Here is a 72089-nt window from a genome sequence, read left to right on the forward strand (position 1 = left end):
TAGTCTTAAATTAATTATGAATTAATTTAGAGATTAAAAGGAAGACTAATTAGATTATGGGCTATTTGTTTTATATAGTGTGGGCTAATACTCATTTGTTAATGGGCTAGGCTTATGTGGAAGTCCATGGATGATCCATGGAGCTTTTAACCCATGGATCCTTGGAAAGGAAAAGACATGGGTTATTAGGGTTTCACCCTAACCATGCACACTATATAAGCATGCTTATGGAGCATGAAATGAAGCCTAAGAGGAAACTAGTGAACTAGTGTGTGTAAGCTTGTGTGTGGCCGAAATTATACAAGTGTGTATACTCTCTCAAAGTTTTCCAAGAGTTTGTGGTGTTTTGTGATTCCATTTGAGGCATTCACACTATTGGTGCTTGGCCCTTAAACTCCTTAGAACCAAACTCACCAAAAGGTATGTAATCTCTTCTAACTCTTTTATGTTGAAATGTTCCCTATGCCATGTTAGATAGGTTATAAACCTTGGAAAATTTATTATTTTGCATGTATTTAGACAAACATAGATCCAAGGTTTATTAGGGTTGCATGCACACTTAGGAAGTGTTAGATTGCTCAAAACCCAACAGTGGTATGAGAGACTAGGCTTGCTTGTTTGATACTTGATGCAAAATAGTGATAAAAGTCAAAATCATTGATGTCTGCATGATGGACTCGCCGAGTCCATGGGGAGGACTCGACGAGTCCAAGGCAAACTTCAACCTACTCGTCGAGTAAGTTCATGCACTCGATGAATAGGATCGAAAGAGTGCAGTTTCTCGACTTTTGCTGCTGGAAATGGACTAGAAACATTACCCTAAACTGTTTTGGTGTTATAAAACTTATTTAGTTGGTGTAATGGTTGTTCTAATCCATTTTCAGTAGCATATATCAAAATTCCATGATTTTATGTGTTCATATAATTCTTGAATTTTTGATGATCATGTTCATGTTCTTATGAATTTAGAAAATGATAGGAATTATTTGCTGAATTGTTTAGGATTAATTCTTGATCATTTATGTGTTTTGATGGAGTCCATAATTTGTCCTCAAGTTATGGATTTCCAAAGGTCACTTTATTTAACACACACTTAAAACACATAAGTTACATGAAAATGAAGAGTCTTCATTTTTATGAACCTTCAATTCATAAGTTATGAAATGAAGAGTTTTGCATAGTTACAAAACTTGCCCTCAAGTTTTGGAATTTGTAAAGTTTCACACACTTTAATAAACTTTAATTCCAAACCTTAGAGTTTTAATAGTTAAAATTCAACCCTTATACTATTTATAACATTAATGATTAATTATTATATATATATATATATATATATATATATATATATATATATATATATATGTATGTATAAGAATAAGTCGTTTTACTGTTAGTATGCCTCATTCACGAAGCCGGTCTATAAGGTGGGTATAAGGTTGTTGCCTATAAAATGGCGACTTAATGGGTGTCCATTCTCACCCACCGCTTGCTTGATCGGTGGAGGGTCGTTAGCCGAACGGGTAGAACAATGACTTTAAATCCTCATTAAAAGTATAATGATTATTATAAAGTAACTAAACTCTTTTAATTCCCAATCTTAGTTATTTTAGGAAAAATTTGAACATGGTGCTAGTCCATGGAATTCACACTTTGTACCTTACCAAGTCGTTGGTGGAGCGTGTGTGGTTAACCGGCACACTAACTAGGACTAGTAAGGATCACGAAGGGTGACTTAATGTTTGTCATAGATCAATGGAGCGTGTGTGGTTAACCGGAAAATTGATTAGGTGATAATATTAAGGGTACCAAGTGAATTAGCATGGTTATTCACACCTTGTTTTGTGATCCTCGGCATCCGAGTCACAAAACTTAAAGGGCACAATCGAGATTGAAACATGCCATTGAAAAGTTCAATGAATCTCAAAATAATCTAGGAATTTCAAATCCAATTTCGTTTTCATGGTGGTAATTGGTGAATCGTCATTCACCTACCTTTCAAATATATTATTACTTAGATTACGACATCCCTCTTCTTACTATAATATATTGTGATTGGGTCCTAGCCTTAATATTACATTTGGGTGTCTTATTAATGATCCTGTATATCTAATCTAAACTTACCCTCTTCTTTCAGATGTCTTCCAACACTAATGCTTCAGGCTCTAACCCAACTGGTTCTTTCTCTCTCATGAATCTTTGTGGGAGGGTCATCTTTGATGGTTCCAACTTCATGGATTGGATTAGGAACATCAGGATGGTTACTCGTTACGAGGACAAAGAATATGTCCTCGATAAGGAGTTAAAAGAACTTGATGAGTCTACTGCTACTCCTGAGGAGATCGCTGAATTCAGGACTCATGAGAGAGATGCTACTAAGGTGGCATGTATCATGATGGCCACGATGACAGCCGAGCTCCAAAAGTCGTATGAAGATTTCTACCCTTTTGAGATGCACCAAGACCTGATGGAAAGGTAGCATCAGAGTGCTCGTCAGGAGCGGTATGAAATAATCTCCTCCATAATAACTACCCGCATGAAGGACGGTGAATCCGTCACGGGCCACATGCAAAAGATGCAAATGTATGTGGACCGTTTGCTGAAGCTGAATGTTAACATCCCTAAGGAGTTGGCAATTGACATCATTTTCCACTCCTTGCCTTCTTGTTATGATCATTTTCGAATGACATCTCATATGAACAAGGAGGAAGTTACCCTCAGCAAGCTTCAAGGACTCTTGAAGACCGTGGAATCCGGTCTTAAGGGTATGGCGGTTGTTACCTCTACTACTCCTACTCCAACATCTACCCCTATTTTAGCTATCAGGCAAGGCAAAGGGAAAAAGAGGAAGCACCCTTCGAAGGGTACCAATGGAAAGTCTCTTGAAGGCTCCTCATCGAAGACCAAGAGCGGTTCTGTCACCCCTTCTGCCATTCCCAAGGATGCTGAATGCTTTTATTGCCATGAAAAGGCACACTGGAAGCAAAACTGCCCTAAGTACTTGCAGGATCTAAAGGATGGGAAAGTGAAACCCACCCATGCAGGTATTTACACTATATTGTCTAATTACTCAACATATTCTAACTCTTGGGTGCTTGATACAGGATGTGGTATTCACATATGTTCTGATTTGCAGGGCCTAAGAAGAAGTGAGGATGTGGAGCACGGGAAGATAAACTTAATCATGGGGAATAGGAAGGCTTCACCTGTTTCCAAGATTGGAGTTTATAATTTGTTGCTTAATAATGGGTTAAAATTAGATTTGAATAAATGTGTGTACTCGTCTAAAATGGCAAGGAATATTATTTCTTTTCATGCTTTGTAGAAACAAGGTTTTACCTTTTCGTTTGATAATGAATGTGGTGGTATTAATGCTTTCATTAAAAATGTGTTTTATTTTAAAGTGTTACCTTGTGATGGTGTCTATGAAACTGTGTCGATTGTAGACAACTTAGGAAATAATGTGTTGTATATTGATTCTTCTATCAGCCTAGATAAAGCATCATTGTGGCATTGTCGTCTTGGACATGTAAACAAGAAACGCATAGGCCAACTCCAAAAGAGTTGAGTCTTGGAATCATTTGACCTTAAATCGGATGATAATTGTGAATCTTGTCTACTTGGAAAGATGACAAAATCACCCTTCACTGGAACTTGTGAGAGGGGTGAGGGTTTGTTGGACCTAATACATACTGATGTATGTGGGCCATTCAAAACCGCCACAGGGGATGCTAATCGGTATTATGTGACTTTTATTGATGATTTTAGTAGATATGGGTATGTCTACTTAAGCAAACATAAGTCAGAAACCTTTGAAAGGTTTAAGGAATTCAAACAGGAAGTAGAAAATCCATTGGGCAGGAACATTAAGATGCTTCGATCCGATCGAGGTGGTGAGTATCTTAGTACCGAGTTCCTTGACCATCTTAAGGAGTGTGGGATTGTCTCACAATTGACTCCTCTTAGGACACCACAGCTGAATGGTGTAACTGAAAGGCGTAATCGAACTTTGTTGGACATGGTTCGCTCTATGATGAGTCGAGTTTCGTTACCAATCTCTTTTTGGGGGTATGCCTTAGAGACTGCTGCCCATATCCTTAATCTAGTCCCTACAAAGAAGGTTACCAAAACACCTCATGAGATGTAGACTGGGAAGGTTCCCAATTTGGACCCCATCAAAATTTGGAGTTGCGAAGCTTTCGTGAGGCGTGAAACTCATGATAAGCTTGAACCCCGAAGTGAAAGGTGTATTTTCATCGGCTACCCACAGAAATCCTTCGGTTACCTCTTCTACAGACCCAGTGAGAATGTGGTCTTTGTAGCTAGAGGAGGAGTCTTCCGTGAGAGAGAATTCATAAGCCAAGGAGACGGTGGGAGGCAAATTGATCTTGAAGAAATTCAAGAATCAATTGGTGAAGGAACCTCCGACACTAACAATCAACCTGAGGAGGAAACTCTTCTTGATCCAGCTGACGAGTCTGTACCTCCAAGGCGTTCTACACGGGTTAGGAACACACCTTCGTTTTATTATGTTTTTCATATTACTACGGAAGGTGATACATTTATCAGTGCTAGTACATTGGTAAATTTGGATGAACCTAGCAGTGTTAAGGAAGCTATGGCAGGCCCGGAGTCTGCTAAATGGAAGGAGGCTATGGACAGCGAGATATAGTCCATGTATGACAATCAAGTTTGGAACTTTGTTGACCATGTACTAGGCTGTAAAACAGTCGGGTGCAAATGGATCTTCAAGAAGAAGACAGTCATGGAAGGAAAAGTGCATACTTATAAGGCTCGACTGGTTGCGAAGGGTTTTACTCAAACTCAAGGTATTGATTATGATGAAACCTTCTCGCCGGTAGCAAAGATTAAGTCTATTAGGGTTATGCTAGCCATTGCAACATTCCATGATTATGAAATATGGAAAATGGATGTCAAAACCGCTTTCCATAACGGAAAGTTGGCTGAGGATGTGTACATCAATCAGCCAGAGGGTTTTGTAAGTGCAGAGTACCCAAATAGAGTATGCAAGCTTGAGAAATCCATTTATGGATTAAAACAAGCATCTCGTAGCTGGAATCTTTGTTTTGATGAGAAGGTAAAAGAGTTTGGCTTCTCGAGAAGCGAAGATGAGTCTTGCGTGTATGTCAGAGCTAGTGGGAGTATAGTTAGCTTCTTGGTACTGTATGTGGATGACATACTACTCATAGAAAATGACATCCGAACCTTGCAGGAGGTTAAGTCCTGGCTTGGGAAGTGCTTTGCTATGAAGGACCTAGGGGAGGCTACCTATATCCTAGGGATAAGGATATTAAGCGAAAGGAGTAGAAGACTAATTGGACTTAGTCAGAGTATCTACTTGGATAAGGTGTTGAAAAGGTTCAACATGGAGAATTCCAAGAAAGGAGATTTACCGATCCAAAGCAATACCAAACTGAGTAAGACACAGAGTCCGAGTACAGAGGCAGAGATAGCTGAGATGAGCCAATTACCGTATGCTTCCGCAGTTGGCTCGATCATGTATGCTATGACTTGTACCCGTCCTGATGTGGCATTTGCTTTGAGCATGGTCAGCAGGTATCAGGGGAACCTTGGCAAGGCTCATTGGACCGCGGTAAAGAACATTCTCAAGTACCTGCGGAGGACTAAGGATTGGATCCTTACCCTTGGTGGCAGTGATGACTTGAGAGTATTAGGGTATAGTGATGCTAGTTTTCAAACTGATAGGGATAATTTCCGCTCTCAGTCGGGCTGGATCTTTACCTTAAATGGAGGGGCAATTTCTTGGAAGAGTTCCAAATAGGAGACGGTGGCTGATTCGACTTGTGAATCAGAGTATATAGCAGCGAGTGAAGCAGCGAAGGAGGCGATATGGCTAAAGAACTTCATCGGAGACCTTGGAGTTGTACCAACTATTAAGGAACCTATGGAGATTTTCTGTGACAACAATAGTGCGGTTGCCTTAGCAAAGGAACCAAGAGATCATGGTAGATCCCGACACATTGACAGAAAATATCACTTCAAAACAAAAGACTGAAGAAGGACTCCTCGTGGCAAGGAGGATATCGTCGGATGAGAATCCTGCAGATCCCCTTACGAAGGGACTGACGAGGGTTAAGCATTTTCAACATGCGAGATGCATCGGGCTGAGGGACGATATTAGTTTTGCAGATTTGATAGTTTTCCTGAAACTTGTAAAATGTAATCGACGTTTGATGATGAATAAAATTTGTGATTTATTTATGAGTAAAGTGTTACTATCATTGTCAATTATTTACTATTGTTTCAGTTTTGCATGTTTTGACTTCCAGAATAATTAATTTATTCAAACCTCCACAATCGATCATACGTCGTAAGTAGGTATGAATCAAGATTGTCATGAATTGGGTTTGTAGATGCCTTAAAGGTGTTTAGACATGGTAATGGTTGCTACAACATTCATGAGTACTCATAAGTTATGAGTATTGGTATAAACCCACACTCACTTGTATCACTTCATGGAATTTATCTCGGGTGATTGTGAGATGATAACATCATATAAATCTTTAAACCTAGAGATATGAATTGTTACCTATGAGTTGGTTGTGCATTGATTGCACATAAACGCATCAGTAACTTGATGTTATAAAATGTGCCTTTGTGTATAATTCAATAAGTAGTAGAACAAGCATATCAGTCGAAGTTTATATGTTCCTTCTAGAAATAGAAGGGATATCTGGGCCCCTCGATGATTTTGTGTTGACCCATGTACCAGTCCTGGTCAGAACAAACCGATGTGTTCAGTGAAGCTCTTCGTCAAACAAATCGGAAAATCGAAAAACAACTGCTAGACAATAAGCAAGACATAGTTCCATGTGTTTGTCCGGCTGATATCATGAGAACAGATGATTATGTGATCACTTATCTAAAATGGCGCTTCATAGTTCAACGGAGTCTTCATAGTTTGTGGGAGTTTTCGAGAGCTACGATTGCTGGTTGGTTCCTGAAGTTATAGGCAAATACAGTTATTAGACTTATCCAAGTGGGAGTCTGTTGAATAAGGTGTCTAAGTCCATAACTTATTTGGTATATACTTGACCCGACCGGCATGGTCCATTTGGGTTGCATCTCATCCAAACTATTATGGATAATTTTATGAGAGTTATACACATATGTTTATTAATATATTATGAGTTATAATATATTAATATGAAGTTACGTTATTTAATTAGTTTTAGTCTTAAATTAATTATGAATTAATTTAGAGATTAAAAGGAAGACTAATTAGATTATGGGCTATTTGTTTTATATAGTGTGGGCTAATACTCATTTGTTAATGGGCTAGGCTTATATGGAAGTCCATGGATGATCCATGGAGCTTTTAACCCATGGATCCTTGGAAAGGAAAAGACATGGGTTATTAGGGTTTCACCCTAACCATGCACACTATATAAGCATGCTTATGGAGCATGAAATGAAGCCTAAGAGGAAACTAGTGAACTAGTGTGTGTAAGCTTGTGTGTGGCCGAAATTATACAAGTGTGTATACTCTCTCAAAGTTTTCCAAGAGTTTGTGGTGTTTTGTGATTCCATTTGAGGCATTCACACTATTGGTGCTTGGCCCTCAAACTCCTTAGAACCAAACTCACCAAAAGGTATGTAATCTCTTCTAACTCTTTTATGTTGAAATGTTTCCCATGCCATGTTAGATAGGTTATAAACCTTGGAAAATTTATTATTTTGCATGTATTTAGACAAACATAGATCCAAGGTTTATTAGGGTTGCATGCACACTTAGGAAGTGTTAGATTGCTCAAAACCCAACATTGTACACAAAGGCACGTTTTATAACATCAAGTTACTGATGCGTTTACGTGCAATCAATGCACAACCAACTCATAGGTAACAACTCATATCTCTAGGTTTGAAGATTTTTATGATATTACCGTCTCACGATCACTCGAGATAAATTCCATGAAGTGATACAAGTGAGCGTGGGTTTAATCCAATACTCATAACTTATGAGCACTCATGAATGTTGTAACAACCATTGCCATGACTAAACCCATTTAGCCATCTACAAACTCGATTCATGACACGCTTGATTCATACCTACTTCCAACATATGAACGATTGTGGAGTTTTTAAATAACTTAGTCATTCGGAAAGAATAACCTTGCTATTTTGGAAGTAAAAACATGCAAAGTGAAACACAATAATAATCGAATCCAATATGGTTTCAGAACCCTTTTGAATATAAATAGAACCACCTTTTATTTATCACCATATTGATTACACATTATTCATTGTATAATGTTTCAAACAATCAACTTAAGACTTGAATAAAGACAACAGTCGTCTCATGCTCCTAGCATGTACACTTTGTTTTTCTAAACAATAGTTATGCCATACTCCAAGTATGCACACTATGTTTGTCTATGATCCTTACATTGTGATGTAGATCAATTGAACATGATTCTAATGATACTCATTTCACAATCCCAAATCCTTATTGTAAATGTGAGAATCCCCGATTCCTATCATTTACCAAAAAATCTGTTAGATTTTAAACTTTTATGCAATGTTCCTCTTGTAATGATTATGCACAAAGTCACCAAAACCTTATCACCAATCATTACAGAGTATTCCATATGAGATCAACTCTATGGAAACGAAGTCTCATATTCAAAGTACATTGTTTTGATCATCCTTCTTGCATTAAGTTTTTCTAATGTTACACAGATTGAATAACTTCCTCCTATGGAGACATTTCCATACTCTCATTTTGACTATCACTTCTGAACAAGAGTTACTTCCTTTCAGAACATGTCAATACGGTCCTTTCCAACAACTTACATCATACTTCCAACTTTCCCTGAACAACCAATCTTTGGTGAACCTCAGATTTGTCCTCGACAATTGCTTAATCACTTTAGTCATATCCAGTTCTAGACTTTTCCCTTCTCAATGCCTTAAGAATTTGGAAAATTTATAAAAGATAAATATTATAGCACATGAAATCGATCGTATATCCGAAGCATATGGTCCACGATTCATGATGTTTGACATAAAGACATGATACTAGACCAGTCTTTTGCTAAAATATTTTTTATTTGCCATGTTTTCAAAATTTAACTATGAAGAGGGATGTCGTAGTCATAATTGAATTTTGAGAACCCAATGTATATAGAATTTCCTTAAGTCGAACCATTCATACATAAAATTCATATATATTTCGTTGACTAAAGATGATTAAAATCTCAATCTAAGCTTTAGAATCGAAATGAAGTATAATTTCCTCTCCCTTAATTATAGCAAAACGACTTTTTCAACCCCTGCAACTTCACGAATTGAAACTTTTGTTTTTCTATAATTAACATTGGCAGCTTGGAATACTGATCATAATTATCATGCTCCCACTAACATGATGATTATTAGCATAACACTTATGCTACCACTAGCTTTGACATGTATTCAGAAATCTGTTGGACTTCTGAAATTTAGATTCATACACCCTTTCTTAGATAGCTCATATGTGTGTCTAAACAATTTTCAGAACTATGAAAAGGGATGCCGTAATCATAGTCTCAATTGCTTAGGCACTTTCCATTTCTCACAAGTCCATGTTAGTGTGCCGGTTAACCACACGCGCTCCACTAACGACTTTTGAAAATACAAATAACACAATTGCTATCTACGTAAAATCTACTTAGTGAAAGCGTTTCCTCACTATCATTTTCATGAATCAGAGAGAAACCTTATGACACTTAGATTTTATAGTGTATGAGTTCCTATCCATGTGAATTTGTCAAAACCATAATCACAAGATAAGGTTAGTGACAAATTCAGCCTTACACGTATTAAACTTGTTCAATCTTAGTTTCTTGTCACCTTGGTAGCACAAGGCCCACCAATGCTTCCAAGTTGAACTCTGATAACTCACATGTAATTCAACTTATTTGAAGTAGGTACAAAATTAAGAATTACGTCAACACGATAGGTTGCAAACCTTAAGTCGTGTGCTAGTGATAAATTACAGGTTTTACTCATGATTAAATCTTGAAACTCTTTCTGGATCATTAAGGCTCCCACTGTCCCCTTGACATATAAGTTTCCCCAGTCAAGAACCATTCCTTGACAAAACAAATATTTAAGGGATAGTGCAGATTCTTATCAAGACTAACACTTCACACAATTGGTCTTAGTTGGTCTTTGTCTCCTCCAAGACATCACAACTTACCAATCTCAAAAGTGCAAGGGTAGAAACATTTTACACTACATTTGATAAGTTTTTTAAACCTTACTTTATGTCACTCAATGTTACAATCTTGGAGTATGACTCTAAGAATTGTTTTGGACGAAGTATGACTCATCTTCTTGATTTTAACCAATGCAACAATTCATGATCTCTCTTCTTAGCCATAACAATGCACTAAGACGTCCTTAGAGTATGAATTTGTGATATGGTTTTATAATCATTAAGATGATCATGAAATATGATACTAAAGTACTCTCCCATCCTTTCAGATTTGAGAAACCTTTACCTTTCTGCCTAATTTGATTCTTCTCATTTGTTTTGTCATACATTGTAACCTTTCCAATGTTACCGAATTATACTTAACCTTATAAGTATAATCATATTTACTAATCTTTAGTAAATCATGACAAATCAATCTTTGTGGTGGACCTTGACCAGCGCACACCCAGTGTACCTAATTCCTTAGTCCTTCAACTGACTCACATATACATGCGATTAAAGAATTAATCTTAATTTTCAAATATGAAAATTCTCATTCATCACACAATACAACTTGTATGATTCCAAGTTTCTGTCCAATTGAAACTTGGGTGATGAAAAACTTTCTTCATTTGGTAAATTCAGAGACTACCACAAATGAAAGAATCAAATCCATTTTCCAATATTGCTATTACTGGAAACATATAAGCAACAATTTTCCACAGATGACATTGTAAAGATATTTTTAAAATAAATAAAATTAAAACCCTTTTTTTTCTTTTATTTTAAAACTTTACGGAAAAATGTATCCTTACAATCCACATGAAAACCTTGTTGTGATCTATTCATAAGAAATATATTATAACTCTTAAGCAATGTTGGGCTGAAAATTATTTTAAAGATTGCGTCTTTTTGGGCTCGATAGTATAAGCTTCTTTGCATTCCGGTTTGGGCATGTCCAACCGTGAACCTTTTATGTTTTGTATATAAGTTTACGCTTGCATGCATATTAGGTTAAGGTTTTTAGAGATCTGCGAAATAGCGATTCATCCAGAAGATAACAGGTTTCTTTAATCATTCTTGTAACCTTCCAATCCTCTACAGTTGATGTTCTTAATAGAGCTCTTCTGAGGATTTTGTTTAATCATTCGACATGTTTGATTAAAAAAAAAAAGTGTTGAAGCACCTTCGGTTAGAGAGGAATCTTCGGTTGGAGAAGCACCTTCGGTTGAAGTTGTAGAATTGGGCTCCCCCTGGACTTATGAGCTTGGCTCCCCCTCGACATGAGAGTTTGGCTCCCCCTCGACATGAGAGCTTGACTCCCCCTCGACATGAGAGCTTGGCTCCCCCTGGACAAAAGCGTTGTTGGATGGAGAGTCATTAGTGGTCGATTCTCCTTCATGCATTCTTCTTGCAGCATCTTCGACAATCTGCTTCATATGATCAACTTTGTTGTCTGCTGCACCTGCTTCGGAGAGTGAAGCTTTCTCTTGTTCGTCAAAGAGCTCCAGAAATTTCTCGTATAAATTGGCGACCGAGACTGTGACTTGGCCAGTTAGAGGAAAGATGTCTCCAACGGTGTCTTCTTTAGCCTGTAGCTTCTTGACATAGCTATCATCAAAGGTCACATAGTATGTCTCTTCAATCCTTCTCGAACGCTTGTTTAGGACTCTGTACGCCTTGGATGTGAGCGAGTAACCCAGAAAAATTCCCTCGTCGGCTTTGACATCAAACTTGTTGCGGTGTTCCTTAGAGTTAAAGATGAAACACCTTGAGCCGAACACATGGAAAAATTTCACATTGGGCTTTCTGTTGTTTAGTATCTCATATGGAGTGAGCGTGAATCGCTTGTTGAGATAGGACCTGTTCTGTGTAAAACAAGCAGCCGAAATAGCGTCAGCCCAAAAATAAAGAGGTAAGGAAACGAAACTTAGCATAGTTCGGGCAGCTTCACACAAAGATCGGTTTCGTCTTTCGACTATTCCGTTCTGTTGCGGTGTGTAGGGAGCTGAGAAATTGTGTCTTATTCCCTTTTCTGCAAGAAACTCTTCAAACTCCCTGTTCTTGAATTCAAGACCATTGTCGCTCCTGATGTTGCGGACAACCTTCTTGAGCTGTATTTCAATTTGCTTGATAAACACTTTCAGCTTTTGAGTCGCTTCATATTTGAGCTTTAGAAAGAATACCCATGTAAATCGTGAAAAGTCATCAACAATAACAAGAATATACTTGCTACCACCAATGCTTTCGATAGATGAAGGACCACACAAATCGATATGAAGTAATTCGAGTGATTCAACAACTTTTGTGTTGATTATAGATGGGTGACTTTGACGACTCTGCTTTCCCATTTCGCATGCAGCACACAAATAATCTCTGTCGAACTTGACCAATGGAAGACCCCTAACATGACCTCCAGTGACAAGTCGGTTGATATCTTTAAAATTGAGATGAGATAATCTTCGGTGCCACAACCAACTTTCGTCGGATTGAGCTTTTGACAACAAGCATATAGCCGGGTTTCCTTTGATGGGTTTAAGGTTTAAGGGAAACATTTCACCCTTTCGCTCTGACTTGAGAATCACTTTCTTTGTCTTTTTCTCTATGATTTCAAAACCTTCATCATCGAACGAGACTTTGAGACCTGTACCTCCAACAAGCTGAGGTACACTAATGAGGTTGTGTTGGAGTCCTTCCACATAAGCCACCTTCCTTATAGTAAAGTCCCCATTTGTTATCATCCCGTATCCCTTTATGGTGTCGAAAGAATTATTTCCAAACTTGACGTTGCCACCATTTGCAAGAGATCTGTATTCCCTAAGCTCCTCTTTCCTCCCTGTCATGTGACGTGAGCAGCCACTATCGATGTACCATTCTTCGTCGAACTGCTCGTCACTTATAACCTGCAAAAATTAGGAAGATTTAGGAACCCAAAGTTTCTTCGGTCCACGTGAGCTTTGCATGGGAACGAGAACAGTAAGAGAGACGTCAACAAGATAAGTTCGTTTTATAAGAGTTGTTTCATCTTTCTTTTTAATGGTAAAAACTTTTATTTTGTTAGGATTGGGTGTGTTCGGTTTGGACTCTGGTTTGGATTCATTGACCTTCTGCTTTCCCTTTTGTTCAGCTGACGAATGAGGATTTTGAGAACAAGAGGAATCGGTGGAAGTAGAAGAATTAGAAGAACGAGAAGAATTAGAATGAAAGGGTTTGGATTGAGAGGACTTCCTGGCTTGAGACTCTAGGTGACCCTTTTGCTTTTGATCGTTGGAGAGACCGTCCTTAGAGTCTTGGTCTCTTTTGACTTCAGAGCCGAACCTTTGCGTTCGGTTGGAGCTGTCCTTGGAACCGAACCTTTGGTTTCGGTTGAAGTCTTTTTCAGAACCGAACCTTAGCCTTCGGTTGATATTTTCTCGTGACCCGAACCTTGGCTTTCGGTTGTTGTGACTTTCAGGCTTTCCTACAGGATTGTTTTCATACTTCAGATTATTGTCTTGGTGTGAGAAATATGCATTCTGGGAATGCCAGAATTGTTTCCTTTCAGAAAGGTTCTTCCTGTATCTATTGTTCCTTTCTCTCTTCCTATTCCTCATCTGATTAGGTTGATGATGAACATTCGCTTTCATTTTTGGTGTCCCCTTGGCTGGTTCCTTTTGAACTACAGGAGTATTACTTTGAGCCGAAGGAGCAGAGGGAATGTCTTCTTTTGCCGAACGATCAATCTTCTGAGGAATATCTTTTGTACCACTGGTGCTTGGCTCATCGAAGTTGTCCAGCTTATTCAAGGGTTCAAGTATGTATCTTCCTTTGCTCTTCCAGGAGGTTCTTTCAGATAAACCAATGGTTTCGTTTGCATTATCTATTGGAGCTTCCCATAAGTACTCATCGCAGCCATCAACATTGTCTTCGTTTACAATAGCTGTGAGTTCAGCTGTTTGATGTTCGGTTACTCCTGTCACCTTGTATACTTGATTCGGAGTGGTCCTGACCTTTTGATACACAACTGCTTTCTCAACTAATACTGGGGACTTTTGATGGGACAAACGAGCGAACTCTACTGAATTTTCAGAAATAAGATTCTTGTGGTTTTCAGGTTCGGTTTTAGTAAATTCTGAGCAGTCAACGGTGTCCTCTACAGAAATTTCACTCATGTTTTCGTCCTCGTTAAGCTCAGATGCATTTTCAACATCAATTTTGTTTTCCGAGCTTACGTTGGCGTTTAAAGAGTTAAATTTTTGCATGGTTTCGGTTCTCAGTTTAAGTCTGTCGTTTTCATCCAAAAGGTTTTTAAGCATGTGCTTGTGTTCCTTGGATTTAATGAAGGACTCAATTTTGTCCAGTCCATACATGTAGGTCGGATTGACATCATCAGACGATATCACACTCTCACAATTGTAGGCTTCGGCATCGATTTCATCCTCCTTAAACTCTAGGAAGGGCAAAATCATGCGATGGATCTTTTGGCCTATTTCACAATCCAAGTGAAGCTGAGTAATATTAGAGTACAAACGTTTAGCAATTAAATAAAAAACATTCCGCTGTTTTAACAATTTTAAATTGTCTCTTTGCAAATAAATGTTTTCGTCTTTAACTTTAACCAATTCCGACTCCTTTAACTCGATCCACATTCTCCGCTCCTCACTTTTCGATGCCACCCTGCTTAGTTGATCAGTTAGGTTAGAATTGGTGACTCGAGTTTGAGTTAAGCTACTATCTAGATAAGAAATTCTTGTATTAACATTTTTTAGTTCTTTCTCATATGAGGTTGATGGTACTTTGGATGAAACAAAAACAGATTGTACCTTCTTTATCAGTTGATCAAGCTCATTGAATTGCTGGCTGAGAGGTTTGGCCGTAAAGCACATGTCCTCCTGTACCTTCGGTCCATCGCTTCCTCCATCGGTGTTGTATCCCCACATTTGAGATACATCAGTTACCATGAAGCATCTTCCTCCACTGCTTTCCTCCTTTGCCACATAAGCCTTTCCATGGGTAGGCTTCCTCACTTCATCGTCTTCTGAGTCGGTAGACCAAACTTCCGTGCTACCGAACTCGCCATCTTTAACCGAACCCTGCACAATGAGAGCATTAATAGAAGGATTAGCGGTAGACTTCTTCTTTCTCAACTCGTCCAATCTTTTCTGCAAACACTTCTTCCTCATCATTTCCATCATCTTTTTCAGCCATCTTCTTAAGGACACAGTCCTTGGCATAGTGGTTTTTCCCACCATAGTAGAAACAGCTTACTCCGGAATCGCCATCCACCTTCGGTTCCTTCTTGTGCTCCTCAGCCTTCGGTTCATTGTTCACCTTTTCAGAGCTGTAACTCCCCTGCCAGTTTCGGTTTTTGTTGCTGGGGAATCTCTTCTTTATGAACCTCTTGGGATTGGACACCATCATGGCATAATCCTCAGACGTGAGATCATATTCCTCCAAGTTGAGATCTTCATCTTCCATCACAGCTTTACTTTTAGATAGGAGGGCCAGCGAACCAAGACTAGAAACGACGTTCTTTTCTTGCACCACAATCTTTTCATGGGACTTAAGAATACCCACCAGTTTCGCCAAAGAGTATGATTTAAACTGCTCATGGGCTTTGACTGTGGAAACTACTGCTCTCCATTCAGACCTCAATCTGTTCAAGAAAGTAACCTTCTGTTCGATAAGCTTCCTTTCAATATCGTGTTTGATCATCTTGCTCAGAAGATGATTAAAACGATCAAACGTCTGGGTCACCGTTTCTTCGGCTCCTTGCCTGAATTCTCCAAACTCAGATAAAAGCAAAGTTTGAATAGAATGTTCAAGATCCTCGTCTGTAGAGTACAGTTCACGAAGTCTATCCCAAACTTCCTTTGCTGTCGTGCATGAGCTGACCAACCTGAATGTGTCGGACTGAAGGGCGAATCTGATCAACCTTAACGCCTTAATATTGCACTGGAATTTATCCTTTTCATCTTGTGCAATATCCTTCACGTCCTTTAGCAGATCATTGTACTCCTTTTGTGTCTTGATGATTCTGGACGATGTAGAATGAGAAAACGGTCCATTGGTGATGGCTTCCCATATGAGGTACCCATTATCCTCCGATCCAATCACGTAGTCTTCAAAGTGATGCGCCCATACTTCATAGTCATGGGTGTATAAGATTGGAATCTTTGTCGTTGAACCGATGCTGTTGGAAATATTAATAAGGTTTGATTGCGTTGCATCCATTATAATCGTAAAAACCTGTTCACAGATCAGACTTGTAATAAAGCAGATTAGGGCAAAACAATAAATATCAAGATACGTCAATAAAGAGATGACGGCTCAATAAATATTGATAATTGCGGAAAAACCCTAATGGAAATCTTTTTCACAGAAAAGATGTGTATAGATTACACAGCCTCATGCTCTGATACCAATTGATGAGATTAAACCAACCTTTAATCTATAAAGATCGATTAGATCTTGAACAAGTATGTAAATATAAAACTGAATGAACGCAATAATAAGAACAAGTCAAGATTGAATCAAACGTGTCGAATGATTAAACAAAATCCTCAGAAGAGCTCTATTAAGAACATCAACTGTAGAGGATTGGAAGGTTACAAGAACGATTAAAGAAACCTGTTATCTTCTGGATGAATCGCTATTTCGCAGATCTCTAAAAACCTTAACCTAATATGCATGCAAGCGTAAACTTATATACAAAACATAAAAGGTTCATGGTTGGACAGGCCCAAACCGGAATGCAAAGAAGCTTATACTATCGAGCCCAAAAAGACGCAATCTTTAAAATAATTTTCAGTCCAACAATCTCCCCCTTTGCGTCAATTTGGAGCGAGACCTTCACTCTCTTTTCACAGCAGAGGGCTTCTTTACCGTTTCAAAAATTTTCGGTATTATAGCCAGAATGTGATGCTTCAAGGTGATATACCAACGAAGCATGTCAGTGAAGTTCTTCTTGTCTGCTGTTGAGTTCTGTTTGCATCGGTGAATGATATTAATAATATGCTCCAGACAATCTGTAGAGAACAGATGTTTGTCTACCAAAGCAAATAGAAACTTATGCTTGTCGCCTCTGGTGAACATAACCGTCAGATTGGAAGAATCAATTTTCCATATCTTCATTTTATGAACATCTCCTATCTTGGAAGTGGGCTTGACGGTCGGTTTCTTGTTCATAACTTTTGCTATTTCCTGATCCATAGTGGCGAGCTCATGGACGTAGGAAGCCAACATTATTTTAAGATGTTTAAGAATTGGTTCATACTCTCTTTGGTTGGAGAGAAGAATGTTGTATAGCAAAATCCAATCATGCGGATTCAGACTGGGAAGATCTGCCAGAGAAATAAGATGTTCTGTGTTGGTCGTTCCTCTGTTGATTTTGAAATTAACGTTCACAAATTTCCCAGCCTGTGTCGGTTTCAGTACCTTGACTTTAATGATTTTCTGAGTACTCCATGTCAAGTACTGTGGTTGACCATATTTCCGATAGAAATCTATTAGCTCTCTGTCAACCTTTAGGTTCGGATGAGGGACATCGGCAGTGACATCAAAGCAATGAAATGTGAAAGCTTTGCGTGTGATTGGCATGTCGAACTGCGAGTCTTTTGTATTTTCACACTCAAAGGATGCAATCGGTTCCAACCAATATATGGAAGGAAACTCAATCGCTTGAGTGATGAGTGTGTCTCTGTCCCAATCTCGGAACAGAGTCTTCTTGGCTTGAATGGCCTCCTCATCCTCCCTGATCTTTCTTTCCCTGGCCTCGGCCTCTCGAGCTATCCTTAGAGTTTCATCAAGCTCTTTGTCCCTTTTCTTGCGTTGAAGAGCTTCAGTGATAGTTTCATCTGAATCTGATTCACTCTCAACAAGGACTTGTTTCCCAGAACCCGAAGCTACATTAACCTTCGGTTCTGTCTTGGACACACCTTCCTCTCCCCCTTGTCGCGGAAGAACAAGCTTCTCCGAGACACCCTTCATTTCACTTAAGATATTAATAGCAGGAAGGAGTTTCGCCTGGAGATGCTGTCTAATAGAGGATTAGGAAGGGATCATGGGTGTCAAGAACATTTGTTAGCATATTCTTGACATCACCAGCGAAACTTTGAAGAACTGCCCGCTGAGTCTGTAGCAAAGTAGTTTCCTATTGTGCCTGGGCCAGTTGGATCTTTTGTAGGTCGATGGTTGCCTGGTGCTTGACAAGATCTTCCTCCAGGGTGCTCTCGGCTGCCAGAGAGGCAAAATGTGAATCCAAAGATTTGAGAAATGAAGTGGAAACACCCGGAAGCTCATTACCACAAGAAACACCTGAACCTCATGTTTCTCAAAGCTCATCAATTGAGGGGGAACATAATGATATGACGCTCGGTTACGATAGCCAATCTGAGCCAGAAGAAATGATTAATGCTGAACTAGACCCAACCTTTGATCCGAATTATCCTCCTCTTCTCAAATGGACCAGAGATCATCCTATTTCTCAAATAGTTGGTGATGTCTCTGAAAAGGTTCTGACCCGATCACAACTGAAGGCAAAACAAACATCCTTATTTTCAAAAGTTGAGTTTTGTATGTTTAACTCATTCGTATCAAAAGTTGAACCGAAGACAGTTAACTCTGCCCTAGATCACTCTGATTGGGTTCAAGCAATGCAAGACGAACTGAACGAATTTGAAAGGAACAAAGTCTGGCGCCTCATTCCAACTCCTCCAGATGCTTCGGTTGTTGGTCTCAAATGGGTTTTTAGGAACAAAATGGACAAGGAAGGTAATGTTATAAGGAACAAGGCTCGTCTGGTGGTAAAGGGATACTGTCAGGAGGAAGGGATAGACTATGAAGAGACTTTCGCTCCAGTAGCTAGGCTAGAATCTGTTAGAATATTTCTGGCTTATGCTACTCACAAGAACTTTGAGGTTTTCCAAATGGACGTCAAGTGTGCATTTCTCAATGGAGAACTCGAAGAAACTGTGTATGTGGAGCAACCTCCTGGGTTCGTGAACGAAAAGCATCCAAATCATTGCTATATTCTGGATAAAGCTGTGTACGGCCTCAAACAAGCTCCGAGAGCCTGGTATGAAACGCTTACAAAATTTTTAAAGATGTCTAAATTTAAACAAGGTTCGGTTGACCTAACCTTCTTTCGCAAAAAGGAAGGTAACCACCTTATGATAGTTCAAATTTATGTCGATGACATCATCTTTGGCTCCACGAATCCTAGCTTAACAGCTGAATTCAGAAAGCTGATGGAGACTAAGTTCGAAATGAGCTCAATGGGTCCAATTAACTTTTTCCTTGGTTTAAACATAAGACAGGGACCCGAAGGCATCTTTATTAATCAGGAAGCTTACACGAAGACTCTCCTAGCAAAGTTTGGCATGATGGGAGACTCAAAAGTCAAAGTCCCAATGGCATTCGACACTAAACTTACCCCATCTCTAGATAAACCGGCTGTCGATATCACGCTCTATCGTCAAATGATAGGCTCACTAATGTATCTAACTGCGAGCAGACCTGATATCATGTTTTCTGTGTGTTATTGTGCTCGATTTCAGGCAAACCCACGCGAACCTCACATGCTTGCAGTGAAGAACATCTTACGCTATCTCAAGCGAACCACCTCCTTAGGTCTATGGTATCCATCCAACTCAGGCTTCTTCGTTCAAGCCTATTCTGATGCTGACCTTGGAGGATGTGGACTCGACCATAAAAGCACAACTGGTGGCTGCCAATTCCTCGATGGAAAGTTAGTAAGCTGGCAGTCCAAGAAGCAAACCTACGTGTCACTATCTACTACTGAAGCTGAATACATTGCCGCTATATCCTGCACATCACAAGTGATTTGGATCCAAAGTCAACTTCGAGACTATGGACTCAATATGAAGAAGATCCCACTATATTGTGACTCTGAAAGTGCAATTAGGAACTGTCATAACCCAGTGCAACACTCTAAAACCAAACACATAGCACTGAGGTATCACTTCATCAAAGACCACGTGGAAGATGGAAACGTCGAAGTACACTTTGTTAGAACCACTGATCAATTGGCCGATGTCTTCACCAAAGCTCTTCCTGAAACGACCTTCAATAAAATTCTACAAGGCTTGGGTATGATGGTTGCAGAGTCGGTCCCAAATCCTCAAATCTCTATTTAAGAATCAAGAACCGAACGAAATAGACCGCTCTGTTGCTCTCTGCTCTGGCGCTTTAACGAAACCGAAGCAAACAGACCGCTCTGTTGCTCTCTGCTCTGGCGCTTTAACGGAACCGAAGCAAATAGACCGCTCTGTTGCTCTCTGCTCTGGTAAAATAAAGGAACCGAAACAACCAGACCGCTCGGTCTCTCTCTGCTCTGGTAAAATAAAGGAACCGAAGCAACCAGACCGCTCGGTCCCTCTCTTTTCTAGTAATTTAAAGGCACTCACGCAAACAGCACGCTCGGTCTCTCTCTGCTCTAAAGACTTACGGAACCGAACAAGATAGACCGCTCGGTTCATCTCGATTCTGAAACTATCACCGAAATACACAGATCGCTCGGTCTATTTCTGCTTCCTATTTTTTTTATGTTGTACAAACTTTTTATCTTTCTGTTTTTTATTTATTTTTCAGAAAAATCCCAAAATTCCAAAAACTTTTTATCTTTCTGTTTTTATTTATTTTTCAGAAAAATCCCAAAATTACAAAAACATTTTATCTTTCTGTTTTATTTATTTTTCAGAAAAATCCCAAAATTACAAAAACATTTTATCTTTCTAGTCGGTGTACGTTTTGCACAGGTGAATACAAGCATCTCCTTCTGTAGTGTTTACCCAGGTATGTTTTATCTTTATCAGACTAGTTAGACGTCCCTAGAAGCATGCTGCTGTATGTTGTCGCAAGCCTCTATGACCTCGAGCATGCCTTAATGATTCGATCAACACCTATCGTTTCTTCCCAATCAGGCTATTCTCTCACACTCGGTCTAGAGCTACCTTCCTCTACTCATCTGAAACATGAGTTGCTCTGCTTTGTCCCTTTTTTGTAGCAGAAGGTACGTTCGGTCTCTTAACTCTCTCCTCACCTTCTTCATTTACCTTCGATTCCCCAAAGTAACCCTTGATGCTTTCGGTCTTTACCATTGAGGCTTATGGTTGCATAACATCTGTGTTTATGATCTTAGATTCGTTTACCACGTTCTAAGTGAAACCCAAAATCCAACACCTGAAATGAATTGACGGTGAGTGATAAACTCAAGCTATTACTTGGAAATCTCCTTTTCTTTTTGTGTGATCTTTTATGAAATTGTCTCCACCTAAGACATTTCTTCCCAAAGAGGTCCAATTTAATTTTTCCTTAAGATTTCTGTCTATACCATTCACGTCACGAAATACTTCCCACCTACCTGTTCAACAGATCTCATCGCTCTCACAGGTAACTCTATCAACACTCAGTTTTATGTTAAGACTTGATGCTTGGTTTGAGTTCAGCCACCCTTCAGCCATTATCGAAAGATGCCTTTCATTGTTTGTTAAAAGACAACTGATCGTATTTCTCGGGAAACCACACAAGCACTTCAGGTCACTCTTGGCTTTGAAGGAAGCGATTCTTGCCCGGAATCTTCCGCTTTCTGTCTTCTTACTAGACAACACTCACATCCCAAACACCTTTGATTTATTTCTTTATCTTTCACACTCTTATGCACAAAAATTACCTTTTTTCCAACATTCTGATTGCTGTTTGGTATGTGGTTTTAAGTTTCAGTTGTAACCAAACAAGGGCACAAGGAATTTCAAACTGTACGAAAATGATTTGGGCGCGTGCGAATGATTCGTTTCACACCCACGTGTGCTGACGTATTCCTGGGATACACCATAACTTCGAATCGCGCTTTTTCAGGCGACATTTTGGTTTCTTCATCATCACGATTTTCTCTCTCCTGTGAACGGTATAAATAAGGCGTGATCGTGTTCTTTGGCATTTACCTCTCAAGAATTCTCTCTCTTAAAAAGTTACCACTGTTCATCTTCTTCCACAACTCAACAATGGCGACTTCTTCTTCCGCACAAGATCAAACTGCATCCTCTTCTCTGCTCTCAATCAAATCTAATCAGAATTTGATCATATAGATGACCCCATTCCTATATGACTCATACATGCTACACGTGGTGGAATGCCTCAAATATTCCCCATTGTTATTGGCACTTACGCAAGTGGAGGCCGTTCCCATGTCCCTGCTCTCCCAAGTCTACACAACGGCCAACTACGACAAACATAAAGACTGCATCTTCTTCACCATTCACGACAAGAAAACCTCAGTGTCCAAAACACGGTTTTGCTCTCTTCTAGGGCTTGCCGTCGACTCCTCCGTCATCTCACCGGACTTCATCACCACGACGCAACTTTTTTCAATGATGTATGAGATGGGGTATACGGATGTTCTTACCACCATTGCCAATGTCAAGAAATCCTGTCTTCCATCTCAATGGAATGGATTGCTTACCCTTCTTATTAAGGGTTTAGCGGAGAGATGTGGTGGTTCTGACACCACAAGCAAAGGGTTTCTGACCATCATGTATGGTCTTTACAACGGCATTAATCTCGATTATGGGTCCATAATCTGGGCTCAAGTTGTTCAGAGTCTCAACACAACTGCCAGGTACTCCGAGATATCATGCGGCAGGTTTTGGACGCTTATTACCAGAAGGGCCATGGATTCCCTTGACATCCCGGTAATGAAGGATGCTCTTACGGCTTCAATTGCCTCTTTCCACACCAAGAAGATCATAGTCTCCGATCCAAGTAAGTTTCTTCACTATGGACTGATCCCTGAGTCCATGTATAGGTGCGTCACGCCACACAACAAAATCATGGCTGACTACAGCACCAGAACACCCTTGCCTCCTAGGGTTCTGTCTGAGGAACAACGTGCTGCTCTTGATGCCCTTGATCAACGTGCCAATCGTGGCAAGAGGGCGAGCAAAAAGGAGAAAGTGGAGAAGAAAGAACCCGCACCAAAGAAGGAGAGAAAGAGAAGATCCTCTAAACGTAAATTTGAGGCAGAGACACCTTCTCAATCTAAATCGAAAAAGGTACAGAAGATGGCTAAAAGAGCCAAAGGGTCTCCTTCTTCTGAATCTGCTCTGAATGCCCCATCAGACACAGAGGCTGCTGCACCTCAAACTGAAACAACACCTGTTCAGTCTCCTCAACAACCATCTTCTCCAGCAGGCACTCATCTACCCTCTCCACCAGCATCTCCTCAAATTCCCAAATCACCCTCTCCACCTACATCTCCGCAACTTACCAAATCACCCACTCCTCCTACTTCTCCAAAAATTCCAACCCCACCCCAATCACCCACACAGAAGGTCACACTTTCTGTTCCTATATCTATCCCCCAAACCACAACAGAACCTAACATTCCCTTATCTGTTTCTCAACCTTCATCCTCTATCTCCACGCCTATTATCACTGAATCTATTACCATCACCACTTCCCAACCACCAGTAACGGTCAATGTATCTGATACAGGGGCTGCTACTGTGGTTGAAACCCCGGTCATCAACCTTCCCCCATCTCCTTCTCCATCCTCCAACTCCGGTGCTACCTTGGGGGGTGATGATGATGAGTTCGACTCTATCTATTATAGCCCCTACCGGATCCCTACAAACACAGATGCCGATACCCCTGTTTCAAGTCAGCAGATTCAGGAAATTCACGCCAAACTTGACAGTCTGCTGGCTGACAATAAAGCCTACGGGGGTGTTGTGCTCAAAGGCTTCATAAAGTTTGCGATCAAGACGTACACTGACGCCTTGGATCGTTCAACTGACGCCATAGATAACTCAGCTGCTTCATGCTCAAAAGCCACCAAGGAAGTTTTTGAGGTTGTTCACACAACTCAGATCTTTCTTGATTCTCTAAAAGCTCACGCTGACTCTAGTGCGGCCAAATTTCAAGCGTCCGTAGACTCTTTCTCGGCTACCCTTCAGGGTGAAACCACCAAATTTGAGGCTCTGTGCGCTGACCTCAAAACTGAATCCACTTCATTTCTCAAATCTTTGGATTCACGTTTTGCCTCTCTGGCAGCCGAGAGCACCCTGAAGGAAGATCTTGTCAAGCACCAGGCAACCATCGACCTACAAAAGATCCAACTGGCCCAGGCACAACAGGAAATTACTTTGCTACAGACTCAGCGGGCAGTTCTTCAAAGTTGCGCTGATGATGTCAAGAATATGCTAAAAAATGTTCTTAACACCCATGATCCCTTCCTAACCCTCACTATTAGACAGCATCTCCAGGCGAAACTCCTTCCTACTATTAATATCTTAAGTGAAATGAAGGGTGTCTCGGAGAAGCTTGTTCTTCCGCGAAAAGGGGGAGAGGAAGGTGTGTCCAAGACAGAACCGAAGGTTAATGTAGCTTCGGGTTCTGGGAAACAAGTCCTTGTTGAGAGTGAATCAGATTCAGATGAAACTATCACTGAAGCTCTTCAACGCAAGAAAAGGGACAAAGAGCTTGATGAAACTCTAAGGATAGCTCGAGAGGCCGAGGCTAGGGAAAGAAAGATCAGGGAGGATGAGGAGGCCATTCAAGCCAAGAAGACTCAGTTCCCAGATTGGGACAGAGACACACTCATCACTCAAGCGATTGAGTTTCCTTCCATATATTGGTTGGAACCGATTGCATCCTTTGAGTGTGAAAATACAAAAGACTTGCAGTTCGACATGCCAACCACGCGCAAAGCTTTCACATTTCATTGCTTTGATGTCACTGCCGATGTCCCTCATCCGAACCTGAAGGTTGACAGAGAGCTAATAGATTTCTATCTGAAATATGGTCAACCGCAGTACATGACATGGAGTGCTCAGAAAATCATTAAAGTCAAGGTACTGAAACCGACACAGGCTGGGAAATTTGTGAACGTTAATTTCAAAATCAACAGAGGAACGGCCAACACAGAACATCTTATTTCTCTGGCAGATCTTCCCAGTCTGAATCCGCATGATTGGATTTTGCTATACAACATTCTTCTCTCCAACCAAAGAGAGTATGAACCAATTCTTAAACATCTTAAAAGAATGTTGGCTTCCTACGTCCATGAGCTCACCACTATGGATCAGGAAATAGCAAAAGTTATGAACAAGAAACCGACCGTCAAGCCCACTTCCAAGACAGGTGATGTTCATAAAATGAAGACAGGGCAAATTGATTCTTCCAATCTGACGGTTATGTTCACCAGAGGCGACAAGCATAAGTTTCTGTTTGCTTTGGTAGACAAACATCTGTTCTCTACAGATTGTCTGGAGCATATTATTAATATCATTCACCGATGCAAACAGAACTCAACAGCAGACAAGAAGAACTTCACTGACATGCTTCGTTGGTATATCACCTTCAGGCATCACATTCTGGCTATAATACCGAAAATTTTTGAAACGGTAAAGAAGCCCTCTGCTGTGAAAAGAGAGTGAAGGTCTCGCTCCAAATTGACGCAAAGGGGGAGACTGTTGGGCTGAAAATTATTTTAAAGATTGCGTCTTTTTGGGCTCGATAGTATAAGCTTCTTTGCATTCCGGTTTGGGCCTATCCAACCGTGAACCTTTTATGTTTTGTATATAAGTTTATGCTTGCAAGCATATTAGGTTAAGGTTTTTAGAGATCTGCGAAATAGCGATTCATCCAGAAGATAACAGGTTTCTTTAATCGTTCTTGTAACCTTCCAATCCTCTACAGTTGATGTTCTTAATAGAGCTCTTCTGAGGATTTTGTTTAATCATTCGACACGTTTGATTCAATCTTGACTTGTTATTATTATTGCGTTCATTCAGATTTATATTTACATACTTGTTCAAGATCTAATCGATCTTTATAGATTAAAGGTTGGTTTAATCTCATCAAGCAACAACTCAAAATTCTGATTACCGAACCATGCGATCGAAACCCACCTTTGCAATCAGAATAAACATATACTTACTTTAAGCTTCCTATCTTTTCTTTAATTCTTAAAACATCAGCATGTGACCCATTCACATTATGTAATAAGAATCTCCAAAATAGGAACTTAATAGAGTTAGTTAGTGGACTTTAACTGAAGTAGAGTCAAACTTTTTGACTTGATCAATCTTATGATTTTTCAGGTAAATATGGCAGCTTCGCAATCAGTGTCCCTCCCTTTGGCAATAAAACATATAGACCCTTTGGTAATGGCACATGAGATTATCTCAGACTTAACCTTTCTCTTTACCATTTGGTCGACCGAGTTGATTATGGCCGATCCCTTTCCATTGGGAAGAGAAGTGCTTTTCTAGATATCCAATGCTACCATTGCCAATGTCCATTTAAGGTTTGGGAAGTTGATCTTCTAATAAAATTTGCTTTACTAGTGTTCCAAATCATTGCTGATTCCACAACACCAAGCAAATAGATAACATCATAAAGGGTCATGCCATAGTCTATCCCATAGTAGTCCCAAAGAGACTCACTATGTTACTAAGAAAGTGATTGAACATCCAACTTTCACAAGACTTTGACACCCAACTCTCCTGGTTTGTCAATATGTGACTTTATCTTCAAGATGTGAGCACACATAGACTATGCTTGCCAATAGGGATTAAGTGACTTTAAACTTTTCAAAACCTTGTGGATGAGGGAGAATAATTGGAGGAGGTGGAGGAAGTGAAGCATGATGTTGAGGGACACCATCTTCAAGAGATTTGGCTAGATCATAGTTGTTTGAACCAGACATCCATAATGGGAGAAAATCAAGTTAGTTGATTCAAAATCCTTAATATAACACCCAATATGAAATATTAAGGCTAGGACCCAACACAATATTTTATAACTTGGAAGAGGGATGCCGTAATCCAAGCTATAGAATATTTGAAGGTAGGCGAATGACGATTCACCAATTTCCACCATGAAAAACGAAATAATTTATTAGGTTTTAATTGGATTTTAAATCCCTAAATATTTTGAGATTCATTGAACGTTTCAATGGCATGTTTCAATCTCGAGTGTGCCCTTTCAAAATTTGTGACTGGGATGCCGAGGATCACAAAACAAGGTGTGAATAACCATACCAATTCACTTGGTACCCTTAATATTATCACCTAATCAATGTGCCAGTTAACCACACATGCTCCATTGATCTATGACAAACATTAAGTCACCTTTTGTTGTCCTACCCGTTCGGCTAACGACCCTCCATCGATCAAGCAAGCGGTGGGTGAGAATGGACACCCATTAAGTCGCCATTTTATAGGCAACAACCTTATACCCACCTTATAGACCGGCTTTGTGAATGAGGCCTACTAACGGTAAAACGACTTGTGCTTATACATATATATATGATTAACAATTAATGTTATAAATAGTATAAGTGTTGAATTTTAACTTTTAAAACTCTAAGTGTTGGAATTAAAGTTTATTAAAGTGTGTGAAACTTTTCCAAATTCCGAAACTTGAGGGCAAGTTTTGAACAATTCATAAACTTTTGGATATTCATAACTTATGAGTTTTAATTAAGTGTTTAATACTTTTAATGAATAGTCTCTTGGAAATCCATAACTTGAGGACAAGTTATGAAGTCCATAAAAGCATTTATTAGAAAAACTCTTCAAAAGTGTAACTTATGACTTCTTAAAAAAACATTTAAAAGAAAAAACTTTTGGAATTCCATAACTTGAGGACAAATTATGAATTCCATTAAAACACATTAAGATCAAGAATTAACTAACAAACAATTTGCAAATAATTCCTATGATCTAACAATACTCATATGAACATGAACATCCACATCAACAATTTCAAGAATCATATGAACACATATAAACTTGAAATTTTGATTATAACTTTGAAATTGGTCCACCATCATCATTACCACATCAAAAATAGGTTTTATGAGTCCAAAACAGTTTAAGGTAATGGTTCCAGACCAATTCCAACACCAAAACTCGAAAATCTGTACTCAGGCCTGCCAACTCGTCGAGTACATGAACTGACTCGGCGAGTATCATGAATGGACTCGGCGAGTCTGCTATGCAGAATGCAGTTTTTCAACATTTTCCAGCAATTTGCATCAAGTATTAAACAAGCAAGCCTAGGATCTGATACCACTGTTGGGTTATGAGCAATCTAACACTTCCTAAGTGTGCATGCAACCCTAATTAACCTTGGATCTATGTTTGTCTAAATACATGCAAAATAATAATTTTTCCAAGGTTCATAATCTATCTAACATGGCATGGGGTACTTTTAAACATAAAAGAATTAAATGAGATTACATACCTTTTGATGATGAGTTTAATTCCTAAGGAGTTTGAGGGCCAAGCACCAATAGTGTGAATGCCTCAAATGGAATCACAAATCACCACAAACTCTTGGAAAACTTTGAGAGAGTGTATACACACTATAAAATCGGCCACACACAAACACACACACACACTAGTGACACTAGTGGCTATTTCATGCAACATAAGCATGCTTATATAGTGTACATGATTAGGGTGAAAGCCTAATAACCCATGACCTTTCCTTTCCCAAGGATCCATGGGTTAAAAGCTCCATGGATCATCCATGGACTTCCATACAAGCCTAGCCCATTAACAAATGAGTGTTAGCCCACACCATATAAAACCAATAGCCCACAATCTAATTAGTCTTCCTTCTAATCTCTAAATTAATTCATAATTAATTTAAGACTAAGACTAATTAAATAACATGACTTCATATTAATATATTATAACTTACAATATATTAATAAACATATGTGTATAACTCTCATAAAATTATCCACAAATAGTTTGGATGAAATGCAACCCAAATGGACCATGCCGAGTCGGGTCAAGTATATACCAAATAAGTTATGGACTTAGACACCTTATCCAACAGTCACATCCAAATGAAGACAGACTCGGTGAGTTCAAGGGGAACTTGACGATTCATAGAGTGCACACCTTCTTATGGATGAAAATGAACTCGGCGAATTCAAGGAAGAACTCGACGAGTCGGTTGAAGATAGTCTGATGTGTTGTTAAAGGTGAACTCGTCGAGTTATTGCTACAATCGACGAGTCGGGACATGATTATGGAATTTTGTGGATGGGGACTCAACGAGTTTGCGGGCCAACTCGGCGAATCGAGTCTACCAGATGTTGACTTTAACCATAAGTGGACTTTGAGCATGGATTTGAGTTTGACTTTGAGTGACTCTTGTAAGGGTTATGAGTATGAGTTGATAATTTAGAAAAGTTGTCATGTAGGGATTAAGGAGTCGGGGAGAGTCGATTTTAACACCGAGGACAGTGCACACACTACACGACATTGAGGTGCGTTACCTTTCAGTAGAAGTGCGTCTAAGGCACCACTGTCGACCAACTACTAGTTGATTACAGTTGATATGATTGTCTTTGTGATAATAGTCTGGTTTTCTATTACTTGATATGTTCTATGTGCCAGTAGGATATGTTCTATGTGATAGAAGTAGTAGGAGGGGATTAGTCCCCCGATTCGATCATTAGGACCGAAGGGTAGGTCGGGCACCCCAAATATGTCTAGCAACATGTTTACAATATGTTATTATGTGATAGTAGTAGGGTGAAATAGTCCCCGTGCCCGGGTGAGATAGACCGGAGGGTAGGCAGGCATCACAGTTTGGCCTGAAACGGTTAAGTCGGCACCATAGAAATGCTTGACTTGGGAATGTCGGGAACCCCAGAATTGTCCGACAGTATGTATGAATGTATGGTATGTGGTTTGATGGGGGGACTCACTAAGATTTGTGCTTACAGTTTTTAGTTTCGGTTTCAGGTACCTCTTCAGCTAAGGGGAAGGAGCCGACAGTTTAGCAGCACATTGCACACACATGATTTCCGCTTTAAAAACCCTAGGATTGTACTCTGAGATTTTACTACTTGATGATATGGTTTTTTTTTAGACTTGTGATTTGTGACTTGATGTTTAAAATGATAACAATGATGTTTTCCATAAACTATTTTCATAATTAATATAATTAAGCAAAAATATTGGATCTCGATTGTGGGATGTAACAGCCACCAATAATTAGGACGAAGTTCCCTATACATCTTCGTCGCTCTGGGATGAAAGGAGAACCAAGATTAGTGCGCCTGTTCCATCAAAAACTTGTGCACACCTCCTTAATATAGAACCCAAACCCACCAATGTAGAGTCATCAACGCACGGCTATCGTAATCGAAGAAATCCACTTGACCTACAATATGCTCCCTCTTCGGGTCCTCTTCCTTCACACCCTTAACCCGAGCCTAATGAATGTTCCCCAACAACAGACTAATCACGGTTATCCTCAAATATATGTCTCTGATCGAAGCTGGGACCGCCTTGCGGTTGAGAGCATCGACCATCACATTGGGCTTCCCTCGGTGATAAAGGATCTTGCAATCATAATCCTTGACGACATTCAACCACTGGTGTTGCCTCATATTCAAATTCAACTGATCCATCAAATACCTCAGGCTTTTGTGATTTGTGTAAATAGTAAAACGGACCCCGTAGAGGTAATGCCGCCAAATATTGAGGGCAAAAACCACAGCCCCCAACTCCATATAATGCGCTGGATAATTCACGTCAGGAGGATTCAGTTGCCTTGAAACGTAAGAAATTACATGACCCATCTACATCAACACTGCCCTTAATCCTGTTATCAATGCATCACAATAAACCATAAAATCCTCGACATCCAAATAAAACCCTTTCTGTTAATGGACCAGATGTTAATATCAAAGGTTCCCTAGTGGTTTAGGTTCACTAGGGACCTAGAAATCATTCGATACGATGAGTAGATGAACAGACTCGACGAGTTCAAGGGAATGTCCAAGCCAAATGAAGACAGACTCGATGAGTTCAAGGGGAACTCGGTGATTCGTAGACTGAAGATCTTCTTATGGATGAAGGTGAACTCGGCGAGTTCAAGGACGAACTCGACGAGTTGGTTGAAGGTAGACTGATGTGTTATTGAAGGCGAACTCGTCGAGCTATTGCTAGACTCGACGAGTCGGGATGGCATTATGGCATTTTGTGGGTGGCGAATCAACGAGTTCGCTGGCTAACTTGGCGAGTCGAGTCTACCAGATGTTGACTTTAACAAAAATTGGACTTTGAGCATGGATTTGAATTTGACTTTGAGTTGGATTTGAGTGACTCTTCTAAGGGTTATGAGTATGAGTTGGTAACATAGAAAAATTTTCATGTAAGGATTGAGGAGTCGGGGAGAGTCGATTTTAACACCGAGGACAATCCAGACACTACATGACGTTGAGGTGAGTTACCTTTTAGTAGAAGTGGGTCTAAGGCACCAATGTCAACCCACTAGTAGTTAATTATAGTTGAGATGATTGTCTTTGTGATAATGGTCTGGTTTTGTATTACTTGATGTGCTGTATTTTCCAGTATGATATGTTCTATGTGATAGAGGTAGTAGGAGGGGAATAGTCCCCCGATTTGGTCGTTAGGACTGAATGGTAAGTCGGGCACCCCAAATATGTCTGACAACATGTTTATGATATGTTATTATGTGATAGTAGTAGGGGTGAAATATTCCCCGTGACAGGGTGAGATAGACCGGAGGGTAGGCAGGCACCCCATAATGGCCTGAAACGGGTAGGTCAGCACCGCAGAATGGCTTAACATGGGAAGGTCGCGAACCCCAAAGTTGCCCGATAGTATGTATGATTGTAGATTATGTGGTATGATGGGGGGACTCACTAAGCTTCATGCTTACAATTTTTAATTTTGGTTTTAGGTACCTCTTTAGGTAAGCAAAAGGAGCCGATAGGGTACCAGTGCATCGCACACACATGATTTCCACTTTCAGAACCCTGGGATTGTACTCTAACATTTTACTAAATGATGATATGGTTTTTTTGGGACATATAATTTGTGACTTAAGGTTTGAAATGATAACAATGATTTTTTTCATAATTAATATAATTACGCAAATTTTTCGGGTCATGATTGGGGAATGTTACAGCCACCAATAATCAGGACGAACTTCCCTAAAGTCCTTCGTCGCTTGGGGATGAATGGAGAACCCAGATTTGTGCGCTTCGTCCATCAAAAACTGGTGTACACCTCCCAAATATAGAACCCAAACCTGCCGATGCAGATTCAACAACACACTACTATGATAATCGAAGGAAGCCACCAGACCTAAAATACGCTCCCTCTTTCGGTGCTCTTCCTTCATAGCCTCAACCTGAGCCTCATGAATCTCCCCAACAGCAGAGTAATCACAGTTATCCTCAAACATATGTCTCTGATCGAAGCCGGGACCGCCTTGCGGCTGAGAGCATTGACAATCACATTGGTCTTCATAGAGTGATAAAGGATCTTGCAATCATAATACTTCACCACATCCAACCACTGGTGTTGCCTCATATTCAAATTTGTCTGATCCATAAAAAATACCTCAGGCTTCTGTGATCCATGTAAATAGTAAAACGGACCCCATAGAGGTAATGCCGCCAAATATTGAGGGCAAAAACCACAGCCCCCCAACTCCAAATCATGCGTTAGATAATTCACCTCATGAGGATTCAGCTACATAGAAGAGTAAGAAATTACACAACCCCTATCTACATCAACACTGTACCCAATCATTTGATCGATGCTTAACGTTAAACCATAAAATACTCGACCTGGTCTATCAAGGTCAGAATCGGTGCCTCATACAACAACTGTCTCAAGGTCCAAAAAGCTACCTTTTGCTCAGGACCCCAACGAAGTGTAACTGTCTTCTTTGTCAACCGAGTCAAAGGAAAAACTATCTCAGAAGAATCCTAGATGAATCTGCAATAATAACCTACCAAACCAAGGAAACTCTGAATATGAGATGGAGAACTTAGCACCTCCCACTGCATCATGGCCTCAACCTTAACCAGATAGAGCAGAATAACCTTTTGGTTGACAAGGTGCCACAAACACTACTCCTCGTGAAACAAGAACTCACACGTGGAGAACATTGTGAAAAGTCTCTCCTTTATCAAAGTCTCTAGCAATTCCCTTAAGTGCTCCTTGTTTTATTCCTGAGTCTTGGAATAAACAAAGATATCATCGATAAATATAATCACACACTGATGCAGCATTGGCATACACATGCGGTTCATGTGATCCATGAATGTGACTAGAGAATTGGTGAGCCCAAAAGGCATCAACACGAACTCGTAATGACCATAACTAGTATGGAAAGTTGTCTTCTGCACATCCTCATCCCTAACCCTTATCTGATGATAAGCCAATCAGAAATAAATCTTGGAGAAGTAAGATGCACCGTGAAGCTTGTTAAAAATATCAACAATCCTCGTGAGTGGATAAGGGTTCTTTACCGTTAAATTATTCAACTCTTGGTAGTCAATGTACATACAATGAGACCCATCGTTCTTCTTCACAAAAAAGATCGGTGCTCCCAAAGGCAATCTGCTCAGCATAATGAATCCCTTCTCAAATAGATCCTATAGGTATGTGGACAACTCCTACATCTCGGGAGGAGCCAATCGATACGATACTTCGGCTATTGGAGTCGCACCATGAACTAGATCAATTCAGAACTCAACCTGCCTTTCTGGTGGCACCCCCGTCAAATCCCCTAGAAACATATATGGATAATTCTGCAGAATTGGTGCTTCATCCATGATTGCCTTACCCTTCTCCCGAGTATCTATAGAATAGGCTACATAACCGGAATAATCCTTTTCAATATAGCGTTTGGCCCTCGGTGTTGAACGCAAAATTAGCCCACGCTGAGATCTCTCCCCATGAAACACTAATTCTGCCCTACTTGGGGTCCAAACCTGAACTAACTTCTGCTCACAATCGATCACTACCCCATTAGGTCTCAACCAATCCATGCCCACGATAACCTTGTTCCTACGCAAAGGAATGGGGACCCAATCTACCAAAGATCCGCTGAATAAATGACGAGTACAACCCCGGAGAACCCTCGCAACTCGAAGGCGAACTCGTTGAGCTCTTGCTAGACTCAACGAGTTGGGACGAGATTATGGCATTTTGTGGATATGGGAATGCGACGAGTTGGTGGGCCAACTCCACGAGTCGAGTCAACCAGATGTTGATTTTAACCAAAAGTGGACTTTGACCAAGGATTTGACTTTGACTTTGACATGGATTTGAGTGAATCTTGTAAAGGTTATGAGAATGAGTTGATAACTTAGAAAAGTTGTCATGTGGGGATTTAGGAGTCGGGAAAGTCGATTTTTACACCAAGGACAATGCAGACACTACACGACTTTGAGGTAAGTTACCTTTCAGTAGAAATAGGTTAAGGCACCAAGGATGAGCCACTAGTAGTTGATTATAGTTGAGATGATTGTCTGTGTGATAATTGTGTGGTTTGCTATTACATGACGTGTTCTATGTGCCAGTATGATATGTTCTACATGATAGAGTGAATAAGATGGGAATAGGCCCCTAATTTGGTCGTAAGGATCGAAGGGTAAATCGCACACCCCAAATATGTCAGATAGCATGTTTATGATATGTTATTATGTGATATTAGTAGAGGGTGAAATAGTCCTCGTGATCGTGTGAAATAGACTAGAGGGTAGGCAGGTACCTCAGAATGGCTTGACATGGGTAGGTAAGCACCCTAGAATGGCTTGACATGGGTAGGTCAGCACCCCATAATGGCTTGACATGGGTAGGTCAGCAAGCCAGAATGACTTGAAATGGGAAGGTTGGGCACCCCAGAATTGCCCGGTAGTATGTATGATTGTATGGTATGTTGAATGATGGGGGACTCACTAATCTTCTTTCTTACGACTTTTAGTTTTGGTTTCAGGTGCCTCTTCAGTTAATGGGAAGGAGCGTCATTGTAACAGTGCATCGCACACACATGATTTTCGCTTTGAGAACCCTGGGACTGTACTATGACATTTTACTATTTGATGATATGGTTTTATTTAGAATTGTGTTTTGTGACTTGATGTAACAACCATAAATTTTATGCCAAATTTAAACTTTTTCAATTATAAATAAGACCACATAGCATTGTTAACAAAAATGTTTCAAATCATTTTCGATCAGAGTGTCCCAAAAATCATAACATAAGGATGAGGAGTGATATGGTCATGCCTTTGCCTTTCCACGATCTCCTGAAGTACCTGAAACAATAAACTGAAAACTGTAAGCCCGAGGGATTAGTGAGCTAGCCCCAAAATACCAATACCATACTGGGCCATCGACCTAACTGGACCGACCTACCGGGCCTACAATTTGTCTGAATCTATCCCCAGCCTTCGGCATGACTGGTCCGCCACATGGGCGTACAGTCTCCCCGGACCGCTCATAGGGTATATTGTCCTTCAGCACAAAGCAGGACCGCCTCAACCCTACCACAAGCAAATAACTATGTGCCCATACAATCATATACAGGCATATACAAACATCAAACATATCTGTCTCACTGATCACCAATCATAGAAATCTCCTGTAACTAGAGGACCAACCTAGCAGGTCACTAACATACCAATCCCTATGGATCATAAAAGCATAACATACTGTCTACCCCGATTCCGATCTAACGAATCATAACCACATGTAGCATACCGTAACAATAACAACTAAAGGGCCAACCTTGGTGCCGTAGAACCTATCGATATAGTGAGGATAACTCACCTTGCAGATGTCGACTTGAAAGGCAAACTCCAAGTCTCGGTTCACTTGATGTAGGCCCCACCACCTATCATCATAGCACAACATACTCATAAGTCCTTAACCTTATAAGGTGCTCCATAACCCACTAATCAACCCCTGGTCAAAGTCAAAATCCTCAGTCAAGGTCAACAGTCCATATTGACCTTAACTCGCCGAGTACCCTTGGGTACTCGCCGAATTCTCTGAAGTACATTCCAACTCACCGATTCATCAGAGTGAATCTTCGAGTTCCTTTGATTCTCGATCAAACTATAAGGCCACCTGTCGAATTCCCTACTTGTAACTCGACGGATACACACTCATACATATCCAAGAGAAAACTCATCCGACTCGCCAAGTTGTTCTTCAACTCATCGAGTCTTATGACGATATTTATCGGACTCGCCGAGTTATTCATCCAACTCGTCAAGTTCACGACCATCTTCATGTGACTCGCCGAGTCAACCTTGCGACTCGCAAAGTCCATTCAGTCATCATTTCCATACAGACTTGTTTTGAGCCATGCAGCGACTCCAAATCACAAATCCATGCTTCTAGGGAATGCTTATCACGTAAAGTTGCAAATGTTATGTGCATGCATGGCCTTAAAGGCTCCAAATGTCTATTCTAAGGTCTTAATGGAAATTCATGCTCAAGAGGGACCTTAATCACAACCAAGACTGTGACTTTATGCTTCTAGAATCCATGGAGGGTCCATATCTGAAGTTACAATTTCAGATCTAGCCCATAGCTCATCATTCCAACTTGAAAATCTATAAAAGCCTTAGAAACTCAACAAAAGGGAAATATGGAAGTAGGAATGGCACTTTGATACCTCCAAAGGATGCTAGCTGAGGTAAATCTGGCCTCCCACTCCTTCCTTGCTTCAATTTCCTTTCCACTCTTAGCTTTCTTCCTCTAAGATCCTCTTTTCCAAGCTTCAACACCACACCAAGGCACATACACACGAATTAGGGTTTTAAGGGGGCTCTCAGAGACTGTAAAGAGGCCAAAGGAGGCTAAGGCTCCTTTAAATAGAGATGAAAACTCCGGGATTTCGGGTTTCCACTGCCAGCTCCTACTCACCGAGTCCCAACATGGACTCGTCGAGTAGGTAACTGAAAATGCGATCCCACCCTGCCGATACTCGACGAGTAGGTCAACCAACTCGTCGAGTAGAGCTAAACCCAATAATTCTTATTTAAGCAATACTTGAGAATCGAGGCGTTACAATTTATGTTTGAAATGATAACAATCATGTTTTCCATTAAATATTTTCATAATTAATATAATTAAGAAAAAATATTTGGGTCTCGATTTTGGGAGGTTACAAGTTGGTATCGGAGCATTGGTTTGAGGGATTCAGGCACACCTTTGGGGGTGTCTAAATTCAAATCGAGGGCTTGAAGGATTTTTACAAGAAAAATAGTTTTCTAAAATTTAAGATATGGAATTTTGAGAAAGAACAAGGTGTGTTATGCATTCGACCGGCCTAGCTGAAGTAAGTTTTCCCCAAGATACCCATACATGGTATGTTATGTTATGTGATATGATTATGAGAACTGCATGCTAGATTAGGGCTAAGGATCTAGGAAGGATGCCTTATATACATGTTGTATGAGTTTACTGAGCTATATGCTAGGGCTGGTTAGTCAACAATATGGTAGCCTAATTAGGTTATGCGAGGTATTGGTTAGTCAATGCATGAATGCTGCTTGCGTTGTGCTAATAGGGGTTCCGAGTATCTTTAACTAACTAGTGAGAGAATATGTAATAGTATCCGCAAGCTAGTTAGGGAAAGATGGTAGGGACTCCTTATGCAGTTGATGGCGGAGAGTACGTCAGAGAGTGCCTAGGACAAGCCTAGGATGAGATTAGTTGGAAGGTAAAAAAGGGACGTGGTGAAGTCAAGTAATTTCTTGAGGAAAGTACGGATAGATGTGGAAGGTAGTATGGGCCAGTACTAATAGAAGTAGAGGATCCGTACTCGAATCGAGGAGGGATGAGATAGAATCATGAAATTTGGAGAGTGTGTAAGACCTCTCGAGAGTATGTACGACCCTGAAATCATTGTGTTTATTTTTAGTATGGTGATTACGCGACATGGAGCAGGATCTAGGCCAGGATCAGGGTCAGGCTCGGGTGCAGGATCCGAGCAGGTTGATGACGAGCTACGAGTTCATCACATCTAAGATCATGAGATCCACCCTTGAGACGACCCCGATTATTTTCTAGTCGATCAATGAGGTGATTGTTGAGCTAATGGAGGATCGCCTCCAAGCATTTAGGAGTGACATGGTGTCCAGCCATTCAGATACGCGCACACTGTCCTTCAAGGACTTCCAGGGGAGTGGTATGCCAGACTTTCACCGGGTGAAGGACCCCATTGGTTCCAGGAGATGGACCACATAACTCGAGTCTGTGCAATTGACAAGCTTCTGCCCGAAAGGGGTCGAAAGTCCACTTTGTTGCAGGTTGTTTGAGGGACGGAGCTAGGGATTGGTGGGAGTCAGTCACTGAATCACTGGGAGCCCCAACCATTGACGCTATGACTTGGTTTGACTTTGTGACCAAGTTTAGAGCTGAGTTTGCACCAGCTGGGGAGCTTCAACAGGTTGCCAGCGAGTTCCTTGATATGAGACAGAGTACGAAGTCAGTGGCGGAGATTACCATTAAGTTTCGGGAGATGGCCTTGTTTGTACCCCAGTATGCAAGAGATAAGGACATGCAGAGTACCCTCTATCATGACATGTTGATGGCTAATATATGGGAGCATCTCGCCTTCTCAGCTTGTGCGATCCTGTAATCCATGATTGCCAGTGCAAGAGAGAGAGAGAGAGAGAGAGAGAGAGAGAGATTGAGTTAGAGCATTTTAGGAAGAGGAAGGCCAAGACAAAGCAGAGTATTGGGGTTTCAAGGAAGAAACCCAAGGGATCCGACGCTAGGCCAAAGGGCCAGCTAGGCTAGAGCCATTGCAGAAATGTGGCAGGTCACATGAGGAAGCTTGTAGAGCGGGATCATCAGGATGCTACAAGTGTTGCAAGACGAGGCATTTTGGCAGGGATTGTACTTCTCCTGCCCCCACTATTCAGACTTCGTATTTGATTTCCTTTCATTGCAATCAGAAGGGCCATAAAAAGGCCAACTACCTTAGATTAACAGCAGCAACAGCGTTAGTGGTGGCACTGACTCCAGCGATTGTGAGAGTTACAGATGGCCGAAAAGTCAAGTTAGAGGCTCTAGTGGTGAGGAGCCAAGCATTTCAGTTGACAACCTATGAGGCACGCGCCGCACCCGATGTGGTGACGGGTATAGTTTCTTCCCTCTAACTTTTATTATATGTTGCTTGTGATATTGATGTATTATGCTATATGTTTTGCGTAGGATCGTTCCATGTGAACGGTATCCCGATCCAGTCGTTGTTTGATTCAGGTGCTACTCGATCATTTGTCTCTCTTGTTCTTAGCAAGAGATTTCCTCAGTCTTCAGGCATGTTTTATTGCCCTCTAAAGGTCGAGATTGTGGACGAACCGGTTAGTGCGAGCCTTAGAGGTTTTCAGATATTGTGTTTTGAGGTTGTACGAGGAGTGCTACTTGGTAGATTTGGTTCCCATAACATTTAGGAGGAAAAAGGTTATCATAGGGATGGATGGGTTGAGCCCCAATGGGGCTGTATTCTAATGTGCTTAACAGTTGGTTTGGATCATGACCCCAGGTAGGGGAGAGCTGGTGATTCAGGGCGAGAGGCCATAACATGGACCAACTTTATGTTCAGCAGTGAGGGCTAGGCGCTACATTCAGTAGGGTTGCATGGGGTATGTCGCCTATCTTTTGGATACCCCAGAGTTGGGTCAGGCGAGGGTAAGAGATATGCCAGTGGTACGAGAGTACGCGGATGTATTTCCAGAGGAGTTGCCTGGGATACCTCTGGAGAGATAGGTGGAGTTTAGGATCAATCTGGTCCCTACTGTGGCTCTGATAGCCAAGGCACCATATCGTTTGGCTGCTCTTGAGATGTAGGAGTTGTCTACATAGTTGTAGGAGCTGTTAGACAAGGGATTCATCAGACCTAGTAGTTCGCCAAAGGGAGCCCCAATACTATTCGTGAAAAAGAAGGATGAGTTGCATTGAATGTGTATAGACTACCTTGAGCAAAATAAGGTAACACTGGAGAGCTGTTACCCACTCCCGAGGATTGATGACCTCTTCGACCAACTTCAGGGTGCATGTTGGTTATCCAAGATCGATCTATGTTCGGGTTACTATCAAATGAGGGTTTGAGAGGAGGATGTGCAGAATACTACTTTTCAGACACGATATGGTCATTATGTGTTTGTGGTGATGCCTTTTGGATTCACCAATGCTCCTACCGTGTTCATGGATCTCATGAACCGCGTGTGTAGACCGATGATGGATCGATCTGTGATAGTTTTCATTGATGACATCTTGGTCTATTCCATGAATCGGGAGCAACATGAGGAGCACTTGCGGGAGGTATTGGTTACTCTAAGGAGAAAGAGCTTGTATACCAAGTTCTCCAAGTGTGAGTTCTTGTTGCGCGAGGTGCAGTTTCTTGGGCATATTGTCATGAATTGATAATCAAGTAAAGAGAATAAAATCAAAGTAATATCAATATGAAATGAACACGATGAGTAAATAGAATCTGGTTTCAGCTCAATTATATTTACAATAGTTTTACAGAGAGTAAAGAAGAAAAGTTCTGTAAAGACTCTTATCTAACTCTAAGTAACGTCCCTATTTATAGGAGATGTAAAAGTATACAAAAAATACCAACGCATAGACATTAAGTTTCGAACATAAGATTCCTTAGTAAATACATTAAAAAAGATATGAAGGGTATAGACTTCTACTCATTACAAAATAATTTCGACCCCTACAATCTCCCCTTTGTAATAAAATCGAATTCTCTCAATTTGTGAGAATTTGTATGGCATACATCATCACCCTTCGAATTTTATAATACCAAGATATAATCTTCTTTAGCTCCTTCTTGTCCCCTTCATTATTTGTCTGGCAATTATTTATACGAACAATGAAGTTCGTATATTTGGATATCATATACCTTTCGACTTTGCAATCTTTTGGCTTTTCCACCATTATCCTTTCCAGAAAAAACACATCTCCCCATCTGCATACTTTTTCAATTCATATTGGGACTTTATAGGTTCCATGGGAGCTTTAACTTCAAAACCCTTCACAGTTGCTAAGTCCACATCAGTTAGAGCTAAACATTCTTAGTAGTTTTCCAAAAACATTTTGATGTGAGAAACTCCAATTCGAAAAACTTTAGGATCAGTTTCTCTAAGATATGAAGAATTTTTATCTTTTAAGAGTAATGCAAATTGTATAAGATCATATAAGTTCATTAGTGGAAAGTTTGCCACATTAAAATCACAAACTTGTGCATTAGCCCTTGTCACATGAAATCGAAGATTTTGCATCATGTCTTTGAATAACATATCCATCTTGATGGTGATCACTTTCTTGATTATGATTAAGGACATACTTCTTCTGGAGCCTTCCCAAGAATAGCATGAAAACGAAGCTTCATGTAGTTATATTCATCTTCACTCTTGAATTTATCAGAAATCTTGAACTGAGGCATTACGAATATCATTTCATTGATTGGGAAGTCAAGCTGGCTCATATCTGCATTCGAAACCACATAACTTTCTTTTAGTTTCTTCTCAAATGCATGCATGTGGTTATATGCCACCTTCTCTTCTATGGTCTCATAATTTTATTGTTTTGCCTCATGATGCTTTCAAAAACTCAAAAATTTTCTATCTCAGCTTCAGCCTCAGCCTTCTTTTCCTCTTTCGACTTTTCAACAACAATTAGCTGCCCTTTGTCTGTTGAACTTTCTATAACATCTTTTGTTTTTGAAGCACCACTTTGACCAGTAGATGAACCATTTATTATCCCATTCGAAATTGGCTTTGTTGATGGCATTAAAGTCACAACGGTTTAAGTAACTAGCCGAGAAGTAGAAATTATTGGCTTAGTTGATGGAAGTTTCGAAGGAATTTTTTTTCCCACAACTTTAACATCTCCATGCGAAGCTTCACCACCAACCTTCGCATGTGAAGCTTCACCAACTTTCTTCTCTCCCCCTTGCACCCCTGTACGAACAGGTGGAACATCAGTTGTTAGAAGATTTGATATTTTGGACAATGGAGCCAACTGCTTATGGAGAACTACTTCAAATTAAGAAAATTTCTAAGACAAGAACTCTGGGTAATAATGGAAGATGAAGCAAGCTTGAGCACTGAATCTTTTAATTCTTTTAATAACAAAAGAACCTCCCCAAACTATTAACTATCACTTGTAGAAAGTTGAGTAATTTGAGGACTCAAACTTCCATACAACTTGACATACTTCCTGACTACCTCACAAATAATATCAACCTTCTTATGTAGAGTTGCTTAGTCCTATTGAACACTAGCAACTTCTTTGATCATATCATCACGAAGCTCTTGAAGCTCAAAATTAACATCTTCGCGAACCTTCTTCACATTAAGAACAAATAATGTATGTCCTTCTTTATGAACATTTGTCAACTGCTTTACTGTCCCACAAATTTTGAATGAAGAGAATTCACTAGTAACTCAGTTGTTTGATCAACATGATCCACCTTCTCTAATATTCTCCACTCTGAGTCTTTAAGTATGCCCGAGACTTTGCTTACCATTTAGGCATCAAATGCCTTCATCAGACTATCAAGTTCAAAACTGGAAACTGAACTACCTCCCCCCATATCTGCTTGAGTCTGAATAATGGAATTCATCTTCTTATTCAGAAATTTAAACTTGTTCATGGACATAAGCATATGGTCAGGAAAGTCTTCCTCTTCATCATCAAATTCCAAGGCTTCGAAGGTTCCTCCAAAACCGCCTTCTTCATTTTTAGACTCGTCCATGGGTTTCAGTGGATCAGTGGATTCAGATGAAAAAATACATGTGAATGGTTGATTGATAATGTTTTCAAAAGTGGGAGACTCAGTGGTGGAAGTGGGAGGTATGATATATGGAGGAAATGAAACAAAAGCACTAGACACAGTTTCAATAGGAAGAACAACTAGAGTACCTTGGGAAGATTTTGGAGCTTCTTGATGTAAATCTCCTTCACCCATGTTGACATTTACATCCGTATCTGATACGTTTGTATTGATGTCTGAAGTTCGTACCTCCTCATGTAATGATTTGGCAGATGAATCTTTGGGTGGTATGACCGTAGTCTTCTTAGGAGATGAAGGTTCGATGATAGGAATAGCTTCGGGAGTCTCAAGTACTTCTTCGTCTTCAGAAGACTATGTTGGAATAACAAAGTGTCTTTTCTTTGACTTTTTCATCTTCCTAGAAATCCTCTTAACCATGTCTTCAGCTTTTCGTTTCTTAGATGAAGGAGAAACAGGAGCTGGAACTTCTCGTATAAGTATTCCTTGATGAGTAAGATGAGGTTTTCGAACAACACTTGAAGATGGAGATGTTTGTGAACCTTTATACTTCTTCTTCAGTCTTCGAAGAACATTGGATTTTGATGGAATAGTGACTGAAACTGGTTCTTCAACAACAGGTTCAATTGGCTTGACCAAAATAGTCGAAACTTTGTCATCTTGCTTCGTTGGTTTCTTAGGAGACTTTGTGTTCTTTTGTTCTTGAGCCATTTGCTCAGGAGTAATTGTAACAGTCATCGTTGATTTTTTAGATTTCTTTGAAGGATCTGCATCTTCTTTGGTCAATAACTTCCCGGTTTCAATTATGGGATCAATAGTCGTCATATACTCCAATAATATTGAATTTGTTGGATCAATACATTTTAACATTACATCAGGAATTCGTGTAACATGTGTAAATATCTAAGCATCATTGGAAACCTGAATCCCTTCTTTATCATAGAAATTCCTAACAATAAGACTCCAATATCTTGCACACGAAATACCTTGCACCACGTTCGTGTTTTCTACATACTTTTGAAATTCCTTTCACAACTACATTGAGTAGTCCACTAGAATACCATAGTACACACCTGCAACCATTTCATATACTTCCATCCTTCCTTTATCAAGACCAACACTGCGACCAGTCAAGCAGCGTAAGAAGATTCCAAATAGAAAATTCCAGACAGTCGGAAGACCAGACTTCTTAAAATCACTTATCTTAGTGAATGAGGGTTGATGACCCATCTCATTAAACATATGATTGACTTGAGAAAAGGAAAGAGCAGTAAATGGTAGTGTATTGGGAATTTCCAAAATCGGACAAAACAATTTCATCATTAAACAAACATTCTAGTCACTAACCAGATTAAATGTAATGACATCTAGGGCTTTGCTATATGTTGCAGTGGATCCTACTACCGAAATCCAGGATAGAGGAACAAAAAATGAGTTAAAGATGGCGGTTGAAAGAACAAAACTTTTGAAAGCAACCACCAACATCTTCAAATCTTCAGGATATAGTGACACATCTTCTTCGACCTGATAGGTGGTTCCTTGGATCTTCATGATCGGTTGAGAAGTAATGTCTTATGTGATTTGGGATGGTGCATCAACATTAGCATGAATAGTGATGAATTAGATTTTGAAAGCTTCTGAGGAACAAGTCGATTTTGCAGAGAGAATTTGGGAATTTTTCTTTTGAAAGCACAAACTGATCAAGAACCCTTGAATCCCCTTTTATATGTATCCCTGAAGTTTGAATTTGAAGCGGGACATACATTTAATGAAATCCAACATGGCACCTTGAAACTCGCACCACTATTCCGTAAAAGTAGTCACGCTTGAAAAAGTAACTCTCACTTCTCCTTGAAAATAGGATAGAATACAAGACATCACTTCAAACAACCTATTTATTTCTCTCAATAGAATCTGAACCATCATCAACCTTCGGATGGAGGTAAGGGTCTTTAACTTTTTGGATTTAAAGCGAAGTCATATGCCAGACGTTCGAAATCATCTTCCTAAGTTGGTATTACTCAGAACCTCAAGGGTTTCGTGAGTGCAGTGTTCCAAAGAAAAAGATAAGAATCAAATAAAAAAAACATTGGATTTGTGATGTCAATGTCATTTTGATACGAATGCAGTTAAACCCCGGGAAAATTTACTTCGTTAATTATCAAGAGAGATAATCAACTGGTTGTGTGTTTTCCCATGAATTACAAACAAAAACTTATTGAGAAGTTTCGGAGGGCTTCTTTTCCAAGGCTTCGTGGGTGGTATACATGATTTCGTTACATATCATCCAACACATAAGGTGAGTAATTGTAAAAGAAATCACTTGTTTGATCAGTGTAATCAGTGACAAGTATACATTGGATTAAGTTTGAAAGTGGCCTATGAACTGAATGAAACTCAAATGAAAATCATATTCATGAAAAAAAATTGTGCTGGATCCTGTTGGGTAACAAACATCATGGGTTTCGATAGTTTGATCAAGATCAATCATACGAAATGAATATGATTTGGAGTTTCGAATCCAGGTACAAAAACAAAAGTTTCGTTAAAAACTAGAACAAAGTTCCCCGTCAATTCCTTAAAAATTTAGAGAATTGGGTTTCACTTTCATCACGGTCTCATGATGTCAGATCATAAACACATATTTTTGATATGTCTAAGTTTCGATTGGTTTTATTAGAGACCTCTTGGACATATGTCTTTTGTGTGTGATCGTGTAACAATTTTTGGATGAATAATATGGGTTTTAAGAAACACCTTGTACCTCTATTATTTCGGACCAAACATTAAACTCTTAACTCATGTGAGAAGAGTCAGGTAGCTCATATGACTACTGTGAATACATGCTGGATTTGGGAAAATTTTCGTATGAAATATTTCATTAAGGCTTTCGTTAAACACACATAGAGTTAAACGAGGCATTGGTCAACATGCTGCAACATGCTCTTAGGGACACCTTAACTAGTACAAAAGTTTCGAAATATTTACCTGGCCTTAGAACTACAAACATCAACCATTAATATTTATCTTTGTTATCTGAAATGAAACACTAAGATAAAACAATAAAAATATTTTTGTGATTTTTGATTTTTCGAAAATAAAAGAGAAAACAAATAAAAATCTTTTTGTTGTTTTTGTATTTTTTTTTAAAGAAATGACAAAACAAATGAAAAATCTTTTTTTTATTTTTGTGTTTTTTGAAAATAAAATAAACTTAACGAAAATATTTAGAATGTACCAGACAGACGAAATTTTCTGCTCATATTTATGAAAACAAAGGGTGTTGAAGCGTTGACAATGAACAGTAACCTTTGAGTTTGATAGCTGTCTAGTTTTCGCTATTCTTTCCAAACAGGCTCCCCTTCGACCATTCCAAGTCCTCCTAAAATTCTCATAAAAATATTTTTCAACTCATGGTTTTGTGAAAATATCAGCGAATTGATCATTGGTTTTCATGAAATGCACTTCAATATTACCATCGTCTACATGATCTTTTATGAAATGGTAACGAAGAGCAATATGGTTAGTCTTCGAATGTTGCACAGGATTATGACAAATACGAATTGAACTTTGAGAATCACAATATAATGGAATTCTCTTCATATTTATTGCATAATCATGCAATTGACTTTGAATCCAAATTATTGTGATGTGCAAGCTGTAACAACAACATATTCTGCTTCTGTAGTCGAAATTGAAACATATGTTTGCTTCTTCGACTGCTAGCTCACCAATTTTCCATCAAGTAATTGACATCCTCCACTCGTGCTTTTTCAATCAAGATTGCAACCTCCCAAATCAGCATCTGAGAAGGCTTGAATAAAGAAACCTGTTTTAGACAGATACCACAATCCTAATGAAATCGAGCGTTTGAGATAACGAAAAATATTCTTGACAACAATGAGATGTGGTTCTCGTGGATTTGACTGGTACCTAGCACAATTACAAATAGAAAACATGATATCAGGTCTACTTGCTGTGAGATAAAGTAACAAACCTATCGCGCTTCGGTAAATAGTTAAGTCAACAGCAGGTTTATCTAACGAAGGTGTAAGCCATGTTCCAGTTGCCATTGGTACTCGTAATTTTGTGCTATTCATTAATCCAAACTTTTTAAGCAGATTCTTTGTATATTTTTCTTGATTAATAAAAAATCCTTGTCTGCTATGACGAATATTCAGACCAAGAAAATTATTAATTTTTCCCATCATACTCATCTCAAATTTGCTTTTCATCATATTTTCCAATTCATTAGATAAAGAACGGTCAGTAGAGCCAAAAATAATATCATCGACATAAATTTGAACAAGCATAAGATGATTCCCAACTTTTTTTCGAAATGATGTGGGGTCAACTGATCCTTGTTTAAATTTCGATTGTTTTAAGAAAGAGGCAAGACTTGCATACCAGGCTCTTGATGCTTGTTTTAACCCATTTACAGGCTTATCTAATATATAATAATAATCAAGATGATCTATATTAAGAAAACCTAGAGGTTGTTCCACATAGACAGTTTCTTCAAGTTCTCCATTCAAAAATGCACACTTCACGTCCATTTGATATACATCAAAATTTTTGTGAGGTGCATAAGCCAGAAATATACGAACAGCCTCAAGTATTGTGATAGGGACGAACGTTTCTTCATAGTCTATTCCTTCTTGTTGTGATTAACCTTTTACAACAAGCATGGCTTTGTTTCGAATAATGTTTCCATCTTTATCGGTTTTATTTTTAAAAATCCATTTTAACCCGAAAATCGAAATATTTTCAGGTTTAGGAATTAATCTCCAAGCCTTGTTTCTTTCAAACTCAGCCAATTCATATTGCACTGAAAAAACCCAATCAGAGTGTTCCATTTCATCCTTAACTGTCTTTGGTTTGATTTTCAAAATGAAAACATTGAACATGCAATATTCTTGATGAGTATTTAGTACCTCATCCTTTGCACAAACTTGAGGTCTTGCTAAACTCCATCTTGTGCATTCCCAATTACTTGATCTTTTGGATCATCTTTTGTCCATTTTTTGAGTGGTGGATATGATGGATCAAAATCCAAATGTGCATCTTCATATAAATCTTGATTTTCTGAACCTATAACAGAATGATTATCATTAATTTCGTTAAATTCATCATTTTGATCAAGACTTATGGTATCAATTTTATTTTGATTCTGCCCCCCCCCCCCCCTAACTAGATGCTCCCCCTCAACATCTTCATTCATTCTCCCATTCTCCCCCTCGAAATAATGCTCCCCCTCAACTTGAGTATTCGAATCCAGGTGCTCCCCCTCCACTAGATTATTTAGCATACTTTCGCCAATTCTTGCAGAATTCGATGTTGAATTATTGTCATCAAGAACTTCGGTAAGATCTGAGTCATCAATATGCTTTAAAGATTCAGATTGATGATTATCATTCGCATGATATTCAACATCCACAGCCTTGTCGGGAACACCAAAAATTAAATCATAATCAAAATCAGATGAACTCACAATTTCAGATTCATCATTTGATTTATTAATAATCGGCTTTTGTTCGAAAAGTTTGTCAACTTGTTTAACATAATAGTCATCAAAAGTACGATTGAATGTTTCGACGACTTTTCATGTACGCTTGTTTAACACTCTGTATGCAACCAAATTGTACGAGTATCCCAAAATATTCCTTCGTCACCCTTAGCTTGAAACTTCAAAAGATTATCCTTGAGATTCATGACAAAGCACCTACAACCAAACACATGAAAAAAAATTTAACATTTGGTTTTTGATTATTGATTATTTCATATGGAGTGATATTGAAATGTTGATGAATAAAAGAATGATTCTAAGTAAAACATGTTGTTGAAACCGCTTTGGCCCAAAAATATTGAGGAAGATTCACATATGTCAACATTGTTCTAGCTGCTTCGCAAAGTGACCTATGTCTTCATGCAACTACACCGTTTTGTTGTGGTGTATAAGGCGAAGAAAAATTATGCGACCTTTTCAATTAAGAATGAATCAATCATTTTTTTCTTAAATTCTGATCCATTATCATTTTTGATTTTTCGAACACTCTTCTTCAGACTTTTCTCAATTTGCTTGATAAATTCGATCATTGTTTCAGCAACTTCATACTTTAACTAGAGAAAACACACCAACGTATATCGTGAAAAATCATCAACGATAACCAAAATGTACCGTTTATTGTTGAGAGTTTCAATAGTTGATGGTCTACAAAGGTCAATATGAAGAAGTTCCATCGGTTCAACAATTTTCAAATATATCACGATTGCATGTCCTTTTTGATGCTGTTTCCCTTATTCGCAGGTTGCACATAAAGTATCATTATCAAATTTTAACACTGGTAAGCCTCAAAAAAAATCTTCAGTTACCACTTATTTAAATTTTGAAAATTTAAATGTGATAAACGATGATGCCATAACCAGCTAACATCAAATGTAGCTTTCGAAAGTAAACAAATTGAAGGTTTCCCAACAATCAGTTTGATATCAAGAGTAAACGTATTCCATATCGTTTTGATTTCAGCAACACTTCGTTTATTTGAATATTTTAGATAATACTTCCTGCTTTGTTAAACACAACTTGATTGCCAGTGCCCACAACTAGTTGCGAAAGACTTATCAAATTATGTTCAAGGCCTTTGACATAAGCAACACGATTTACATTAAATTGACCATTCATTACTTTGTCGTATCCTTTGACTTGACATTTGTGATTATTTCCAAACTTCACAACTCCAACATTTTCTAAACTTCTAAAATCTCTCAAATTTTCTTTTCGTCAGTCATGTGACGTGAGCAACTACTATCGATATACCATTTCTCATCATATTGCTCGTCACTGAGTACCTGCGATCACTGAAAGAATTTAGGTACCCAAGGCTGTTTGTGTCCTTGGAAATTAGTTTTAAGAACAAAATGAAATGCATAAAACAATCACAAACTTTAGTTTTGAAACTATCAATTATGTCCACATCACTAGGTAAAGGAATCGAAACATAAGTTTTCGATAGTTTGGGATTGTCACTGACATAGGCCTTCGTCCTCTTAGGTTGTGGTTCAACATTCTTTTCTTTCATAATTTCTATCCACTTCTTTATTGAAACATTCGAATCTTTTGAAGATGAGATTTTAGTTGACAAAGTATTCACATACTTCTCATAAGCTTCTTGGATTTGTTGTTGAGAGTAATTCCTTGATTGATAATTTCATCATTTTCCTTCAAGCCAGTGATCAATGTTTTTCTCTCGAGCCAACCCTTTTGTGTATGTAACTTTTAAGGGTTGTTTCACCGAACGATTTGGAAAATTCGGTTTTTGTGGAATAAAGTCAACATTGGATTGTGGATAAAATGCTCGAGCATATCTACCATTAGCTTTATTTTCATCAATTGTTTTTGGAATATATCGATTTTGAAAATATTTTGTCTGATTTGAAAATGATTTTGTTTTTAAGCTTTGATTATGAGAATATCTTTCTTGTGGATGATATGAAAAACAATTTCCAACTTTTTGATCTTTTGAATAATTGAGTTGTGAACTAAATTCAAACATTAATTTATTTTTTTGAGCGGGTTTTTCCTTTTTGTCTGAATATGAAGACTTGTTCTTAACAAATTTAATCTTTGTGTTTTCATATTTTTTCAATTTCAACCATTTTGTTTCTTTCGAGACTCATTGGTTTGCCAGAAAATCTTCTTTTGTGCTTTCCTTTTTGAGATTTCATTTTCTTTCGAAAATTTCTCAATTTTTTCTTTGAATTCTTTTGAATTTAATTTGGCAACATTTTCTTTTTGCACAACAACTTGTTTTAAAACCTCTTTCACAACTTTAGATTTCTTAACCCATTTTCGTTGAGGTTTTTGTCTTTGAAAAACAAACGAATTTTCTGTTAGATTATTTTCGGCAGTTATTTGTTTTGATAAGAATCCTTCTTCTGTTGTTTTCTTACTGTCTTCTTCAAATATTTCTTGAATTCCGGTTTAACTTTCTCAACATTCCCAGTGTTAACAAATACTTGATTTGGGAATATAACATCATCAGTGTACTTAAAACTCATATAAACCACGATGTTGGTTTCCAAATAATGAGCACCTTTCTCAGACAACACTTTGTCGAATATTTCAGTGTCTTCAAACACTTGAACAATGAAAATTTGGTGATTTTTAGTTTCTTTTGAATCATTGTTTGAAGTAAGTTCCTGTTGAACTTCTTCATCATTATTATCATCACTATCATCCGTTTGACTATCTCGGATATCCACACAGTCAGGATCACAAACTTTCGAAATTGAAGGTTTGTTAGTGTCAGTCTTAACATTCAAATCCTTACATATTTCTTTTCCTTTAGATTTTGATGCAACATTAATGACAGACAACTGAGAACAATCAACATCCTCAAGCTCACTAATTTCACTAATATTATCAGAATTATCTTCAATATTAGCAAAATTAGAATGAGAATCAGATGTCGACTTCACAATCTTTTTCAAAATTTGTATTTGTTCAGATTTAGTCAAAGTTTCATTCACAATGTTGACCAATTCATTCAAATCAAGACCTTCATTAATTTTCACTATACCGTAAGAATATCTATCATTTGTAATTTTATCAAACTCAACAATATTTTTCTCACAATCATACGAAATATTATCAACCTTCTCTCTTCCTTATACTAGAAAAGGCAAAAGTATTCTATGTTGTTCTTTGCTAATGTCACTCGAATGATGCAATGCAGTAAGTTTCCCATAAAGACGTTTAGCAGGTTACCATAAATGTTTCTTTGAGCTAATAAAAGTTTTACATCACTAGAAAGAGAATCTCTATCGCACATGATGTTTGTAACCTGCATTTCTAAACACTCTATTTTTGTTATTTTCGAATCTAGCTTCTTCTAAGTCTCTAGCAATTGTGTGAATAATTTCGTAGCTTCGTTACTAGCAGATACCACAATTGAATCGAAGTATGCAACAGGATCATCAAAAGCAACAATTTCAAAATCATATGCACTCAAAGGAATTTAGAAAGATTCAAGAATAGAACATACGTTAGTCGTCATTGGAGATTTATCAGCAGATTTGGATACGAAGCATCAACCCGTCACATCTTCATCCGAATCGTCCTCCAGCTTCGCATACATGGCACCATGCATATGATTACACATCTCTTCGTCATCTGAGCCCGAAGACCATATTTTATAAGTGGCATCTTCCTCATGTTCTCCTCTTGCCGCCAAATACATTCCCTTCGCCTTAGCTCTCACTTACTCCAGCCTCTCTGTGTAGTACACCTCATCTTTCACCTTATTCTTTCTCTCATCTTTCTTATGAAGCATGCAATCATTTGCCAGACGATTTGCTCCTTTGCAGTAATGGCAATCTACACCTGAATCTCCTTTTAACTTCCTATCACTCTTCTCGTCAGCAACTTTCCCATTTTTCTTTTCAGTTTTATTCTTCTCCTCTCTAATAGCCTTGTTCACAAAACTTCTTTTTCCTTCACTTTGCCTCACTTTCGGATTGAAAGGTTTCATGAAGGGTTTTATTGACCATATTATTCAAATAAAAAGTTATTACCTCATCATCTGAATTCATTAAAAACCCCTCTTCATCATCCGAATCACCATTTTCAACTGCTTCTTTTTCGGTTACTTTTTAGACAAGTGCTAACGGACCTCCTAGAATGAGCTTCGACTTTTCTGCCATTCCATTTACCTCACTTTCGTGAGTTTTTAATTGATTATACAAATCATTCAAATAAGATGTGTCGAAACTCTGTTGATTCTTCACCATCATGCAAACACTTCTCCATTCTTTATGGAGTCCCATAACAAAGGTATGATTGAATTCCATAGCAGACCTTGTGATTCCATATCGATTGCATTGATGAATCAACTCTTTGAGGCGATCATAGTAAAATTCAACTGATTCACTTTCCTTTTGTCTTAATTCTTTCAGCTCCACAAGACATTGTTTCACAAAATTGATTTTCGTCTTCTCACTTCCCTGATATTTCTCCTTAGGAGTATTCCATATTTCTTTTGCGCTTTTACTACCACACACATAATTGTAAACAACAGGTGGTAGTGCACCTCTAAATTCCTTTAGACAACGTTTTTCGTTCTTCTTCATCCTTGTGGATTGTTCATCAATAGCAGTAGTGGCATTCGAAGATCCGATGTTTTGAACATTCAATGGAGGTTGAGCAGTTCCTAAGATGCAATTCCAGAGTTATTCATCCAAACCATTCATATAATCCTCCATGTGATCTGCCATTGATCATAATACTCTGGAATTAACATAGGAAATTTCTTGGAAGATCCTAACAGATGCGAGAAAGAAGTCAATGTGTTCATTTTGAAATTCACCATTATAGTACGGAAAGAATTTTCAGAAAACTTGAAGAAATTTGAATTTGATTGAATGAATTGAGCAGAAACGCAAAAACAAACACTCGATTAAGTTATGATCAAAGATGATTTCTTGAATCTAACAACTCGGAAACTTTTGAACCAAATTTTATGATTCAAAGAAAAAAGATTCAACTAAAAAATCAGATCACAATAGTGATTCTTGCTCTGATACCAATTGATGAACTGATAATCGAGTAAAGAGAAGCAAATCAGAGTAATATCAATATGAAATGAACACAATGAGTAAATAGAATCTGGTTCCAGCTCAATTATACTTCCAACTGTTTTATTGAGAGTAAAGAAGACAAGTTCTGTAAAGACTCTTATCTAACTCTAAGTAATGTCCCGATTTATAGGAGATGTGAAAGTATACAAAAAGTACTAAGACATAGATATTAAGTTTCAAACATAAGATTCCTTAGTAAATACATTACAAAATATACGAAGGGTACAAACTTCGATTGATTACAATATAATTTTAACCCTTAAACCTTGTCAACCAGGACAGGATTTCAGTCAATCCGACGAAAGTGGAAGACATGATGAAGTGGGAGGTCCAGAAGTCTCCATTTAAGATTTAGAGCTTCCTGGGATTGGAAGGGTACTATCGGAGATTCATTCAAAACTTCTCCAAGATAGTTGTGCCTTTGAACCGGTTGACAAGGAAAGTTGTGGTTTTTCGTTGGGGGTCAGAGCAGCAGGCTGCATTCGAGACTCTAAGATAGAGATTGTGTGAGGTGCCAATCTTAGCCCTGCCAGAGTCCACTGATGATTTTGTTGTCGATTGCGATGCATCCATCTGGGGTTTGGGCGCGGTATTGATGCATATGGGGCATGTTATTGCCTACACTTCAAGGCAGTTGAAGCCTCATGAGGCGAACTATCCAATGCATGATTTGGAGTTGGGGGCAGTTGTTTTCGCTTCAAGATTTGGCATCATTATCTTTATGGCATCCATTTTACCATTTACACGGACCATAAAAGTTTGAGGCATCTTATGGATCAGCCAAATCTGAACATGAGACAATGTTGAGGGCTGGATGTGGTGAAGGATTATGATTGTGAGATCCTTTACCACCCGGGGAAGGGCAATGTTGTGGCCAACGTACTTAGCCGCAAGGCAGCCCCAATTAAAGAGGGCCTGAAAGAGGAGCGTCGAAGTGTTAGAAGTGCGAGGGCATGAAGGAGGAGTGTCGGAAGTGCGAGCGAATCATGGTCCAGGTGGCCTCGTTTGACTATGATAGGTACGGATTGTTGACCCTGCATGGGAGGGTTTGGGTACCGTACTGGGGTGGGGTACGACAGATTTTGATGGAGGAGGCCCACATGTCCAAGTTCTCTATCCATCCAGGGGCGACGAAGACGTATAGAGATCTTCGACCCGACTACTAGTGCCCTGCATGAAGTGGGACATCACCTAGTACATTAAGAGGTGCTTGACCTACAGAAAGGTTAAGGACGAGCACCAGAGGCCTCACAATAAGACATAGCCGTTGGACATCCCCATGTGGAAATGGGAAGTTATTACCATGAATTTCATCACAAAGCTCCCCAGGACTACACACAGAGTGGATTCGATTTGGGTCATCGTGGATCAGTTGATCAAGAGTGCCCATTTCATACCGATCCAGGAGAGCATCTTAGCCGAGAAGTTGGCTGATATCTATATTCGAGAGGTAGTAGCTCGGCATGGACTGCCAGTCTCAGCGATTTCAGACCGAGATGTACGGTTTACTTCCATATTATGGAAGAAGTTTCACGATGTGTTGGGTACTCGTCTGCACTTCAGCACTGCTTTTTACCCACGGACGGATGGTCAGAGTGAGGGGACCATCCAGACTCTGGAGGATATTTTGTGGGCATGTGTTTTAGAGTTTCGAGGTAGTTCGGATACTTACCTTCCTTTGGCTGAGTTTTCCTATAATAACAGCTATCATGCGAGTTTTAACCGTCCTCCCTTTGAGATGTTGTATGGGAGGAATTGCAGGACCTTGATATATTAGGGTCATGGGGAATACATAAGTGGTACTCAAGACTATGGAGAGGATCCAACAGGTGTGGGGCAGGCTTCAGAGTGCTCAGAGTCGGCAGAAAAGTTACACCGACAAGCATCATTTAGATCTGGAATTCCAGGTTAGGGATATGGTGCTCCTGAAGGTGGCACCTTGGAAAGGTGTCATCCGGTTTAGGAAGTGGGGAAAGTTAGGCCCCAAATACATTGGAACTTTCAGGGCTGTAGCTCGGGTGTGCAAGGTGGCATATAGGATGGACATGCCAGCCTAACTCAGCTAGGTTCACAGTACTTTTCATGTCTCCCAATTGAGAAAGTCCCTGGTGGACGTATCGGCAGTGGTGCCTTTGGAGGGTATTCAGTTGGATGACAGCCTAAACTACATTGAGCGGCCAGTAGTTATCATCGATAGGAAGCCAAAGGATTTGAGAAACAACAGGGTCGAACTAGTGAATGTGCAATTACATCCCCCCAAGGGCTCGGAATGTACCTGGGAGCCCGAGGACGAGATTAGGGAGCACAACCCCAAGCTTTTTCCAAATTCAACAGAAAACTTTGAGGATGAAGTCTAAAATAAGTAGGGGAGATTTGTAACACCTTGTTCCTGGTACGTATTTAAATTCAAGTAATTTTGTAATTTGCTCTGGGATTCGGCGAGTTGGAGGCCCAACTCGTCGAGTAGACTCGACTTTTGATTGGGGGTTTAAGTGACCTACTCGACGAGTCGTATGACTGACTCAGTGAGTAGGACTGTCTGTATGAAACCCTAATATTTGGGATTGCACCCTATTTAAAACCTTATAACGCCCCAACCCAGCCCCCATCGTCCCTCCCAACACAAAGAAAACCCTAACTCGAAATCCTAGCCATTTATTGAGTGTTCTTGAGCTTTGTGGTTCCATTTTTGTGTGATTGAAGTTTGAGAAAGAGAAGGAAGCTTGTGAGATCAAGAGGAAACAAGAAGTTCTGAGTTTGGGGCACATTTCCAGCTTATTTGAGGTATAAAGTTGAAACCATGGCTAATCATTGCTTTGATATTGATTTGAGGCTATTTTCTACATTTTTTTAAGCATTAGTTAAGCTATATTCGGGATTAGGTGTAGAAGTGAGTTTGTGCTTTAGATTTGGAACCATTGAGGGTTCAAATGGCATGAAGATGCCAACTTCATGGACATGGGAGACCCATGCATATTGTAGACCTCTTTTATGGCTTTTTAAGCCAAAGGCCCCGTGCGTGTACATCAAGTTTGAAGCTTTACGTATAAAGGAACAACTATCTCAGAGAAATCCTAGATGAATCTCTGATAATAACCTACCAAACCAAGGAAACTATGAATCTCAGATGGAGAACTCAGAACCTCCCATTGCATCATGGCCTCAACCTTAGCCAGATAGAGCAGAATACCCTTCTGGTTGACAAGGTGCCACAAAAACTACACCTCGTGAAACTACAACTCACACCTGGAGAACATTGTGAAAAGTCTTTACTTCGTCAAAGTCTCTAGTAATTCCCTCAAGTGCTCCTCGTTCTGTTCCTGAGTCTTGGAATAAACAAAAATATTATCAATAAATATAATCATAGACTGATCCGGCATCATCCTGCACATGCGGTTCATTAGATCCATGAATGTGGCTGGAGAATTCGTGATCCCAAAAGGCATCACCACGAACTCGTAATGAACATAACTAGTATGGAATGTTGTCTTCTGCATATCCTCATCACTAACCCTCATCTGATGATAAGTCAATCACAAATTAATCATGGAGAACTAAGATGCATCATGAGGCTTGCCAAAAATATCATCAATCCTTGGGAGTGGATAAGGGTTCTTCACCGTTACCTTATTCAACTCCCAGTAGTCAATGCACATACGATGAGACCCATCCTTCTTCTTCATAAAAAAAGATCGGTGCTCCCAAAGGAAAACTGCTCAGTGGAATGAATCCCTTATCAAACAGCTCCTGTAGCTATGTGGACAACTCCTACATCTTGGGAGGAGCCAATTAATACGCTACATTAGCTATCAGAGCCACACCAGGAACTAGATCAATTCAGAACTCAACTTGCCTATGTGGAGGCACCCCAGGAAAATCGTCTGGATCATCCCGTAGAATTGGCACATCATCCATGATTGCCTTAACCTTCTCCCGGGTATCCATAACATACGTTACATAACCAGAACAACCCTGCTAAATATAGCGTTTGGCCCTCGCTGTTGAACACAAAATTAGCCCACATTGAGATCTCTCCCCATGAACCACTAAATGTCCCCTACTTAGGGTCCAAACCCGAACTAACTGCTGCTCACAATCGATCACTGCCCCATTAGGTATCAACCAATCCATGCCCATAATAATGTTGTTCCCACGCAAAGGAATGGGAACCTAGTCTTCCAAATACAGGTCACTAAATAAATGACGAATATAGCCCTGGTGAACCCTCGTAACCCAAACAAACCTATCACCTACAATCTCGACATCTAACAAAAAATCCAGCTCCTCTGGAGCTCCAATAAACCTCTTGCTAAGCACAAGTGATACAATGTATCGGGTAGCCTCTAAATCAAACAATACCAAAGTAGATATACCATTCACGTGGAATGATCCTAAAATAATACACATAAATATAAGCAACAATTCAATATAAATATAGATATAAGGAAAAGATACATACCCATTACCACATCTTGCGTCGCTCGAGCCTCCTCAGTTGTTAAAATGAAGGGAACTACTCTTTACCACAGGTGCATCTACCCGGCCCTGACAGTCGTTAGTAATCTGAAGAGTTGCAGGAGCAGGTGCTGACATCGGTCCTACTGCAGCCAAAATCAGACAGTGGGCCTTCTTATGGCCCCTTTGATTGCAATGGATGTCAATCAGATCATATACCAGGGTAGTGGTGGTAGTATTAGTGTAATACATACTAATATGACTCGTCTGGCCTCACTTGAAGTAGCCATAACCACCCCCTGCAAGCCCCTATCATGCATTTTGCTACACTTTCCACAACTTCTCCAGCCCTACTGGTCGTTCCCTCTCGCATCAACAACCTTGATCCTCTTACCTAAACCCCCAGATACCTGAACCTCATGCGACTTTCTCTTCCTCTCCATATCAAGATCTTTCTCTCTCTCTACCTCTCTTTCTCTCTATCTCTCCCTCCCTCCCTCCCTCTCTCTCTCTTTATCTCTCTCTCTAGCCGTCGCTATCATATCCTCATGCGTCTTGCAGCTGGATCTGCACACAAACTGCCGAATGTCACTCCTCAACATCTCATGATACGTAGCCTTCTTCATCTCCACATCCTCTACAATCCACGAAACCAAAGTCCCCTCTCTTGAAACATCACGTTGATCTCAGCAACCATCTCAGTAGTTTGGCAGAGATCCTGATACTCTTGCGCTAACTGCTGCAACTCAATCACCGGTGCAAACTCAGCCCTGATCCTGGTCACAAAATCAACTAAGGTCATTGAATCAACAACCTCATCACCCAATGCAAGCTCGACCTCCTCCCACCAACCTTGTTCCCTGTCCTTCAGAAGAAAGGAGGCAAGTCTGAACATTACCCCTCGGGGAAATTGTTGGTGTGGAAGGCGTTAACAACATCCGCTAACCACCTCCTACTCGCTATTAGGTCCTTCTCCCCGTGATATTCTGGAGCTACACATGCCCGAAACTCCCTAAATGTTAGTGAACATGCCCCTACCAAGGCCACCATCTCAGAATGAAATGCACTCAACCGCTCATCCAAAATCTCCAGAATACCCTCCTTGACTGTGCCAAAGATCACGGGAGTCTGCTCAGGAATGCAACGTGTAATCTCAGACGAGATGAACTCCCTAGTCCGATCATCTAGCTACCTAACTCGAGAACCTGATCCTGAGCCCACTCTAGCACCAAAACTACCAACATGTGTTCCCCTCAATGTTACCATACTGAAAATAGACCATATAAACCATTAGAATAAGCATCAAAATACATCAAGGAATCACAATCTATACAAGCTTCCTGGTTTCATTACAACCCTCCTTGACTAGATTACAGCTCCCCTGCTTCTAGTAGTATGGTCCCGTCCTACCTACCACATCTATTCAAACTCTCCTCAACGTTTCCTTAAATCTGCCAAGTCACCCTATATCCATACAATTATCCCTCATCAAAATAAGGCTCCCAACACTAGATCTCACCCTTCGCTTTCCTAGGGCAACTCCACACCACTCTCCACCATCAGTTGCAGAAGGAACTCCTACTAACTTCCTCTAACTAGCTCACAAATATAATTATGTATCACTAAAACTAGATAATTATTCGAATGAAAGGTCTCTCATCACAACGGTTACACTCAAACAAGCGTTGTGCAATATAGTTAAAACCTAACCTTCTAAAATTATTTAGTTCTTGTAATATGTAACTTACCGTGTTTGCTTACTAGTTAGCCGAAGCTAGTGAGAAATCCTAAAAGCACAAAGCAAGAAACATTTAGGCATCAAGTATTCAGAACAAATCATCACCTAATCATGCCATCCTACCACTGACTGATCAGTACTAGCATGCAAGTCTACAAGCAGATATAATAGGCATACAAAGGAATCTTTCCTTGCATTCTATAATGCAAATATTGAACATATCCTTAGCCCTAACTAGCATACGATTCAAAGATCAAATCATATTAGATAACATGTATGGGTATTTTTGGGAAACTTACTTGAGCTAGGTCGATTTCATGCACCACACCCTTTCTTGTATTAGAAAACTTGTTTTCCTTTTTAGTACATTTTTTTGAAAACTTTACCAAATCCTCAGTTTGACTTTAGACACACTCGAGAGCAGGTCTAAATCCCTAAAACCAAGGCTCTGATACCAATTTGAAACATCCAAAAAATAAGACCCAAAAATTCCCTATTTAATTTAATAAAACCGATATACCAAATACATCATCATAAAAACATAGATAAAAAAATGTATCAATCAACATATCATATCAGAGTAAATCACAAGATGCAGAACAATGTGGTGTGTATGATCTAAAATTTTCCCGAGATCTTCCCATTGGAATCGGAACTACCTAAAACGTAAACTGAAAAGTGGAAGCACAAAGCTTAATGAGTTCATTAACATACCACATATAATACATACATAACAGGTAATGGGCTGCCGCCCGATGAGTATAATGGGGCCCGCCTAAACTCCTATAACGGGCTTCGCCCAATGAGTATAGTGAGCACCGTGAAAATTAGCATAACGGACCCCACCCACATACAATTCATATAAGTATTACATGTAATAGCATACAAAATGACCATCGTGTCACACCCCGAAAACCGAACGCGGAAACATTTCCGGGGTTGACTCCACGTTGAGTATCAAATCCAATGCACATAGTAAGTAAAGTAAAACAACCATTACATTACATAAGAAAAGTTTTACATTTGTTTCAAAAGTAAAGTTTGTACAGTTGTGATACATAGTATATATATGAACAAAATGAAACGCGTCTTCTGAGTACTCCGTCTTCAAGCAAAAGGGATCTTCGGGTACATGTTCTATCGCTGACCTGAGAACACAAGCGGTTTGAAAATCAGCATAACGCTAGTGAGTTCATAAGAGGTTTTTGTTTGTGAAAATGTTCAAGTTTCCTTTCTGTTTCTGAAATGTTATGCATACCAAGAAAATCCCATATTTTCTTAAGAAGGTTGGTTATCGTTTGTCAATATGTAAAGTAAAGTGGTACACTGAAAAACATGTTTTCTCTTACAAAGATGTATAGTTAGGTTATCTGGATTGATATACTGTTTTGGTTATGTACCAATGTATTCCCAGGAAAGTCCCATACTTTCCTGATTGTTTTATCAGTTGTGAAAGATGTAAAGTTATTCGGTTTGTTATCCTTTCTGGTTATGTAAATGTTTTCCCCAGGAAAGTCCCATACCTTCCTGAATGTTTGTTACCATATGTAAAAGATGTATTAATTTTTCCGCTATTAATATAAGTAAATCTCTGTTATCCTAATTGCGAGTTCCATAACCATACGATGGACTAAACCTGTGGCAATAAGTAGTCCACATACTTATGACTTTCGTCACCCTTGAACCATTTCGGTTCGGCTGTAGCTAGCAGCCAGGCATGGGGTAGTCAGCCCCGTATAGATCTATACACTCAAGTCATGCTCTCTAAATCCTAGAGATTCTGGTTGCGGGTGTAGTCCTCCACTCGCGTATCTCTGTGGAATGTTCACTGAGGACGTGTCTCCAATCATACAAGATTAACAAATTTACTAGTAATAATATGATAGTCCTCCATTCGCGTATATATGTGGAGTGTTACCGACGACAAAACAGTGTACAGGTATTATGTTTAAATGTTCTAATATCATGCTTTTAACTGATAAAATGTGGAAAACCATTTGTGAAATATATGTAAAACATAACAGTTTAAAACCCAATTCACAAATATATGTTACGTGATATGTATGTTCAAATGGTTATCAGTTGTAATAATCAATGTTAAAATCATATAAGATGTGAAACACACATATGAAAATATGTTTTGAGTACAAGTAATCCCTTGTACTTTTCTTGTGTTCCCCCCCCTGAAAACAATGAAAACAGTGAAAAAGGGTACGAGTATGAACTCACCAGACTTGGGAATGCAACGGTTTCGGACACTAAACGTTGGTTCGTGGTTTGATTACTTGCGATGTCCCTATGTAAAATGAAATAATGTCCATATATATTCAATTAGGTATACATTCACTAATTATATGGAACATTACACTCCGACGAGGTTAAACACCTCAAAACATGCGTTTGGAGTGACCCGGGTGACATCTACGGACGTGTATTGGTACTAGGGACTTGGGACTTGAGTTTACTCCCCAAGAATAAGCATTTAAGTGAGTTTACAGCCATCAAACACACACATACATGAGTTTACGGCCGTAAACTCATGTTGGTGTCATTTTGAGGGTTTAATGGCTTGATTGGACTTGGGGATTGTTGGAATGATTTACTAAAATGCCTTGGAACAATTAGAATGAATTAATACCACATAAAAGGGAGTTCACAGCTGTAAACTTGGAGTTTACGGTCATAAACTCTCATAGGATGAAGGAAAAATTGATTTGAGGTACAAGGAGAAATCACATGTGATTCTAGTTAATTTTCCAAGCCTTGTTATGAATTTAGAGCACCATTTAACATATTTTTAGGAGCTTATGTCCTAGAGGCATGTTCTATGGCTGTAAACTCTCCTATGCTCATGAAAATTTAGTTTTTGACACTTAAAACAATCACGTGTGATTCTAGAAATTTATTCAAGCCTTTGGAGTGAATTAAATGCATATTTTGACATAGTTTCATGAGTTTACGGCCAAGGGTATGCTCCTAGGCCGTAAACTCCTATATGTGGTATTTTTTATGTGTTATAAACCCCCAAACTATTTTTAGAAGGATCTAGGATTTACCACAAGGTTATTGGTTGAGTTACAAGGCATTTAGACATGATTTAAGGTGTTAAATCCCCATTTTTGAGGAGTTTACGGCCCAAGCACATGCCTTGGCCGTAAACTCTTGTTTCTCTCTCAAAATGTATGTTTAATGTGTTCCATGTCCAGATTTGCGAGCCTCAGGGTCATATCTAAGTCCCAACTATGATTTGGAAGGGTTAATTGGCTTAAAACCCCATTTTTAAGTGTTTACGGCCCAAGCTTGATCCTTGGCCGTAAACACATATTCTAGGTCCTAAAACTTAATTTAAACATCAATTTGAAGGCTAAAGAGGTTAGATAACAAGTTAGGGATGTCACCTCTTTCATTTGAGGCCTTAAATCTTTGTTTTTGGACCATTGATTATGGATGAGGAGAGAGGTCGGAAGTGTTTATGAAAGAATGCCCAAAAGCTTCAAATGAAGGCTTAGAACACTTTATATAGTATCTAAGTTTTGGACACGGTGGAATTCTACCCGATACTGGCGTTAGGCGAGGCTTTTGGTCGTATCCGATTGAGTTGTCGTAACCCAATACAGTAAATTCTAGAAATATTCCGATCGCTAATATGGGTCGTTAAGATGATTTCTAAATGTATTAAGACACCCATTAAGTCATTTTAGACACATATAAGTTAATGACTTAATTAAACAAGAAAATCGGAATCGAATTTTGAAGCGACGATTGGTTGCTTGAATTGAACTACGAAAGAGTTACAAGAGATGGTACGAAATTTCGGGTTGTTACACATCGGCCGCCGCCCAGTAAGCATACAAGAAGATACACATACAAGAGTCACACATACATCAAGTATTCTAACATAACAGATCATGGGCCTGTTGGATTAGTGTCTATGTCGATAACTATATTTGTATTTGGTATGAACTTGACATGGTTGTGAATGTTCCTTTTAGGTTCCCTTCATCAAAGCAACTTGACTGGAGGAATAATAGAGAAAGAGATTGTTATCGTTTATTAATATTTTATAAGACTAATGTATTAAAAGAAAATCATATTTCTTTAATTAACATTGGTCAAGATTTAATTACGAATTAATTTTGTGATCAACACAAGTTAATTGAACTATGGGTCTGAATTGTAATTATATGATAGTTACAAGGTTGGGCAAGGAAATCCTAAAGGATAGGGTGGATGAATTCTAAGAATAAGGCCTTAGGAATTCTTCCATAACTGGATTCTAGAGTTATCCTATGGGTTGCTTGGTGGCTAAGTAACCAGATATGGATAATGACTAAAACTCTAATTCCTACACCTATATAAGAACCCCTTGGGCATGAGAATTTGGCTAACCCTAAACCTACAAGGCTTAGAGCCAAAATTTTCCTCTCCCCTCTCTCTTTTGTTTCATCGAATTGATTTTGGTGTTTGTGATTCATTAGAGGAACAATATTTGAGGTGCTAAAGTTCTCAAGGCTTCAAGATCTACAATCAACAATCAAGGTAATCATCTAGATTTGTTTTTCATATGTATATTTCGAATCTTGCATGCTAGATCTAGGGTTTGTAAGTCTTGGATGACTTGCATGTACAATAGAGAAAACTAGATCCAAGGTTTAGGGTTTGCATGAACACATAGGATATTATTTTGTGTAAAATCCATCAGTGGTATCAGAGCATGACTGGTTTCTTTTGTATTGATGCCATGCTTATTCATCCTTTCTTAAAATTGTTTTTTCTGCCTTCTGCCCGACCTGACTCGGCGAGTCACTATTTGGACTTGGCGAGTCCGTCCAACTCGGCGAGTCGGAGCGTCTGGCAGAGGGATTTTCGGGATTTCTTGTTGTTTTGCTTAAGGATAATTGCCGAAATCGTTTTTAACTAATAAAATATAAATTTTATTGTTAGTTTATGATTATCCTTGCCAAAACAAAAGATAATTACCAATTGTTTGAATAATAAATTCCTTATTTGATTATATTTGATTATTTAAATTAATTGTTGAATTATCTTGTAAATAAAATGGATTAGGTCAAATTTAGATAACCATAAAATTAAATGTTTAATTTTAAATTATTTGCTATATGATGCTATGTGTTTTGAAAAGTTCAAAACTTGTCCTCAAGTTTTGAAAGTTAAGTTTTTTGCTTAAAAGTTTAATTTGAATTATTTAAATTTCAAACACTAGAATTTTACAGGTTTCAAATCCATCGTATACTATTATATTATTACAAGATTAATATATATACATATATATATATATATATATATATATATATATATATATATATATATATATATATATATATATATAGGGAAGAGTTATATGGAAAATGAATGATTAGGAAACATATATTTGAACCAATGAAAACATGACAACACATCACTTCCACAATAACTTCCACAATACAGTACTTGTGAAGAAAGAAATTGACACGTGTCATTTGATTATTGGTTCCGGTAGATGTTGCCCTAGATATTTGTTTTCCATAGAACTCATTCCTATATATATATATATATATATATATATATATATATATATATATATATATATGTATGTATGTATGTATGTATGTAATGTATGTATAACTTAAAATGCTAGTATTACCATTAGTAGGCCTCATTCACGTAACCGATCTATAAGTGTGTATAAGGTTATGGCCTATAAAATGGCCGTTTAATGGGTTTCCACTCTCACCCACCGCTTCGTTAATTGGTGGACGGTCGTTAGCCGATCGGGTAGGATAGGTAAACCCTTCCCTAATTAATAAGTATAATGAATTATAAAAGTAACTAAATGTTTGTCAACGATTCCCCATCTTAGTTACTTTAGGCAAAAGTAACAGATGTTGAATGTTAACAACAACGCTTCCGGCTCGAATTTCTCTGGATCGTTCTCTCTCATGAAATTGTGTTCGAGAGTGATGTTTGACGGGTCCAATTTCAATGATTGGATCTGCAACATCCGAATGGTCACTCGTTATAAAGACAAGGAGTATGTGCTTAATGAAAAGCCGAAGGAAATCAACCTTAACACTACCACGTCTGAAGAGATCATTGCCTTTGAGGCACATAAGCATGATGCAATGAAATTCCATTGCATCATGCTAGCGACTATGACTACAGAACTCCAAAAGTCCTATGAGGACATATATCCCTATGAAATGCATCAATAATTTCTAGATCGGTACCACCAAAGCGCTAGGCAAGAAAGGTACGAGATCATCACTTAGATGATCAATGCCAATGTGGGTAATGGAGATCCCCTTACCACTCATCTAAAAAAGATGCAGAGATATGTTGATCGCCTGCTGAAGCTAAAGGTTAACTTTGATGAAGAGCTGGAAATCAACATCATCCTTCACTCTTTGCATCCCTGCTACAACCAGTTCAACATGTCCTACCACATGAATAAGGAAGAGGTCACTTTGAGCAAGCTTCAACAGTTGCTAAGGACTATTGTGAGCAATCTCAAAGATAATTATGTTGCATCAACTTCTGCTCCCACTGTTGCCACTGTGTTAGCAATATGGCAAGGGGAGGGTAAGAAGAGGAAGGCTGCCTCAAAGAGAAACCACAAGGGAAAGTCACAAGATGGTACCTCTTCTAGTGGATCAAGGCTGGTTCTGCTAAACCTAACTCTAACCCCAAGCAGGCAGAGTGCCATCACTGCCACAAGATAGGGCATAGGAAAAGAAGATGCGCATAATATCTGCAAGCTACAAGGATGTGAAGATCAAGCCTTCCTTCGCAATTATTTACACTATTAAATCTAATGATTCATCGCATGCTATTTCTTGGGTTCTTGATACAGGATGTGGGTTTCACATATGTTCTGATTTGCAGTGACTAAGAAGAAATAGGGATGTGGAGCGTGGGAAGATAAACCTAATCAGGGGAAACAGAAGATCGTCGCCTGTCACCAAGATTGGAGTTTATTCCTTAGTGCTTAGTAATGGATTAGGTTTAGATTTAAATGAGTGTTGCTATTCGCCATATATGGCAAGAAACATCATTTCTTTTCATGGTTTATATAGACAATGATTTAGATATTAAATTGGCTTGTAATGGAATATATGAAAACTGTGATGGTTGAAGATAATTTAGGAAATGATGCGTTGTGTATTGATTCTTTTAATAGTTTGGATAAAGCATGCTTATGACATTGTCGTGTTCCACATGTCAAGAAGAAACGCATAGACAAACTCCAAAGGATGGAGTGTTGGAGTCATTCAACCTTAGGGAAGATGACGTGAGCTCTTGTTTAGTTGGAAAGATGACGAAGTCACCCTTCACTGGAACTTGTGAAAGGGATGAGGGGTTATTGGATATCATACACACCGATGTGTGTGGGCCCTTTAGATCCACCACATGGGATGTGGACCGCTTCTATGTAACTTTCACCAATGATTATAATAGATATGGGTATATCTACTTAATCAAGAACAAGTCAGAAACCTTTGAAAAGTTCAAATAGTTTAAACAAGAAGTGGAGAATCAGTTAGGTAGGAAAATCAAGATGCTTCGATCCGATCAAGGTGGAGAGTACCTAAGTCTTGAATTCCACAACTACCTCAAGGAATGCATAGTCGTTTAACAATTGCGGCCACCTAAGACACCACAGTTGAATGGTGTAGCTCAGAGGAGTAATGGAAACTTGTTAGACATGGTTCATTCCATGATGAGTCGTGCTTCACTACCTATCTTATTCTAGGGGTATGCCTTAGCGACTGCCGCCCATATCCTTAACTTAGTCCCAATCAAGAAGGTTGCCAAAACACCTCATGAGATGTGGACAGGGAAAGCTCCCTCATTGGAACATATCAAGGTTTGGGGTTTGGAGGCTTTTGTAAGACGAGAGACTCACAACAAGCTCGAGCCTCGTAGTGAGCGGTGTATTTTCATCGGCTACCCACATAAATCCTTTGGATACTTTGTTCTATAGACCAATTGACAATGTTGTCTTTGTTGCATGGAGAGGGGTTTTCCGAGAATGAGAGCTCATAAGCCAAGGGGATAGTGGGAGGCAAATAGATCTTGATGAGCTTCAAGAGTCGAGCGACGAAGGAACCTCTAACGCTGGCGCTCAACCCGAGGAGGAAACTCCGATTGAACTGATTGACGAATCATTACGTCTTAGATGTTCTAGTAGAGTCAGTGTTCCACCTGTGTTTTATGGTTTTCATATAACAAGTGAGGGTGATACGTATATTAGTGATAGTACACTAATAAATTTGGATGAACCTAATAGCTATAAGGAAGCCATGGCAGGCTTGGAGTCTGCAAAGTGGAAATAGGCAATGGACAATGAGATTCAGTCCATGTATGACAACTAAGTTTGGAATTTGGTTAACAATGTGCCAAGTTGTAAGACGGTAGGGTGAAAGTGGATCTTAAAGAAGAAGACTAAGATGGATGGGAATGTGCACACTTATAAGGTGCGATTGGTTGCAAAGGGCTTTACCTAAACTCCCGGAGCTTAATATGATGAGACCTTCTCACTGGTTGAGAAGATAAAGTCTATTAGGGTGATGATTGCCATTGCTGCATTTCATGAGTATGAAATATGGTAGACAGATGTCAAAACAGCTTTCCTTAATGGAAAGTTGGCTGAGGATGTTTACATGGCTCAGCCAGAGGGTTTTTTCAATGCGAAGCATCCCAATAGAGTGTGTAAGCTTGAGAAGTCCATTTATGGACTGAAACAAGAGTCTCGTAGATGGAATCTTTGTTTCTATGAGAATGTTAAAGAGTTTGGTTTTTTGTGAATTTAGGATGAATCATGTGTATTTGTAAAAGCCAGTGGGAGTATAGTTAGCTTCCTCATATTGTATGTCGATGACATACTACTCATAGAAAATTCCATCCCGAAGCTACACGAAGTAAAGTCCTGGCTTGGGAAGTGCTTCGCTATGAAGGACCTCGAAGAAGCTGCCTATATTTTGGGAATAAGGATAGTGAGAAACAGGAGTAAAAGACTAATAGGACTTAGCTAGAATACTTACTTGGACAAGGTACTAAAATGTTTTCGTACGGAGAATGCTAAGATAGGGGAGTTACCAATCCAAAGTAATGCCAAGTTGAGTAAGACTCAAAGTCTGAGTACCGAAGTTTAGATAGCAGAGATGAGCCGAGTACCTTATGTTGTTGCAATTGGCTCGATCATGTATGCTATGATTTGTACTCGCCCTGATGTGGCCTTCTCTTTGAGCATGGTCAAAAGATATCAAGGGAACCCTAGCAAAACACATTGGACCATGGTCAAGAATATTCTTAAGTACCTTCAGAGGACCAAATAATGGTTTCTAGTCCTCAGTGGGAGTGATGACTTAAAGGTGCGAGGGTATAGTGATGCAAGTTTTCAGATGGACAGGGACAACTACCATTCATAGTCGGGCAGGGTCTTTACCCTTAATGGAGAAGTAGTGACTTGGAAAAGTTCCAAGAAAGAGATCGTAGCTGATTCAATGTGCGAATCAGAGTACATTATAGTGAGCGAAGCATCAAAGGAGGCAATATCGTTGAAGAACATCATTGGAGACCTTGGTGTTGTGCCAGCCATACAGGAGCCTATGGAATTTTTCTATGATAATGAAGGAACGGTTACCTTGAGCAAGGAACCGAGGATCATGGAAGATCTCAACATATCAACAAAAAATATCATTTTATTCGACATCGAGTAGAAGAAGGACTCCTTGTAGTGAAGAGTATATCGTCGGAGGATAACCCAACAGATCCGCTTACGTAGGGCCTAAGTAGGGTTAAGCACTTGCAGCATGTTAGGAGAATTGGGTTGAAGGATCATATTAGTTTAGATTTGATAGTTTATAAACGTGAAATATATAAATTGTAATAATCATTCGATGATTAAATAAATGGGTATTATTTATTAGTAAATTTATTGTCTTATGTTAATTGTTTACCTATTTTTTCATTTTGCATGTTTTGACTTCCTGAATAAGTAATTTATTCCAACGGTTCAAAGTCGTTCATATGTTGGATGTAGATATTAATGAAGAATGTCATGAATTGGTGTTTAGATTGTCTAAATTGTATTAGAGATAGCAAAGGTTAGCTACAAAATTCATGAGTGCTTATGAATTAGATTTGAGCATTGGAATAAACCCATGCTTGCTGGAATCACTTCATGGAATTTATCACGAGTGATCGCACGACGATAATATCATATGGTCTTAAAACCTAAATATATGGTTTATTGTTTACTAATTGGTTGTGAATTGATAATGCATAAACGCATTAGTAACCTGATGTTATAAAACACATTGTTGTGTATGATTTGATTAGTGAATAGCAAATGCATATCAGTCAAAGTTAATCTGTTCCTTTTATTCTATGAAGGTAAAAGTAATATCAGGGCCCCTCGATGATTTGGTTTGACTTATGTGTCGTGTCCGATCAGTACTGAATTGATGTGTTTAATTAAATTCTATGTCAAAAGAATCTGAAAACAAGAAACAAACTACTGTACAATAAGTATGACTATGCTCCATGGAATTGTCTACATGATATCTAGAACATCAGATTATACGATCCCTTATCTTAAGGATAGGTTATTGATAAGATCAAGAGTTTTGAGAATTGCGATTGCTAATCGGATCCAGATGTTGCATTTGCATTTGTTGTTATTAGACTTATCCAAGTGGAAGACTGTTGGACTAGTTTCAAAGTCCATTACTATATTTGCTATGAACTTGACCTGGTTGTGCATGGTTCTTTCGGGTTTTCTTCATTAAAGCAAGTTGACGGAAGGAATAATAGAAAGAGGTTTTTATGGTTTATTAATATGTTATAAGACTAATGTAATAAAATAGAAATCATATTTGTTTAATTAACATTTGTCAAGAATTAATTAAGAGTTAATTTTGTGATCAAAAGAAGTTAATTGAGCTAAGGGGACTAAATTTTAATGATGTGATAGTTACAAGGCTGGGCTAGGAAACCCTAAATGATAGGGTGGATGAATTCTAAGGATAAGGCCTTAAGAATTCGTCCATAATGGTATTCTAGAATTATCTTATGGGCTGCTTGGTGGCTAAGTAACCTGATAAGGAGAATGAGTTAAACCCTAATTCCTACACCTATATAAGAACCCCTTAGGCATGAGAATTCAGCTAACCCTAAACCTAGAAGTCTTAGACCTGAATTTCTCTTCTCCCCTCTCTCTCTCTTGTTTCGTCCAATTGCTTTTGGTATTTGTGATTCAGTAGAGGCACAACATTTGAGGTGCTAAATTTCTCAAGGCTTTAAGATCTACAATCAACAATCAATGTAATCATCTAGATCTGTTTTTAATATGTAAATTTCGAATCTTGCATGCTAGATGTAGGGCTTGTAAGTCTTAGATGAATTGTATGTATAATAGAGAAACCTAGATCTAAGCTTTAGGGTTTGCGTGAACACATAGGATGTTATTATGCATAAAACGCATCAGGGTCGACATTGGTGCCTTGGACCCACTAATCATGGTGAGAAAACTTACTTCGAATTGTTGAATCACACTGATAAATATTTGGCTGTTGGTCAGAGAAATCCCCAAGCTATCAATTTAAAAAACATCCTATTAAAAATTGGGTCCCAAATCATAATAAGAGTCTAAACTAGGGTAAAACACTCCGTTTACCCTTTACCCGACTTGGCCCAAACCAACAATCTAAAAGGCCTAAATTCCAAATAAACACCTAGGGCCCAAATATTGCCCAATATTCCAAATTGGGCCAAAACCCTTTCATGGGCCTTAATCCAAGGTCCAAAATTATTACTAGTCCAAACACTAAAATTTTGATGGCCCAACAATGCCCAAGGCAACCAAAATCCAACATAGCTCATTACCAACAAGCCCACAACACTGAAGCCTTAACTGGCTGAGTTTTTAGGGCGTACTCAGCACGTATGCGCAAGTACATACTTTAGGGTTTTTACGCTAAGCGTACATGCTTATACACCTAACGTACTCCTCCATTTGGCCAACATGTATTTTCCACCTCTTAATCGATTAAGACTCACTCCAAAACTTAGATATGACATCTTTGAGGTGGTTTACCACGTAAAGTTGCCAATTTTACATGCATGTATGGCTTAATAAAGCTCTTAAAGCTAAAAAGGACTTAATAGATGACTTAATGGAAGCATAAGACCATAAACACCATAAAGTTTGCACCTTTAAGCTTGAGGAGCCCTTAAAAAAATCCAAATCTACAAGATTTAGCTTCTAAAAACAACTTAACCCATAAAGACCAACCAAAAAAGGGACAAAGAAGCATAAAACCATAATATGAAGGGACCTAAGCAAAGAGTAGCCAAGGTATGAACTTTATACCTCAAAAGTCACAAAAAGATGAAGCTAAATCTGGATCTCTAAGATTCCCCCCG

The sequence above is a fragment of the Lactuca saligna genome, chromosome 8 (assembly GCF_052625555.1).
Source record: "Lactuca saligna cultivar CGN05327 chromosome 8, ASM5262555v1, whole genome shotgun sequence".
In the NCBI taxonomy this organism is placed as follows: domain Eukaryota; kingdom Viridiplantae; phylum Streptophyta; class Magnoliopsida; order Asterales; family Asteraceae; genus Lactuca; species Lactuca saligna.